The sequence below is a fragment of the Ammodytes marinus genome (assembly GCF_949987685.1).
Source record: "Ammodytes marinus genome assembly, chromosome: 16".
Classification (NCBI taxonomy): Eukaryota; Metazoa; Chordata; class Actinopteri; order Uranoscopiformes; family Ammodytidae; genus Ammodytes; species Ammodytes marinus.
Window position 1 is genome coordinate 29,759,648 of NC_137220.1, and position 72,089 is coordinate 29,831,736.

Sequence of the window (72,089 nt, forward strand, 5' to 3'; positions counted from 1 at the left end):
GCAAAATTTTCCTTTTTGGTGGAAGATTATATTTTGAGAGGAAGATTTTTTTTAACATAGGAAGAATTTTTTTACGAATTTTTTTTTTCTGAAGGAAGACATTTTTTGAGATGAATGTGGGGAACTTTTTTTTTTCAAAGGCAAATGAAAACTGCTTCCAAAATGTTCTTAATATTTCAATACAAACACTATGTACAAGTGTACAAGTGTTTCAATTTCACTGAAAGCTGATGATAAAATTGACTTAAGATTTCAATGCAAATACTATATATAACTAGTTTAGCATGCTGAGTTCTGCTTGGCAAGCCATGAAAGACTCTTGAAAACCATTTGGAACAAAAGTTACAGCACATTTGAACAAAGTTGAAAATTAGCCTTATTTCAGTGAGAGCTGCAGAAAGAAGCAATAAAATTTCACTGAAAGCTGATGATAAAATTGACTTAAGATTTCAATGCAAATACTATATATAACTAGTTTAGCATGCTGAGTTCTGCTTGGCAAGCCATGAAAGACTCTTGAAAACCATTTGGAACAAAAGTTACAGCACATTTGAACAAAGTTGAAAATTAGCCTTATTTCAGTGAGAGCTGCAGAAAGAAGCAATAAAATTTCACTGAAAGCTGATGATAAAATTGACTTAATATTTCAATGCAAATACTATATATAACTAGTTTAGCATGCTGAGTTCTGCTTGGCAAGCCATGAAAGACTCTTGAAAACCATTTGGAACAAAAGTTACAGCACATTTGAACAAAGTTGAAAATTAGCCTTATTTCAGTGAGAGCTGCAGAAAGAAGCAATAAAATTTCACTGAAAGCTGATGATAAAATTTACTTAATATTTCAATGCAAATACTATATATAACTAGTTTAGCATGCTGAGTTCTGCTTGGCAAGCCATGAAAGACTCTTGAAAACCATTTGGAACAAAAGTTACAGCACATTTGAACAAAGTTGAAAATTAGCCTTATTTCAGTGAGAGCTGCAGAAAGAAGCAATAAAATTTCACTGAAAGCTGATGATAAAATTGACTTAAGATTTCAATGCAAATACTATATATAACTAGTTTAGCATGCTGAGTTCTGCTTGGCAAGCCATGAAAGACTCTTGAAAACCATTTGGAACAAAAGTTACAGCAGATTTGAACAAAGTTGAAAATTAGCCTTATTTCAGTGAGAGCTGCAGAAAGAAGCAATAAAATTTCACTGAAAGCTGATGATAAAATTGACTTAATATTTCAATGCAAATACTATATATAACTAGTTTAGCATGCTGAGTTCTGCTTGGCAAGCCATGAAAGACTCTTGAAAACCATTTGGAACAAAAGTTACAGCACATTTGAACAAAGTTGAAAATTAGCCTTATTTCAGTGAGAGCTGCAGAAAGAAGCAATAAAATTTCACTGAAAGCTGATGATAAAATTGACTTAAGATTTCAATGCAAATACTATATATAACTAGTTTAGCATGCTGAGTTCTGCTTGGCAAGCCATGAAAGACTCTTGAAAACCATTTGGAACAAAAGTTACAGCACATTTGAACAAAGTTGAAAATTAGCCTTATTTCAGTGAGAGCTGCAGAAAGAAGCAATAAAATTTCACTGAAAGCTGATGATAAAATTGACTTAAGATTTCAATGCAAATACTATATATAACTAGTTTAGCATGCTGAGTTCTGCTTGGCAAGCCATGAAAGACTCTTGAAAACCATTTGGAACAAAAGTTACAGCACATTTGAACAAAGTTGAAAATTAGCCTTATTTCAGTGAGAGCTGCAGAAAGAAGCAATAAAACTTCACTGAAAGCTGAAAAAAAGTTTGAGCAAAATTCTTCTTTTTGGTGGAAGATTATATTTTGAGAGGAAGATTTCTTTTATCACAGGAAGATTTTTTTTATCGACATTGGTTTTTTTTGGAGGAAGAATTTTTTTTCGGTTGACAGTGGGAATTCTTTTTTTGAAGGCAAATGAAAACTGCTTCTGAAATCTGCTTTATATTTCAATGCAAATAATTGAAAGTACAACTTGTTTGGAATCCTGAGTTCAGCTTGGCAAGCTGTGAAATACTCTTGAAAACCATTTGGAAAAAAAGTTTGGGCAAAATTTTTCTTTTTGGTGGAAGATTATATTTTGAGAGGAAGATTTTTTTTAACATAGGAAGAATTTTTTTACAATTTTTTTTTTTCTGAAGGAAGAATTTTTTTGAGGTGACTGTTGTGGGGAACTTTTTTTTTTTTCAATGGCATATGAAAACTGCTACCGAAACGTTCTTCTTATTGCAATGTTTGGCATCCTGAGTTCAGCTTGGCAAGCTGTGAAACACTCTTGAAAACCATTTGGAAAAAAAGTTTGGGCAAAATTTTCCTTTTTGGTGGAAGATTATATTTTGAGAGGAACATTTTTTTTAACATAGGAAGAATTTTTTTACGATTTTTTTTTTTCTGAATGAAGAATTTTTTTGAGGTGACTTTTGTGGTGAACTTTTTTATTTTTCAATGGCATATGAAAACTGCTACCGAAATGTTCTTCTTATTGCAATGTTTGGCATCCTGAGTTCAGCTTGGCAAGCTGTGAAACACTCTTGAAAACTATTTGGAAAAAAAGTTTTAGCAACATTTTTCTTTTTGGTGTAAGATTATATTTTGAGAGGAAGATTTTTTTTAACATAGGAAGAATTTTATTACGATTTTTTTTTTCTGAAGGAAGAATTTTTTTGAGGTGACTGTTGTGTGAACTTTTTTTTTTTTCAATGGCATATGAAAACTGCTACCGAAATGTTCTTCTTATTGCAATGTTTGGCATCCTGAGTTCAGCTTGGCAAGCTGTGAAAGACTCTTGAAAACCATTTGGAAAAAAAATTTGAGCAAAATTTTTCTTTTTGGTGGAAGATTATATTTTGAGATTAAGATTTTTTTTAACATAGGAAGAATTTTTTTTACGAATTTTTTTTTTTCTGAAGGAAGAATTTTTTTGAGGTGACTGTTGTGGGGAACTTTTTTCTTTTCAATGGCATATGTGTTCTTAATATTTCAATACAAACACTATGTACAACTTGTTTGGCATCCTGAGTTCAGCTTGGCAATCTGTGAAAGACTCTTGAAAACCATTTGGAAAAAAAGTTTGGGCAAAATTTTTCTTTTTGGTGGAAGATTATATTTTGAGAGGAACATTTTTTTTAACATAGGAAGAATTTTTTTACGATTTTTTTTTTCTGAAGGAAGAATTTTTTTGAGGTGACTGTTGTGGTGAACTTTTTTTTTTTTCAATGGCATATGAAAACTGCTACAGAAATGTTCTTCTTATTGCAATGTTTGGCATCCTGAGTTCAGCTTGGCAAGCTGTGAAACACTCTTGAAAACCATTTGGAAAAAAAGTTTGGGCAAAATTTTCCTTTTTGGTGGAAGATTATATTTTGAGAGGAAGATTTTTTTTAACATAGGAAGAATTTTTTTACGAATTTTTTTTTTCTGAAAGAAGAATTTTTTTGAGGCGACTGTTGTGGGGAACTTTTTTTTTTCAATGGCATATGAAAACTGCTACCGAAATGTTCTTCTTCTTGCAATGTTTGGAATCCTGAGTTCAGCTTGGCAAGCTGTGAAATACTCTTGAAAACCATTTGGAAAAGAAATTTGAGCAAAATTTTTCTTTTTGGTGGAAGATTATATTTTGAGATGAAGATTTTTTTTAACATAGGAAGAATTTTTTTACGAATTTTTTTTTTTCTGAAGGAAGAATTTTTTTGAGGTGACTGTTGTGGGGAACTTTTTTCTTTTCAATGGCATATTAAAACTGCTACCGAAATGTTCTTCTTATTGCAATGTTTGGCATCCTGAGTTCAGCTTGGCAAGCTGTGTAACACTCTAGAAAACCATTTGGAAAAAAAGTTTGGGCAACATTTTTCTTTTTGGTGGAAGATTATATTTTGAGAGGAAGATTTTTTTTAACATAAAAAGAATTTTTTTACGAATTTTTTTTTTCTGAAGGAAGACATTTTTTGAGATGAATGTGGGGAACTTTTTTTTTTCAAAGGCAAATGAAAACTGCTTCCAAAATGTTCTTAATATTTCAATACAAACACTATGTACAAGTGTACAAGTGTTTCAATTTCACTGAAAGCTGATGATAAAATTGACTTAAGATTTCAATGCAAATACTATATATAACTAGTTTAGCATGCTGAGTTCTGCTTGGCAAGCCATGAAAGACTCTTGAAAACCATTTGGAACAAAAGTTACAGCACATTTGAACAAAGTTGAAAATTAGCCTTATTTCAGTGAGAGCTGCAGAAAGAAGCAATAAAATTTCACTGAAAGCTGATGATAAAATTGACTTAAGATTTCAATGCAAATACTATATATAACTAGTTTAGCATGCTGAGTTCTGCTTGGCAAGCCATGAAAGACTCTTGAAAACCATTTGGAACAAAAGTTACAGCACATTTGAACAAAGTTGAAAATTAGCCTCATTTCAGTGAGAGCTGCAGAAAGAAGCAATAAAATTTCACTGAAAGCTGATGATAAAATTGACTTAAGATTTCAATGCAAATACTATATATAACTAGTTTAGCATGCTGAGTTCTGCTTGGCAAGCCATGAAAGACTCTTGAAAACCATTTGGAACAAAAGTTACAGCACATTTGAACAAAGTTGAAAATTAGCCTTATTTCAGTGAGAGCTGCAGAAAGAAGCAATAAAATTTCACTGAAAGCTGATGATAAAATTTACTTAATATTTCAATGCAAATACTATATATAACTAGTTTAGCATGCTGAGTTCTGCTTGGCAAGCCATGAAAGACTCTTGAAAACCATTTGGAACAAAAGTTACATCAGATTTGAACAAAGTTGAAAATTAGCCTTATTTCAGTGAGAGCTGCAGAAAGAAGCAATAAAATTTCACTAAAAGATGATGATAAAATTGACTTAAGATTTCAATGCAAATACTATATATAACTTGTTTGGCATGTTGAGTTCTGCTTGGCAATTCATGAAAGACTCTTGAAAACCATTTGGAACAAAAGTTACAGCACATTTGAACAAAGTTGAAAATTAGCCTTATTTCAGTGAGAGCTGCAGAAAGAAACAATAAAATTTCACTGAAAGCTGATGATAAAATTTACTTAATATTTCAATGCAAATACTATATATAACTAGTTTAGCATGCTGAGTTCTGCTTGGCAAGCCATGAAAGACTCTTGAAAACCATTTGGAACAAAAGTTACAGCACATTTGAACAAAGTTGAAAATTAGCCTTATTTCAGTGAGAGCTGCAGAAAGAAGCAATAAAATTTCACTGAAAGCTGATGATAAAATTGACTTAATATTTCAATGCAAATACTATATATAACTAGTTTAGCATGCTGAGTTCTGCTTGGCAAGCCATGAAAGACTCTTGAAAACCATTTGGAACAAAAGTTACAGCACATTTGAACAAAGTTGAAAATTAGCCTTATTTCAGTGAGAGCTGCAGAAAGAAGCAATAAAATTTCACTGAAAGCTGATGATAAAATTGACTTAAGATTTCAATGCAAATACTATATATAACTAGTTTAGCATGCTGAGTTCTGCTTGGCAAGCCATGAAAGACTCTTGAAAACCATTTGGAACAAAAGTTACAGCACATTTGAACAAAGTTGAAAATTAGCCTTATTTCAGTGAGAGCTGCAGAAAGAAGCAATAAAATTTCACTGAAAGCTGATGATAAAATTGACTTAATATTTCAATGCAAATACTATATATAACTAGTTTAGCATGCTGAGTTCTGCTTGGCAAGCCATGAAAGACTCTTGAAAACCATTTGGAACAAAAGTTACAGCAGATTTGAACAAAGTTGAAAATTAGCCTTATTTCAGTGAGAGCTGCAGAAAGAAGCAATAAAATTTCACTGAAAGCTGATGATAAAATTGACTTAAGATTTCAATGCAAATACTATATATAACTAGTTTAGCATGCTGAGTTCTGCTTGGCAAGCCATGAAAGACTCTTGAAAACCATTTGGAACAAAAGTTACAGCACATTTGAACAAAGTTGAAAATTAGCCTTATTTCAGTGAGAGCTGCAGAAAGAAGCAATAAAATTTCACTGAAAGCTGAAAAAAAGTTTGAGCAAAATTTTTCTTTTTGGTGGAAGATTATATTTTGAGAGGAAGATTTCTTTTATCACAGGAAGATTTTTTTTATCGACATTGGTTTTTTTTGGAGGAAGAATTTTTTTTCGGTTGACAGTGGGAATTCTTTTTTTGAAGGCAAATGAAAACTGCTTCTGAAATCTGCTTTATATTTCAATGCAAATAATTGAAAGTACAACTTGTTTGGAATCCTGAGTTCAGCTTGGCAAGATGTGAAATACTCTTGAAAACCATTTGGAAAAAAAGTTTTAGCAACACTTTTCTTTTTGGTGGAAGATTATATTTTGAGAGGAAGATTTTTTTTAACATAGGAAGAATTTTTTTACGATTTTTTTTTTTCTGAAGGAAGAATTTTTTTGAGGTGACTGTTGTGGTGAACTTTTTTTTTTTTCAATGGCATATGAAAACTGCTACCGAAATGTTCTTCTTATTGCAATGTTCGGCATCCTGAGTTCAGCTTGGCAAGCTGTGAAAGACTCTTGAGAACCATTTGGAAAAAAAGTTTGAGTAAAATTTTTCTTTTTTGTGGAAGATTATATTTTGAGATGAAGATTTTTTTTAACATAGGAAGAATTTTTTTACAAATTTTTTTATTCTGAAGGAAGAATTTTTTTGAGGTGACTGTTGTGGGGAACTTTTTTCTTTTCAATGGCATATGTGTTCTTAATATTTCAATACAAACACTATGTACAACTTGTTTGGCATCCTGAGTTCAGCTTGGCAAACTGTGAAAGACTCTTGAAAACCATTTGGAAAAAAAGTTTGGGCAAAATTTTTCTTTTTGGTGGAAGATTATATTTTGAGATGAAGATTTTTTTTAACACAGGAAGAATTTTTTTACAATTTTTTTTTTCTGAAGGAAGAATTTTTTTTGACGTGACTTTTGTGGGGAACTTTTTTCTTTTCAATGGCATATGTGTTCTTAATATTTCAATACAAACACTATGTACAACTTGTTTGGCATCCTGAGTTCAGCCTGGCAATCTGTGAAAGACTCTTGAAAACCATTTGGAAAAAAAGTTTGGGCAAAATTTTTCTTTTTGGTGGAAGATTATATTTTGAGAGGAAGATTTTTTTTAACATAGGAAGAATTTTTTTACAATTTTTTTTTTTCTGAAGGAAGAATTTTTTTGAGGTGACTGTTGTGGGGAACTTTTTTTTTTTTTCAATGGCATATGAAAACTGCTACCGAAACGTTCTTCTTATTGCAATGTTTGGCATCCTGAGTTCAGCTTGGCAAGCTGTGAAACACTCTTGAAAACCATTTGGAAAAAAAGTTTGGGCAAAATTTTCCTTTTTGGTGGAAGATTATATTTTGAGAGGAACATTTTTTTTAACATAGGAAGAATTTTTTTACGATTTTTTTTTTCTGAAGGAAGAATTTTTTTGAGGTGACTTTTGTGGTGAACTTTTTTTTTTTCAATGGCATATGAAAACTGCTACCGAAATGTTCTTCTTATTGCAATGTTTGGCATCCTGAGTTCAGCTTGGCAAGCTGTGAAACACTCTTGAAAACTATTTGGAAAAAAAGTTTTAGCAACATTTTTCTTTTTGGTGTAAGATTATATTTTGAGAGGAAGATTTTTTTTAACATAGGAAGAATTTTTTTACGATTTTTTTTTTTCTGAAGGAAGAATTTTTTTGAGGTGACTGTTGTGGTGAACTTTTTTTTTTTTCAATGGCATATGAAAACTGCTACCGAAATGTTCTTCTTATTGCAATGTTTGGCATCCTGAGTTCAGCTTGGCAAGCTGTGAAAGACTCTTGAAAACCATTTGGAAAAAAAATTTGAGCAAAATTTTTCTTTTTGGTGAAAGATTATATTTTGAGATGAAGATTTTTTTTAACATAGGAAGAATTTTTTTTACGAATTTTTTTTTTTCTGAAGGAAGAATTTTTTTGAGGTGACTGTTGTGGGGAACTTTTTTCTTTTCAATGGCATATGTGTTCTTAATATTTCAATACAAACACTATGTACAACTTGTTTGGCATCCTGAGTTCAGCTTGGCAATCTGTGAAAGACTCTTGAAAACCATTTGGAAAAAAAGTTTGGGCAACATTTTTCTTTTTGGTGGAAGATTATATTTTGAGAGGAAGATTTTTTTTTAACATAGGAAGAATTTTTTTACAATTTTTTTTTTCTGAAGGAAGAATTTTTTTGAGGTGACTGTTGTGGGGAACTTTTTTCTTTTCAATGGCATATTAAAACTGCTACCGAAATGTTCTTCTTATTGCAATGTTTGGCAACCTGAGTTCAGCATGGCAAGCTGTGTAAGACTCTAGAAAACCATTTGGAAAAAAAGTTTGGGCAACATTTTTCTTTTTGGTGGAAGATTATATTTTGAGAGGAAGATTTTTTTTAACATAAAAAGAATTTTTTTACGAATTTTTTTTTTCTGAAGGAAGACATTTTTTGAGATGAATGTGGGGAACTTTTTTTTTTCAAAGGCAAATGAAAACTGCTTCCAAAATGTTCTTAATATTTCAATACAAACACTATGTACAAGTGTACAAGTGTTTCAATTTCACTGAAAGCTGATGATAAAATTGACTTAAGATTTCAATGCAAATACTATATATAACTAGTTTAGCATGCTGAGTTCTGCTTGGCAAGATATGAAAGACTCTTGAAAACCATTTGGAACAAAAGTTACAGCACATTTGAACAAAGTTGAAAATTAGCCTTATTTCAGTGAGAGCTGCAGAAAGAAGCAATAAAATTTCACTGAAAGCTGATGATAAAATTGACTTAAGATTTCAATGCAAATACTATATATAACTAGTTTAGCATGCTGAGTTCTGCTTGGCAAGCCATGAAAGACTCTTGAAAACCATTTGGAACAAAAGTTACAGCACATTTGAACAAAGTTGAAAATTAGCCTTATTTCAGTGAGAGCTGCAGAAAGAAGCAATAAAATTTCACTGAAAGCTGATGATAAAATTGACTTAATATTTCAATGCAAATACTATATATAACTAGTTTAGCATGCTGAGTTCTGCTTAGTAAGCCATGAAAGACTCTTGAAAACCATTTGGAACAAAAGTTACAGCACATTTGAACAAAGTTGAAAATTAGCCTTATTTCAGTGAGAGCTGCAGAAAGAAGCAATAAAATTTCACTGAAAGCTGATGATAAAATTGACTTAAGATTTCAATGCAAATACTATATATAACTAGTTTAGCATGCTGAGTTCTGCTTGGCAAGCCATGAAAGACTCTTGAAAACCATTTGGAACAAAAGTTACAGCACATTTGAACAAAGTTGAAAATTAGCCTTATTTCAGTGAGAGCTGCAGAAAGAAGCAATAAAATTTCACTGAAAGCTGATGATAAAATTGACTTAATATTTCAATGCAAATACTATATATAACTAGTTTAGCATGCTGAGTTCTGCTTGGCAAGCCATGAAAGACTCTTGAAAACCATTTGGAACAAAAGTTACAGCACATTTGAACAAAGTTGAAAATTAGCCTTATTTCAGTGAGAGCTGCAGAAAGAAGCAATAAAATTTCACTGAAAGCTGATGATAAAATTTACTTAATATTTCAATGCAAATACTATATATAACTAGTTTAGCATGCTGAGTTCTGCTTGGCAAGCCATGAAAGACTCTTGAAAACCATTTGGAACAAAACTTACAGCACATTTGAACAAAGTTGAAAATTAGCCTTATTTCAGTGAGAGCTGCAGAAAGAAGCAATAAAATTTCACTGAAAGCTGATGATAAAATTGACTTAATATTTCAATGCAAATACTATATATAACTAGTTTAGCATGCTGAGTTCTGCTTGGCAAGCCATGAAAGACTCTTGAAAACCATTTGGAACAAAAGTTACAGCACATTTGAACAAAGTTGAAAATTAGCCTTATTTCAGTGAGAGCTGCAGAAAGAAGCAATAAAACTTCACTGAAAGCTGAAAAAAAGTTTGAGCAAAATTTTTCTTTTTGGTGGAAGATTATATTTTGAGAGGAAGATTTCTTTTATCACAGGAAGATTTTTTTTATCGACATTGGTTTTTTTTGGAGGAAGAATTTTTTTTCGGTTGACAGTGGGAATTCTTTTTTTGAAGGCAAATGAAAACTGCTTCTGAAATCTGCTTTATATTTCAATGCAAATAATTGAAAGTACAACTTGTTTGGAATCCTGAGTTCAGCTTGGCAAGATGTGAAATACTCTTGAAAACCATTTGGAAAAAAAGTTTTAGCAACACTTTTCTTTTTGGTGGAAGATTATATTTTGAGAGGAAGATTTTTTTTAACATAGGAAGAATTTTTTTACGATTTATTTTTTTCTGAAGGAAGAATTTTTTTGAGGTGACTGTTGTGGTGAACTTTTTTTTTTTTTCAATGGCATATGAAAACTGCTACCGAAATGTTCTTCTTATTGCAATGTTCGGCATCCTGAGTTCAGCTTGGCAAGCTGTGAAAGACTCTTGAGAACCATTTGGAAAAAAATTTTGAGTAAAATTTTTCTTTTTTGTGGAAGATTATATTTTGAGATGAAGATTTTTTTTAACATAGGAAGAATTTTTTTACAAATTTTTTTTTTCTGAAGGAAGAATTTTTTTGACGTGACTTTTGTGGGGAACTTTTTTCTTTTCAATCGCATATGTGTTCTTAATATTTCAATACAAACACTATGTACAACTTGTTTGGCATCCTGAGTTCAGTTTGGCAATCTGTGAAAGACTCTTGAAAACCATTTGGAAAAAAAGTTTGGGCAAAATTTTTCTTTTTGGTGGAAGATTATATTTTGAGAGGAAGATTTTTTTTAACATAAAAAGAATTTTTTTACGAATTTTTTTTTTCTGAAGGAAGACATTTTTTGAGATGAATGTGGGGAACATTTTTTTTTCAAAGGCAAATGAAAACTGCTTCCAAAATGTTCTTAATATTTCAATACAAACACTATGTACAAGTTTACAAGTGTTTCAATTTCACTGAAAGCTGATGATAAAATTGACTTAAGATTTCAATGCAAATACTATATATAACTAGTTTAGCATGCTGAGTTCTGCTTGGCAAGCCATGAAAGACTCTTGAAAACCATTTGGAACAAAAGTTACAGCACATTTGAACAAAGTTGAAAATTAGCCTTATTTCAGTGAGAGCTGCAGAAAGAAGCAATAAAATTTCACTGAAAGCTGATGATAAAATTGACTTAATATTTCAATGCAAATACTATATATAACTAGTTTAGAATGCTGAGTTCTGCTTAGTAAGCCATGAAAGACTCTTGAAAACCATTTGGAACAAAAGTTACAGCACATTTGAACAAAGTTGAAAATTAGCCTTATTTCAGTGAGAGCTGCAGAAAGAAGCAATAAAATTTCACTGAAAGCTGATGATAAAATTGACTTAAGATTTCAATGCAAATACTATATATAACTAGTTTAGCATGCTGAGTTCTGCTTGGCAAGCCATGAAAGACTCTTGAAAACCATTTGGAACAAAAGTTACAGCACATTTGAACAAAGTTGAAAATTAGCCTTATTTCAGTGAGAGCTGCAGAAAGAAGCAATAAAATTTCACTGAAAGCTGATGATAAAATTGACTTAATATTTCAATGCAAATACTATATATAACTAGTTTAGCATGCTGAGTTCTGCTTGGCAAGCCATGAAAGACTCTTGAAAACCATTTGGAACAAAAGTTACAGCACATTTGAACAAAGTTGAAAATTAGCCTTATTTCAGTGAGAGCTGCAGAAAGAAGCAATAAAACTTCACTGAAAATTGAAAAAAAGTTTGAGCAAAATTTTTCTTTTTGGTGGAAGATTATATTTTGAGAGGAAGATTTCTTTTATCACAGGAAGATTTTTTTTATCGACATTGGTTTTTTTTGGAGGAAGAATTTTTTTTCGGTTGACAGTGGGAATTCTTTTTTTGAAGGCAAATGAAAACTGCTTCTGAAATCTGCTTTATATTTCAATGCAAATAATTGAAAGTACAACTTGTTTGGAATCCTGAGTTCAGCTTGGCAAGCTGTGAAATACTCTTGAAAACCATTTGGAAAAAAAGTTTTAGCAACACTTTTCTTTTTGGTGGAAGATTATATTTTGAGAGGAAGATTTTTTTTAACATAGGAAGATTTTTTTTACGATTTTTTTTTTTCTGAAGGAAGAATTTTTTTGAGGTGACTGTTGTAGTGAACTTTTTTTTTTTTTCAATGGCATATGAAAACTGCTACCGAAATGTTCTTCTTATTGCAATGTTCGGCATCCTGAGTTCAGCTTGGCAAGCTGTGAAAGACTCTTGAAAACCATTTGGAAAAAAAGTTTGAGCAAAATTTTTCTTTTTGGTGGAAGATTATATTTTGAGATGAAGATTTTTTTTAACATAGGAAGAATTTTTTTACAAATTTTTTTTTTTCTGAAGGAAGAATTTTTTTGACGTGACTGTTGTGGGGAACTTTTTTCTTTTCAATGGCATATGTGTTCTTAATATTTCAATACAAACACTATGTACAACTTGTTTGGCATCCTGAGTTCAGCTTGGCAATCTGTGAAAGACTCTTGAAAACCATTTGGAAAAAAAGTTTGGGCAAAATTTTTCTTTTTGGTGGAAGATTATATTTTGAGAGGAAGATTTTTTTTAACACAGGAAGAATTTTTTTACAATTTTTTTTTTCTGAAGGAAGAATTTTTTTTGACGTGACTTTTGTGGGGAACTTTTTTCTTTTCAATGGCATATGTTTTCTTAATATTTCAATACAAACACTATGTACAACTTGTTTGGCATCCTGAGTTCAGCTTGGCAATCTGTGAAAGACTCTTGAAAACCATTTGGAAGAAAAGTTTGGGCAAAATTTTTCTTTTTGGTGGAAGATTATATTTTGAGAGGAAGATTTTTTTTAACATAGGAAGAATTTTTTTACAATTTTTTTTTTTCTGAAGGAAGAATTTTTTTGAGGTGAATGTTGTGGGGAACTTTTTTTTTTTTCAATGGCATATGAAAACTGCTACCGAAACGTTCTTCTTATTGCAATGTTTGGCATCCTGAGTTCAGCTTGGCAAGCTGTGAAACACTCTTGAAAACCATTTGGAAAAAAAGTTTCGGCAAAATTTTCCTTTTTGGTGGAAGATTATATTTTGAGAGGAACATTTTTTTTAACATAGGAAGAATTTTTTTAAGATTTTTTTTTTCTGAAGGAAGAATTTTTTTGAGGTGACTTTTGTGGTGAACTTTTTTTTTTTTCAATGGCATATGAAAACTGCTACCGAAATGTTCTTCTTATTGCAATGTTTGGCATCCTGAGTTCAGCTTGGCAAGCTGTGAAACACTCTTGAAAACTATTTGGAAAAAAAGTTTTAGCAACATTTTTCTTTTTGGTTTAAGATTATATTTTGAGAGGAAGATTTTTTTTAACATAGGAAGAATTTTATTACGATTTTTTTTTTTCTGAAGGAAGAATTTTTTTGAGGTGACTGTTGTGGTGAACTTTTTTTTTTTTCAATGGCATATGAAAACTGCTACCGAAATGTTCTTCTTATTGCAATGTTTGGCATCCTGAGTTCAGCTTGGCAAGCTGTGAAAGACTCTTGAAAACCATTTGGAAAAAAAATTTGAGCAAAATTTCTCTTTCTGGTGAAAGATTATATTTTGAGATGAAGATTTTTTTTAACATAGGAAGAATTTTTTATACGAATTTTTTTTTTTCTGAAGGAAGAATTTTTTTGAGGTGACTGTTGTGGGGAACTTTTTTCTTTTCAATGGCATATGTGTTCTTAATATTTCAATACAAACACTATGTACAACTTGTTTGGCATCCTGAGTTCAGCTTGGCAATCTGTGAAAGACTCTTGAAAACCATTTGGAAAAAAAGTTTGGGCAACATTTTTCTTTTTGGTGGAAGATTATATTTTGAGAGGAAGATTTTTTTTAACGTAGGAAGAATTTTTTTACAATTTTTTTCTTCTGAAGGAAGAATTTTTTTGAGGTGACTGTTGTGGGGAACTTTTTTCTTTTCAATGGCATATTAAAACTGCTACCGAAATGTTCTTCTTATTGCAATGTTTGGCATCCTGAGTTCAGCATGGCAAGCTGTGTAAGACTCTAGAAAACCATTTGGAAAAAAAGTTTGGGCAACATTTTTCTTTTTGGTGGAAGATTATATTTTGAGAGGAAGATTTTTTTTAACATAAAAATAATTTTTTTACAAATTTTTTTTTTCTGAAGGAAGACATTTTTTGAGATGAATGTGGGGAACTTTTTTTTTTCAAAGGCAAATGAAAACTGCTTCCAAAATGTTCTTAATATTTCAATACAAACACTATGTACAAGTGTACAAGTGTTTCAATTTCACTGAAAGCTGATGATAAAATTGACTTAAGATTTCAATGCAAATACTATATATAACTAGTTTAGCATGCTGAGTTCTGCTTGGCAAGCCATGAAAGACTCTCGAAAACCATATGGAACAAAAGTTACAGCACATTTGAACAAAGTTGAAAATTAGCCTTATTTCAGTGAGAGCTGCAGAAAGAAGCAATAAAATTTCACTGAAAGCTGATGATAAAATTTACTTAATATTTCAATGCAAATACTATATATAACTAGTTTAGCATGCTGAGTTCTGCTTGGCAAGCCATGAAAGACTCTTGAAAACCATTTGGAACAAAAGTTACAGCACATTTGAACAAAGTTGAAAATTAGCCTTATTTCAGTGAGAGCTGCAGAAAGAAGCAATAAAATTTCACTGAAAGCTGATGATAAAATTGACTTAAGATTTCAATGCAAATACTATATATAACTAGTTTAGCATGCTGAGTTCTGCTTGGCAAGCCATGAAAGACTCTTGAAAACCATTTGGAACAAAAGTTACAGCACATTTGAACAAAGTTGAAAATTAGCCTTATTTCAGTGAGAGCTGCAGAAAGAAGCAATAAAATTTCACTGAAAGCTGATGATAAAATTTACTTAATATTTCAATGCAAATACTATGTATAACTAGTTTAGCATGCTGAGTTCTGCTTAGTAAGCCATGAAAGACTCTTGAAAACCATTTGGAACAAAAGTTACAGCACATTTGAACAAAGTTGAAAATTAGCCTTATTTCAGTGAGAGCTGCAGAAAGAAGCAATAAAATTTCACTGAAAGCTGATGATAAAATTGACTTAAGATTTCAATGCAAATACTATATATAACTAGTTTAGCATGCTGAGTTCTGCTTGGCAAGCCATGAAAGACTCTTGAAAACCATTTGGAACAAAAGTTACAGCACATTTGAACAAAGTTGAAAATTAGCCTTATTTCAGTGAGAGCTGCAGAAAGAAGCAATAAAACTTCACTGAAAGCTGATGATAAAATTGACTTAATATTTCAATGCAAATACTATATATAACTTGTTTGGCATGTTGAGTTCTGCTTGGCAAGCCATGAAAGACTCTTGAAAACCATTTGGAACAAAAGTTACAGCACATTTGAACAAAGTTGAAAATTAGCCTTATTTCAGTGAGAGCTGCAGAAAGAAGCAATAAAATTTCACTGAAAGCTGATGATAAAATTGACTTAATATTTCAATGCAAATACTATATATAACTAGTTTAGCATGCTGAGTTCTGCTTGGCAAGCCATGAAAGACTCTTGAAAACCATTTGGAACAAAAGTTACAGCACATTTGAACAAAGTTGAAAATTAGCCTTATTTCAGTGAGAGCTGCAGAAAGAAGCAATAAAATTTCACTGAAAGCTGATGATAAAATTGACTTAAGATTTCAATGCAAATACTATATATAACTAGTTTAGCATGCTGAGTTCTGCTTGGCAAGCCATGAAAGACTCTTGAAAACCATTTGGAACAAAAGTTACAGCACATTTGAACAAAGTTGAAAATTAGCCTTATTTCAGTGAGAGCTGCAGAAAGAAGCAATAAAATTTCACTGAAAGCTGATGATAAAATTGACTTAATATTTCAATGCAAATACTATATATAACTAGTTTAGCATGCTGAGTTCTGCTTGGCAAGCCATGAAAGACTCTTGAAAACCATTTGGAACAAAAGTTACAGCACATTTGAACAAAGTTGAAAATTAGCCTTATTTCAGTGAGAGCTGCAGAAAGAAGCAATAAAATTTCACTGAAAGCTGATGATAAAATTAACTTAATATTTCAATGCAAATACTATATATAACTAGTTTAGCATGCTGAGTTCTGCTTGGCAAGCCATGAAAGACTCTTGAAAACCATTTGGAACAAAAGTTACAGCACATTTGAACAAAGTTGAAAATTAGCCTTATTTCAGTGAGAGCTGCAGAAAGAAGCAATAAAATTTCACTGAAAGCTGATGATAAAATTGACTTAAGATTTCAATGCAAATACTATATATAACTAGTTTAGCATGCTGAGTTCTGCTTGGCAAGCCATGAAAGACTCTTTAAAACCATTTGGAACAAAAGTTACAGCACATTTGAACAAAGTTGAAAATTAGCCTTATTTCAGTGAGAGCTGCAGAAAGAAGCAATAAAATTTCACTGAAAGCTGATGATAAAATTGACTTAATATTTCAATGCAAATACTATATATAACTAGTTTAGCATGCTGAGTTCTGCTTGGCAAGCCATGAAAGACTCTTGAAAACCATTTGGAACAAAAGTTACAGCACATTTGAACAAAGTTGAAAATTAGCCTTATTTCAGTGAGAGCTGCAGAAAGAAGCAATAAAATTTCACTGAAAGCTGATGATAAAATTGACTTAAGATTTCAATGCAAATACTATATATAACTAGTTTAGCATGCTGAGTTCTGCTTGACAAGCCATGAAAGACTCTTGAAAACCATTTGGAACAAAAGTTACAGCACATTTGAACAAAGTTGAAAATTAGCCTTATTTCAGTGAGAGCTGCAGAAAGAAGCAATAAAATTTCACTGAAAGCTGATGATAAAATTGACTTAATATTTCAATGCAAATACTATATATAACTAGTTTAGCATGCTGAGTTCTGCTTGGCAAGCCATGAAAGACTCTTGAAAACCATTTGGAACAAAAGTTACAGCACATTTGAACAAAGTTGAAAATTAGCCTTATTTCAGTGAGAGCTGCAGAAAGAAGCAATAAAATTTCACTGAAAGCTGATGATAAAATTGACTTAAGATTTCAATGCAAATACTATATATAACTAGTTTAGCATGCTGAGTTCTGCTTGACAAGCCATGAAAGACTCTTGAAAACCATTTGGAACAAAAGTTACAGCACATTTGAACAAAGTTGAAAATTAGCCTTATTTCAGTGAGAGCTGCAGAAAGAAGCAATAAAATTTCACTGAAAGCTGATGATAAAATTGACTTAATATTTCAATGCAAATACTATATATAACTAGTTTAGCATGCTGAGTTCTGCTTGGCAAGCCATGAAAGACTCTTGAAAACCATTTGGAACAAAAGTTACAGCACATTTGAACAAAGTTGAAAATTAGCCTTATTTCAGTGAGAGCTGCAGAAAGAAGCAATAAAATTTCACTGAAAGCTGATGATAAAATTGACTTAATATTTCAATGCAAATACTATATATAACTAGTTTAGCATGCTGAGTTCTGCTTGGCAAGCCATGAAAGACTCTTGAAAACCATTTGGAACAAAAGTTACAGCACATTTGAACAAAGTTGAAAATTAGCCTTATTTCAGTGAGAGCTGCAGAAAGAAGCAATAAAATTTCACTGAAAGCTGATGATAAAATTGACTTAAGATTTCAATGCAAATACTATATATAACTAGTTTAGCATGCTGAGTTCTGCTCGGCAAGCCATTAAAGACTCTTGAAAACCATTTGGAACAAAAGTTACAGCACATTTGAACAAAGTTGAAAATTAGCCTTATTTCAGTGAGAGCTGCAGAAAGAAGCAATAAAATTTCACTGAAAGCTGATGATAAAATTGACTTAATATTTCAATGCAAATACTATATATAACTAGTTTAGCATGCTGAGTTCTGCTTGGCAAGCCATGAAAGACTCTTGAAAACCATTTGGAACAAAAGTTACAGCACATTTGAACAAAGTTGAAAATTAGCCTTATTTCAGTGAGAGCTGCAGAAAGAAGCAATAAAATTTCACTGAAAGCTGATGATAAAATTGACTTAAGATTTCAATGCAAATACTATATATAACTAGTTTAGCATGCTGAGTTCTGCTCGGCAAGCCATTAAAGACTCTTGAAAACCATTTGGAACAAAAGTTACAGCACATTTGAACAAAGTTGAAAATTAGCCTTATTTCAGTGAGAGCTGCAGAAAGAAGCAATAAAATTTTACTGAAAGCTGATGATAAAATTGACTTAATATTTCAATGCAAATACTATATATAACTAGTTTAGCATTCTGAGTTCTGCTCGGCAAGCCATGAAAGACTCTTGAAAACCATTTGGAACAAAAGTTACAGCACATTTGAACAAAGTTGAAAATTAGCCTTATTTCAGTGAGAGCTGCAGAAAGAAGCAATAAAATTTCACTGAAAGCTGATGATAAAATTTACTTAATATTTCAATGCAAATACTATATATAACTAGTTTAGCATGCTGAGTTCTGCTTGGCAAGCCATGAAAGACTCTTGAAAACCATTTGGAACAAAAGTTACAGCACATTTGAACAAAGTTGAAAATTAGCCTTATTTCAGTGAGAGCTGCAGAAAGAAGCAATAAAATTTCACTGAAAGCTGATGATAAAATTGACTTAAGATTTCAATGCAAATACTATATATAACTAGTTTAGCATGCTGAGTTCTGCTCGGCAAGCCATTAAAGACTCTTGAAAACCATTTGGAACAAAAGTTACAGCACATTTGAACAAAGTTGAAAATTAGCCTTATTTCAGTGAGAGCTGCAGAAAGAAGCAATAAAATTTCACTGAAAGCTGATGATAAAATTGACTTAATATTTCAATGCAAATACTATATATAACTAGTTTAGCATGCTGAGTTCTGCTTGGCAAGCCATGAAAGACTCTTGAAAACCATTTGGAACAAAAGTTACAGCACATTTGAACAAAGTTGAAAATTAGCCTTATTTCAGTGAGAGCTGCAGAAAGAAGCAATAAAATTTCACTGAAAGCTGATGATAAAATTGACTTAAGATTTCAATGCAAATACTATATATAACTAGTTTAGCATGCTGAGTTCTGCTCGGCAAGCCATTAAAGACTCTTGAAAACCATTTGGAACAAAAGTTACAGCACATTTGAACAAAGTTGAAAATTAGCCTTATTTCAGTGAGAGCTGCAGAAAGAAGCAATAAAATTTCACTGAAAGCTGATGATAAAATTGACTTAATATTTCAATGCAAATACTATATATAACTAGTTTAGCATGCTGAGTTCTGCTTGGCAAGCCATGAAAGACTCTTGAAAACCATTTGGAACAAAAGTTACAGCACATTTGAACAAAGTTGAAAATTAGCCTTATTTCAGTGAGAGCTGCAGAAAGAAGCAATAAAATTTCACTGAAAGCTGATGATAAAATTGACTTAAGATTTCAATGCAAATACTATATATAACTAGTTTAGCATGCTGAGTTCTGCTCGGCAAGCCATTAAAGACTCTTGAAAACCATTTGGAACAAAAGTTACAGCACATTTGAACAAAGTTGAAAATTAGCCTTATTTCAGTGAGAGCTGCAGAAAGAAGCAATAAAATTTTACTGAAAGCTGATGATAAAATTGACTTAATATTTCAATGCAAATACTATATATAACTAGTTTAGCATTCTGAGTTCTGCTCGGCAAGCCATGAAAGACTCTTGAAAACCATTTGGAACAAAAGTTACAGCACATTTGAACAAAGTTGAAAATTAGCCTTATTTCAGTGAGAGCTGCAGAAAGAAGCAATAAAATTTCACTGAAAGCTGATGATAAAATTTACTTAATATTTCAATGCAAATACTATATATAACTAGTTTAGCATGCTGAGTTCTGCTTAGCAAGCCATGAAAGACTCTTGAAAACCATTTGGAACAAAAGTTACAGCACATTTGAACAAAGTTGAAAATTAGCCTTATTTCAGTGAGAGCTGCAGAAAGAAGCAATAAAACTTCACTGAAAGCTGAAAAAAAGTTTGAGCAAAATTTTTCTTTTTGGTGGAAGATTATATTTTGAGAGGAAGATTTCTTTTATCACAGGAAGATTTTTTTTATCGACATTGGTTATTTTTGGAGGAAGAATTTTTTTTCGGTTGACAGTGGGAATTCTTTTTTTGAAGGCAAATGAAAACTGCTTCTGAAATCTGCTTTATATTTCAATGCAAATAATTGAAAGTACAACTTGTTTGGAATCCTGAGTTCAGCTTGGCAAGCTGTGAAATACTCTTGAAAACCATTTGGAAAAAAAGTTTTAGCAACACTTTTCTTTTTGGTGGAAGATTATATTTTGAGAGGAAGATTTTTTTTAACATAGGAAGAATTTTTTTACGATTTTTTTTTTTCTGAAGGAAGAATTTTTTTGAGGTGACTGTTGTGGTGAACTTTTTTTTTTTTTCAATGGCATATGAAAACTGCTACCGAAATGTTCTTCTTATTGCAATGTTCGGCATCCTGAGTTCAGCTTGGCAAGCTGTGAAAGACTCTTGAGAACCATTTGGAAAAAAAGTTTGAGTAAAATTTTTCTTTTTTGTGGAAGATTATATTTTGAGATGATTTTTTTTAACAGGAAGAATTTTTTTACAAATTTTTTTTTTTCTGAAGTAAGAATTTTTTTGACGTGACTTTTGTGGGGAACTTTTTTCTTTTCAATGGCATATGTGTTCTTAATATTTCAATACAAACACTATGTACAACTTGTTTGGCATCCTGAGTTCAGCTTGGCAATCTGTGAAAGACTCTTGAAAACCATTTGGAAAAAAAGTTTGGGCAAAATTTTCCTTTTTGGTGGAAGATTATATTTTGAGAGGAACATTTTTTTTAACATAGGGAGGATTTTTTTACGATTTTTTTTTTTCTGAAGGAAGAATTTTTTTGAGGTGACTTTTGTGGTGAACTTTTTTTTTTTTCAATGGCATATGAAAACTGCTACCGAAATGTTCTTCTTATTGCAATGTTTGGCATCCTGAGTTCAGCTTGGCAAGCTGTGAAACACTCTTGAAAACTATTTGGAAAAAAAGTTTTAGCAACATTTTTCTTTTTGGTGTAAGATTATATTTTGAGAGGAAGATTTTTTTTAACATAGGAAGAATTTTATTACGATTTTTTTTTTCTGAAGGAAGAATTTTTTTGAGGTGACTGTTGTGGTGAACTTTTTTTTTTTTCAATGGCATATGAAAACTGCTACCGAAATGTTCTTCTTATTGCAATGTTTGGCATCCTGAGTTCAGCTTGGCAAGCTGTGAAACACTCTTGAAAACTATTTGGAAAAAAAGTTTTAGCAACATTTTTCTTTTTGGTGTAAGATTATATTTTGAGAGGAAGATTTTTTTTAACATAGGAAGAATTTTTTTTACGAATTGTTTTTTTTCTGAAGGAAGAATTTTTTTGAGGTGACTGTTGTGGGGAACTTTTTTCTTTTCAATGGCATATGTGTTCTTAATATTTCAATACAAACACTATGTACAACTTGTTTGGCATCCTGAGTTCAGCTTGGCAATCTGTGAAAGACTCTTGAAAACCATTTGGAAAAAAAGTTTGGGCAACATTTTTCTTTTTGGTGGAAGATTATATTTTGAGAGGAAAATTTTTTTTAACATAGGAAGAATTTTTTTACGATTTTTTTTTTCTGAAGGAAGAATTTTTTTGAGGTGACTGTTGTGAACTTTTTTTTTTTTCAATGGCATATGAAAACTGCTACCGAAATGTTCTTCTTATTGCAATGTTTGGCATCCTGAGTTCAGCTTGGCAAGCTGTGAAAGACTCTTGAAAACCATTTGGAAAAAAAATTTGAGCAAAATTTTTCTTTTTGGTGGAAGATTATATTTTGAGAGGAAGATTTTTTTTAACATAGGAAGAATTTTTTTACAATTTTTTTTTTTCTGAAGGAAGAATTTTTTTGAGGTGACTGTTGTGGGGAACTTTTTTTTTTTTTCAATGGCATATGAAAACTGCTACCGAAATGTTCTTCTTATTGCAATGTTTGGAATCCTGAGTTCAGCTTGGCAAGCTGTGAAATACTCTTGAAAACCATTTGGAAAAGAAATTTGAGCAAAATTTTTCTTTTTGGTGGAAGATTATATTTTGAGATGAAAATTTTTTTTAACATGGGAAGAATTTTTTTACGAATTTTTTTTTTTCTGAAGGAAGAATTTTTTTGAGGTGACTTTTGTGGGGAACTTTTTTCTTTTCAATGGCATATTAAAACTGCTACCGAAATGTTCTTCTTATTGCAATGTTTGGCATCCTGAGTTCAGCTTGGCAAGCTGTGTAAGACTCTAGAAAACCATTTGGAAAAAAAGTTTGGGCAACATTTTTCTTTTTGGTGGAAGATTATATTTTGAGAGGAAGATTTTTTTTAACATAAAAAGAATTTTTTTACGATTTTTTTTTTTCTGAAGGAAGACATTTTTTGAGATGAATGTGGGGAACTTTTTTTTTTCAAAGGCAAATGAAAACTGCTTCCAAAATGTTCTTAATATTTCAATACAAACACTATGTACAAGTGTACAAGTGTTTCAATTTCACTGAAAGCTGATGATAAAATTGACTTAAGATTTCAATGCAAATACTATATATAACTAGTTTAGCATGCTGAGTTCTGCTTGGCAAGCCATGAAAGACTCTTGAAAACCATTTGGAACAAAAGTTACAGCACATTTGAACAAAGTTGAAAATTAGCCTTATTTTAGTGAGAGCTGCAGAAAGAAGCAATAAAATTTCACTGAAAGCTGATGATAAAATTGACTTAAGATTTCAATGCAAATACTATATATAACTAGTTTAGCATGCTGAGTTCTGCTTGGCAAGCCATGAAAGACTCTTGAAAACCATTTGGAACAAAAGTTACAGCACATTTGAACAAAGTTGAAAATTAGCCTTATTTCAGTGAGAGCTGCAGAAAGAAGCAATAAAATTTCACTGAAAGCTGATGATAAAATTGACTTAATATTTCAATGCAAATACTATATATAACTAGTTTAGCATGCTGAGTTCTGCTTGGCAAGCCATGAAAACTCTTGAAAACCATTTGGAACAAAAGTTACAGCACATTTGAACAAAGTTGAAAATTAGCCTTATTTCAGTGAGAGCTGCAGAAAGAAGCAATAAAATTTCACTGAAAGCTGATGATAAAATTGACTTAATATTTCAATGCAAATACTATATATAACTAGTTTAGCATGCTGAGTTCTGCTTGGCAAGCCATGAAAGACTCTTGAAAACCATTTGGAACAAAAGTTACAGCACATTTGAACAAAGTTGAAAATTAGCCTTATTTCAGTGAGAGCTGCAGAAAGAAGCAATAAAATTTCACTGAAAGCTGATGATAAAATTTACTTAATATTTCAATGCAAATACTATATATAACTAGTTTAGCATGCTGAGTTCTGCTTAGTAAGCCATGAAAGACTCTTGAAAACCATTTGGAACAAAAGTTACAGCACATTTGAACAAAGTTGAAAATTAGCCTTATTTCAGTGAGAGCTGCAGAAAGAAGCAATAAAATTTCACTGAAAGCTGATGATAAAATTGACTTAAGATTTCAATGCAAATACTATGTATAACTAGTTTAGCATGCTGAGTTCTGCTTGGCAAGCCATGAAAGACTCTTGAAAACCATTTGGAACAAAAGTTACAGCACATTTGAACAAAGTTGAAAATTAGCCTTATTTCAGTGAGAGCTGCAGAAAGAAGCAATAAAATTTCACTGAAAGCTGATGATAAAATTTACTTAATATTTCAATGCAAATACTATATATAACTAGTTTAGCATGCTGAGTTCTGCTTAGTAAGCCATGAAAGACTCTTGAAAACCATTTGGAACAAAAGTTACAGCACATTTGAACAAAGTTGAAAATTAGCCTTATTTCAGTGAGAGCTGCAGAAAGAAGCAATAAAATTTCACTGAAAGCTGATGATAAAATTTACTTAATATTTCAATGCAAATACTATATATAACTAGTTTAGCATGCTGAGTTCTGCTTAGTAAGCCATGAAAGACTCTTGAAAACCATTTGGAACAAAAGTTACAGCACATTTGAACAAAGTTGAAAATTAGCCTTATTTCAGTGAGAGCTGCAGAAAGAAGCAATAAAACTTCACTGAAAGCTGAAAAAAAATTTGAGCAAAATTTTTCTTTTTGGTGGAAGATTATATTTTGAGAGGAAGATTTCTTTTATCACAGGAAGATTTTTTTTATCGACATTGGTTATTTTTGGAGGAAGAATTTTTTTTCGGTTGACAGTGGGAATTCTTTTTTTGAAGGCAAATGAAAACTGCTTCTGAAATCTGCTTTATATTTCAATGCAAATAATTGAAAGTACAACTTGTTTGGAATCCTGAGTTCAGCTTGGCAAGCTGTGAAATACTCTTGAAAACCATTTGGAAAAAAAGTTTTAGCAACACTTTTCTTTTTGGTGGAAGATTATATTTTGAGAGGAAGATTTTTTTTAACATAGGAAGAATTTTTTTACGATTTTTTTTTTTCTGAAGGAAGAATTTTTTTGAGGTGACTGTTGTGGGTGAACTTTTTTTTTTTTTCAATGGCATATGAAAACTGCTACCGAAATGTTCTTCTTATTGCAATATTCGGCATCCTGAGTTCAGCTTGGCAAGCTGTGAAACACTCTTGAAAACCATTTGGAAAAAAAGTTTGGGCAAAATTTTCCTTTTTGGTGGAAGATTATATTTTGAGAGGAAATTTTTTTTTAACATAGGGAGAATTTTTTTACGATTTTTTTTTTTCTGAAGTAAGAATTTTTTTGACGTGACTTTTGTGGGGAACTTTTTTCTTTTCAATGGCATATGTGTTCTTAATATTTCAATACAAACACTATGTACAACTTGTTTGGCATCCTGAGTTCAGCTTGGCAATCTGTGAAAGACTCTTGAAAACCATTTGGAAAAAAAGTTTGGGCAAAATTTTTCTTTTTGGTGGAAGATTATATTTTGAGAGGAAGATTTTTTTTAACATAGGAAGAATTTTTTTACAATTTTTTTTTTTCTGAAGGAAGAATTTTTTTGAGGTGACTGTTGTGGGGAACTTTTTTTTTTTTTCAATGGCATATGAAAACTGCTACCGAAACGTTCTTCTTATTGCAATGTTTGGCATCCTGAGTTCAGCTTGGCAAGCTGTGAAACACTCTTGAAAACCATTTGGAAAAAAAGTTTGGGCAAAATTTTCCTTTTTGGTGGAAGATTATATTTTGAGAGGAAATTTTTTTTTAACATAGGGAGAATTTTTTTACGATTTTTTTTTTTCTGAAGGAAGAATTTTTTTGAGGTGACTTTTGTGGTGAACTTTTTTTTTTTTCAATGGCATATGAAAACTGCTACCGAAATGTTCTTCTTATTGCAATGTTTGGCATCCTGAGTTCAGCTTGGCAAGCTGTGAAACACTCTTGAAAACTATTTGGAAAAAAAGTTTTAGCAACATTTTTCTTTTTGGTGTAAGATTATATTTTGAGAGGAAGATTTTTTTTAACATAGGAAGAATTTTATTACGATTTTTTTTTTCTGAAGGAAGAATTTTTTTGAGGTGACTGTTGTGGTGAACTTTTTTTTTTTTCAATGGCATATGAAAACTGCTACCGAAATGTTCTTCTTATTGCAATGTTTGGCATCCTGAGTTCAGCTTGGCAAGCTGTGAAACACTCTTGAAAACTATTTGGAAAAAAAGTTTTAGCAACATTTTTCTTTTTGGTGTAAGATTATATTTTGAGAGGAAGATTTTTTTTAACATAGGAAGAATTTTTTTTACGATTTTTTTTTTTTCTGAAGGAAGAATTTTTTTGAGGTGACTGTTGTGGGGAACTTTTTTCTTTTCAATGGCATATGTGTTCTTAATATTTCAATACAAACACTATGTACAACTTGTTTGGCATCCTGAGTTCAGCTTGGCAATCTGTGAAAGACTCTTGAAAACCATTTGGAAAAAAAGTTTGGGCAACATTTTTCTTTTTGGTGGAAGATTATATTTTGAGAGGAAGATTTTTTTTAACATAGGAAGAATTTTATTACGATTTTTTTTTTTCTGAAGGAAGAATTTTTTTGAGGTGACTGTTGTGGTGAACTTTTTTTTTTTTCAATGGCATATGAAAACTGCTACCGAAATGTTCTTCTTATTGCAATGTTTGGCATCCTGAGTTCAGCTTGGCAAGCTGTGAAAGACTCTTGAAAACCATTTGGAAAAAAAATTTGAGCAAAATTTTTCTTTTTGGTGGAAGATTATATTTTGAGATGAAAATTTTTTTTAACATAGGAAGAATTTTTTTTACGAATTTTTTTTTTTCCGAAGGAAGAATTTTTTTGAGGTGACTGTTGTGGGGAACTTTTTTCTTTTCAATGGCATATTAAAACTGCTACCGAAATGTTCTTCTTATTGCAATGTTTGGCATCCTGAGTTCAGCTTGGCAAGCTGTGAAAGACTCTTGAAAACCATTTGGAAAAAAAGTTTGGGCAACATTTTTCTTTTTGGTGGAAGATTATATTTTGAGAGGAAGATTTTTTTTAACATAAAAAGAATTTTTTTACGAATTTTTTTTTTCTGAAGGAAGACATTTTTTGAGATGAATGTGGGGAACTTTTTTTTTTCAAAGGCAAATGAAAACTGCTTCCAAAATGTTCTTAATATTTCAATACAAACACTATGTACAAGTGTACAAGTGTTTCAATTTCACTGAAAGCTGATGATAAAATTGACTTAAGATTTCAATGCAAATACTATATATAACTAGTTTAGCATGCTGAGTTCTGCTTGGCAAGCCATGAAAGACTCTTGAAAACCATTTGGAACAAAAGTTACAGCACATTTGAACAAAGTTGAAAATTAGCCTTATTTCAGTGAGAGCTGCAGAAAGAAGCAATAAAATTTCACTGAAAGCTGATGATAAAATTGACTTAAGATTTCAATGCAAATACTATATATAACTAGTTTAGCATGCTGAGTTCTGCTTGGCAAGCCATGAAAGACTCTTGAAAACCATTTGGAACAAAAGTTACAGCACATTTGAACAAAGTTGAAAATTAGCCTTATTTCAGTGAGAGCTGCAGAAAGAAGCAATAAAATTTCACTGAAAGCTGATGATAAAATTGACTTAATATTTCAATGCAAATACTATATATAACTAGTTTAGCATGCTGAGTTCTGCTTGGCAAGCCATGAAAGACTCTTGAAAACCATTTGGAACAAAAGTTACAGCACATTTGAACAAAGTTGAAAATTAGCCTTATTTCAGTGAGAGCTGCAGAAAGAAGCAATAAAATTTCACTGAAAGCTGATGATAAAATTTACTTAATATTTCAATGCAAATACTATATATAACTAGTTTAGCATGCTGAGTTCTGCTTGGCAAGCCATGAAAGACTCTTGAAAACCATTTGGAACAAAAGTTACAGCACATTTGAACAAAGTTGAAAATTAGCCTTATTTCAGTGAGAGCTGCAGAAAGAAGCAATAAAATTTCACTGAAAGCTGATGATAAAATTGACTTAAGATTTCAATGCAAATACTATATATAACTAGTTTAGCATGCTGAGTTCTGCTTGGCAAGCCATGAAAGACTCTTGAAAACCATTTGGAACAAAAGTTACAGCACATTTGAACAAAGTTGAAAATTAGCCTTATTTCAGTGAGAGCTGCAGAAAGAAGCAATAAAATTTCACTGAAAGCTGATGATAAAATTGACTTAATATTTCAATGCAAATACTATATATAACTAGTTTAGCATGCTGAGTTCTGCTTGGCAAGCCATGAAAGACTCTTGAAAACCATTTGGAACAAAAGTTACAGCACATTTGAACAAAGTTGAAAATTAGCCTTATTTCAGTGAGAGCTGCAGAAAGAAGCAATAAAATTTCACTGAAAGCTGATGATAAAATTGACTTAAGATTTCAATGCAAATACTATATATAACTAGTTTAGCATGCTGAGTTCTGCTTGGCAAGCCATGAAAAACTCTTGAAAACCATTTGGAACAAAAGTTACAGCACATTTGAACAAAGTTGAAAATTAGCCTTATTTCAGTGAGAGCTGCAGAAAGAAGCAATAAAATTTCACTGAAAGCTGATGATAAAATTTACTTAAGATTTCAATGCAAATACTATATATAACTAGTTTAGCATGCTGAGTTCTGCTTAGTAAGCCATGAAAGACTCTTGAAAACCATTTGGAACAAAAGTTACAGCACATTTGAACAAAGTTGAAAATTAGCCTTATTTCAGTGAGAGCTGCAGAAAGAAGCAATAAAATTTCACTGAAAGCTGATGATAAAATTTACTTAAGATTTCAATGCAAATACTATATATAACTAGTTTAGCATGCTGAGTTCTGCTTGGCAAGCCATGAAAGACTCTTGAAAACCATTTGGAACAAAAGTTACAGCACATTTGAACAAAGTTGAAAATTAGCCTTATTTCAGTGAGAGCTGCAGAAAGAAGCAATAAAATTTCACTGAAAGCTGATGATAAAATTTACTTAATATTTCAATGCAAATACTATATATAACTAGTTTAGCATGCTGAGTTCTGCTTGGCAAGCCATGAAAGACTCTTGAAAACCATTTGGAACAAAAGTTACAGAACATTTGAACAAAGTTGAAAATTAGCCTTATTTCAGTGAGAGCTGCAGAAAGAAGCAATAAAATTTCACTGAAAGCTGATGATAAAATTGACTTAATATTTCAATGCAAATACTATATATAACTAGTTTAGCATGCTGAGTTCTGCTTGGCAAGCCATGAAAGACTCTTGAAAACCATTTGGAACAAAAGTTACAGCACATTTGAACAAAGTTGAAAATTAGCCTTATTTCAGTGAGAGCTGCAGAAAGAAGCAATAAAATTTCACTGAAAGCTGATGATAAAATTGACTTAATATTTCAATGCAAATACTATATATAACTAGTTTAGCATGCTGAGTTCTGCTTGGCAAGCCATGAAAGACTCTTGAAAACCATTTGGAACAAAAGTTACAGCACATTTGAACAAAGTTGAAAATTAGCCTTATTTCAGTGAGAGCTGCAGAAAGAAGCAATAAAATTTCACTGAAAGCTGATGATAAAATTGACTTAAGATTTCAATGCAAATACTATATATAACTAGTTTAGCATGCTGAGTTCTGCTTGGCAAGCCATGAAAGACTCTTGAAAACCATTTGGAACAAAAGTTACAGCACATTTGAACAAAGTTGAAAATTAGCCTTATTTCAGTGAGAGCTGCAGAAAGAAGCAATAAAACTTCACTGAAAGCTGAAAAAAAGTTTGAGCAAAATTTTTCTTTTTGGTGGAAGATTATATTTTGAGAGGAAGATTTCTTTTATCACAGGAAGATTTTTTTTATCGACATTGGTTTTTTTTGGAGGAAGAATTTTTTTTCGGTTGACAGTGGGAATTCTTTTTTTGAAGGCAAATGAAAACTGCTTCTGAAATCTGCTTTATATTTCAATGCAAATAATTGAAAGTACAACTTGTTTGGAATCCTGAGTTCAGCTTGGCAAGATGTGAAATACTCTTGAAAACCATTTGGAAAAAAAGTTTTAGCAACACTTTTCTTTTTGGTGGAAGATTATATTTTGAGAGGAAGATTTTTTTTAACATAGGAAGAATTTTTTTACGATTTTTTTTTTTCTGAAGGAAGAATTTTTTTGAGGTGACTGTTGTGGTGAACTTTTTTTTTTTTCAATGGCATATGAAAACTGCTACCGAAATGTTCTTCTTATTGCAATGTTCGGCATCCTGAGTTCAGCTTGGCAAGCTGTGAAAGACTCTTGAGAACCATTTGGAAAAAAAGTTTGAGTAAAATTTTTCTTTTTTGTGGAAGATTATATTTTGAGATGAAGATTTTTTTTAACATAGGAAGAATTTTTTTACAAATTTTTTTTTTCTGAAGGAAGAATTTTTTTGACGTGACTTTTGTGGGGAACTTTTTTCTTTTCAATGGCATATGTGTTCTTAATATTTCAATACAAACACTATGTACAACTTGTTTGGCATCCTGAGTTCAGCTTGGCAATCTGTGAAAGACTCTTGAAAACCATTTGGAAAAAAAGTTTGGGCAAAATTTTTCTTTTTGGTGGAAGATTATATTTTGAGAGGAAGATTTTTTTTAACACAGGAAAATTTTTTTTACAATTTTTTTTTTTCTGAAGGAAGAATTTTTTTTGACGTGACTTTTGTGGGGAACTTTTTTCTTTTCAATGGCATATGTGTTCTTAATATTTCAATACAAACACTATGTACAACTTGTTTGGCATCCTGAGTTCAGCCTGGCAATCTGTGAAAGACTCTTGAAAACCATTTGGAAAAAAAGTTTGGGCAAAATTTTTCTTTTTGGTGGAAGATTATATTTTGAGAGGAAGATTTTTTTTAACATAGGAAGAATTTTTTTACAATTTTTTTTTTTCTGAAGGAAGAATTTTTTTGAGGTGACTGTTGTGGGGAACTTTTTTTTTTTTTCAATGGCATATGAAAACTGCTACCGAAACGTTCTTCTTATTGCAATGTTTGGCATCCTGAGTTCAGCTTGGCAAGCTGTGAAACACTCTTGAAAACCATCTGGAAAAAAAGTTTGGGCAAAATTTTCCTTTTTGGTGGAAGATTATATTTTGAGAGGAACATTTTTTTTAACATAGGAAGAATTTTTTTACGATTTTTTTTTCCGAAGGAAGAATTTTTTTGAGGTGACTTTTGGGGTGAACTTTTTTTTTTTCAATGGCATATGAAAACTGCTACCGAAATGTTCTTCTTATTGCAATGTTTGGCATCCTGAGTTCAGCTTGGCAAGCTGTGAAACACTCTTGAAAACTATTTGGAAAAAAAGTTTTAGCAACATTTTTCTTTTTGGTGTAAGATTATATTTTGAGAGGAAGATTTTTTTTAACATAGGAAGAATTTTATTACGATTTTTTTTTTTCTGAAGGAAGAATTTTTTTGAGGTGACTGTTGTGGTGAACTTTTTTTTTTTTCAATGGCATATGAAAACTGCTACCGAAATGTTCTTCTTATTGCAATGTTTGGCATCCTGAGTTCAGCTTGGCAGGCTGTGAAAGACTCTTGAAAACCATTTGGAAAAAAAATTTGAGCAAAATTTTTCTTTTTGGTGAAAGATTATATTTTGAGATGAAGATTTTTTTTAACATAGGAAGAATTTTTTTTACGAATTTTTTTTTTTCTGAAGGAAGAATTTTTTTGAGGTGACTGTTGTGGGGAACTTTTTTCTTTTCAATGGCATATGTGTTCTTAATATTTCAATACAAACACTATGTACAACTTGTTTGGCATCCTGAGTTCAGCTTGGCAATCTGTGAAAGACTCTTGAAAACCATTTGGAAAAAAAGTTTGGGCAAAATTTTTCTTTTTGGTGGAAGATTATATTTTGAGATGAAGATTTTTTTTAACACAGGAAGAATTTTTTTACAATTTTTTTTTTCTGAAGGAAGAATTTTTTTGAGGTGACTTTTGTGGTGAACTTTTTTTTTTTCAATGGCATATGAAAACTGCTACCGAAATGTTCTTCTTATTGCAATGTTTGGCATCCTGAGTTCAGCTTGGCAAGCTGTGAAACACTCTTGAAAACTATTTGGAAAAAAAGTTTTAGCAACATTTTTCTTTTTGGTGTAAGATTATATTTTGAGAAGAAGATTTTTTTTAACATAGGAAGAATTTTTTTACGATTTTTTTTTTTCTGAAGGAAGAATTTTTTTGAGGTGACTGTTGTGGTGAACTTTTTTTTTTTTCAATGGCATATGAAAACTGCTACCGAAATGTTCTTCTTATTGCAATGTTTGGCATCCTGAGTTCAGCTTGGCAAGCTGTGAAAGACTCTTGAAAACCATTTGGAAAAAAAATTTGAGCAAAATTTTTCTTTTTGGTGAAAGATTATATTTTGAGATGAAGATTTTTTTTAACATAGGAAGAATTTTTTTTACGAATTTTTTTTTTTCTGAAGGAAGAATTTTTTTGAGGTGACTGTTGTGGGGAACTTTTTTCTTTTCAATGGCATATGTGTTCTTAATATTTCAATACAAACACTATGTACAACTTGTTTGGCATCCTGAGTTCAGCTTGGCAATCTGTGAAAGACTCTTGAAAACCATTTGGAAAAAAAGTTTGGGCAACATTTTTCTTTTTGGTGGAAGATTATATTTTGAGAGGAAGATTTTTTTTAACATAGGAAGAATTTTTTTACAATTTTTTTTTTCTGAAGGAAGAATTTTTTTGAGGTGACTGTTGTGGGGAACTTTTTTCTTTTCAATGGCATATTAAAACTGCTACCGAAATGTTCTTCTTATTGCAATGTTTGGCATCCTGAGTTCAGCATGGCAAGCTGTGTAAGACTCTAGAAAACCATTTGGAAAAAAAGTTTGGGCAACATTTTTCTTTTTGGTGGAAGATTATATTTTGAGAGGAAGATTTTTTTTAACATAAAAAGAATTTTTTTACGAATTTTTTTTTTCTGAAGGAAGACATTTTTTGAGATGAATGTGGGGAACTTTTTTTTTTCAAAGGCAAATGAAAACTGCTTCCAAAATGTTATTAATATTTCAATACAAACACTATGTACAAGTGTACAAGTGTTTCAATTTCACTGAAAGCTGATGATAAAATTGACTTAAGATTTCAATGCAAATACTATATATAACTAGTTTAGCATGCTGAGTTCTGCTTGGCAAGATATGAAAGACTCTTGAAAACCATTTGGAACAAAAGTTACAGCACATTTGAACAAAGTTGAAAATTAGCCTTATTTCAGTGAGAGCTGCAGAAAGAAGCAATACAATTTCACTGAAAGCTGATGATAAAATTGACTTAAGATTTCAATGCAAATACTATATATAACTAGTTTAGCATGCTGAGTTCTGCTTGGCAAGCCATGAAAGACTCTTGAAAACCATTTGGAACAAAAGTTACAGCACATTTGAACAAAGTTGAAAATTAGCCTTATTTCAGTGAGAGCTGCAGAAAGAAGCAATACAATTTCACTGAAAGCTGATGATAAAATTGACTTAAGATTTCAATGCAAATACTATATATAACTAGTTTAGCATGCTGAGTTCTGCTTGGCAAGCCATGAAAGACTCTTGAAAACCATTTGGAACAAAAGTTACAGCACATTTGAACAAAGTTGAAAATTAGCCTTATTTCAGTGAGAGCTGCAGAAAGAAGCAATAAAATTTCACTGAAAGCTGATGATAAAATTGACTTAATATTTCAATGCAAATACTATATATAACTAGTTTAGCATGCTGAGTTCTGCTTGGCAAGCCATGAAAGACTCTTGAAAACCATTTGGAACAAAAGTTACAGCACATTTGAACAAAGTTGAAAATTAGCCTTATTTCAGTGAGAGCTGCAGAAAGAAGCAATAAAATTTCACTGAAAGCTGATGATAAAATTTACTTAATATTTCAATGCAAATACTATATATAACTAGTTTAGCATGCTGAGTTCTGCTTAGTAAGCCATGAAAGACTCTTGAAAACCATTTGGAACAAAAGTTACAGCAGATTTGAACAAAGTTGAAAATTAGCCTTATTTCAGTGAGAGCTGCAGAAAGAAGCAATAAAATTTCACTGAAAGCTGATGATAAAATTGACTTAAGATTTCAATGCAAATACTATATATAACTTGTTTGGCATGCTGAGTTCTGCTTGGCAAGCCATGAAAGACTCTTGAAAACAATTTGGAACAAAAGTTACAGCACATTTGAACAAAGTTGAAAATTAGCCTTATTTCAGTGAGAGCTGCAGAAAGAAGCAATAAAATTTCACTGAAAGCTGATGATATAATTGACTTAATATTTCAATGCAAATACTATATATAACTTGTTTGGCATGTTGAGTTCTGCTTGGCAAGCCATGAAAGACTCTTGAAAACCATTTGGAACAAAAGTTACAGCACATTTGAACAAAGTTGAAAATTAGCCTTATTTCAGTGAGAGCTGCAGAAAGAAGCAATAAAATTTCACTGAAAGCTGATGATAAAATTTACTTAATATTTCAATGCAAATACTATATATAACTAGTTTAGCATGCTGAGTTCTGCTTGGCAAGCCATGAAAGACTCTTGAAAACCATTTGGAACAAAAGTTACAGCACATTTGAACAAAGTTGAAAATTAGCCTTATTTCAGTGAGAGCTGCAGAAAGAAGCAATAAAATTTCACTGAAAGCTGATGATAAAATTTACTTAATATTTCAATGCAAATACTATATATAACTAGTTTAGCATGCTGAGTTCTGCTTGTCAAGCCATGAAAGACTCTTGAAAACCATTTGGAACAAAAGTTACAGCACATTTGAACAAAGTTGAAAATTAGCCTTATTTCAGTGAGAGCTGCAGAAAGAAGCAATAAAATTTCACTGAAAGCTGATGATAAAATTTACTTAATATTTCAATGCAAATACTATATATAACTAGTTTAGCATGCTGAGTTCTGCTTGGCAAGCCATGAAAGACTCTTGAAAACCATTTGGAACAAAAGTTACAGCACATTTGAACAAAGTTGAAAATTAGCCTTATTTCAGTGAGAGCTGCAGAAAGAAGCAATAAAATTTCACTGAAAGCTGATGATAAAATTTACTTAATATTTCAATGCAAATACTATATATAACTAGTTTAGCATGCTGAGTTCTGCTTGTCAAGCCATGAAAGACTCTTGAAAACCATTTGGAACAAAAGTTACAGCACATTTGAACAAAGTTGAAAATTAGCCTTATTTCAGTGAGAGCTGCAGAAAGAAGCAATAAAATTTCACTGAAAGCTGATGATAAAATTTACTTAATATTTCAATGCAAATACTATATATAACTAGTTTAGCATGCTGAGTTCTGCTCGGCAAGCCATGAAAGACTCTTGAAAACCATTTGGAACAAAACTTACAGCACATTTGAACAAAGTTGAAAATTAGCCTTATTTCAGTGAGAGCTGCAGAAAGAAGCAATAAAATTTCACTGAAAGCTGATGATAAAATTGACTTAATATTTCAATGCAAATACTATATATAACTAGTTTAGCATGCTGAGTTCTGCTTGGCAAGCCATGAAAGACTCTTGAAAACCATTTGGAACAAAAGTTACAGCACATTTGAACAAAGTTGAAAATTAGCCTTATTTCAGTGAGAGCTGCAGAAAGAAGCAATAAAATTTCACTGAAAGCTGATGATAAAATTTACTTAATATTTCAATGCAAATACTATATATAACTAGTTTAGCATGCTGAGTTCTGCTTAGTAAGCCATGAAAGACTCTTGAAAACCATTTGGAACAAAAGTTACAGCAGATTTGAACAAAGTTGAAAATTAGCCTTATTTCAGTGAGAGCTGCAGAAAGAAGCAATAAAATTTCACTGAAAGCTGATGATAAAATTGACTTAAGATTTCAATGCAAATACTATATATAACTAGTTTAGCATGCTGAGTTCTGCTTGGCAAGCCATGAAAGACTCTTGAAAACCATTTGGAACAAAAGTTACAGCAGATTTGAACAAAGTTGAAAATTAGCCTTATTTCAGTGAGAGCTGCAGAAAGAAGCAATAAAATTTCACTGAAAGCTGATGATAAAATTGACTTAAGATTTCAATGCAAATACTATATATAACTTGTTTGGCATGCTGAGTTCTGCTTGGCAAGCCATGAAAGACTCTTGAAAACAATTTGGAACAAAAGTTACAGCACATTTGAACAAAGTTGAAAATTAGCCTTATTTCAGTGAGAGCTGCAGAAAGAAGCAATAAAATTTCACTGAAAGCTGATGATATAATTGACTTAATATTTCAATGCAAATACTATATATAACTTGTTTGGCATGTTGAGTTCTGCTTGGCAAGCCATGAAAGACTCTTGAAAACCATTTGGAACAAAAGTTACAGCACATTTGAACAAAGTTGAAAATTAGCCTTATTTCAGTGAGAGCTGCAGAAAGAAGCAATAAAATTTCACTGAAAGCTGATGATAAAATTTACTTAATATTTCAATGCAAATACTATATATAACTAGTTTAGCATGCTGAGTTCTGCTTGGCAAGCCATGAAAGACTCTTGAAAACCATTTGGAACAAAAGTTACAGCACATTTGAACAAAGTTGAAAATTAGCCTTATTTCAGTGAGAGCTGCAGAAAGAAGCAATAAAATTTCACTGAAAGCTGATGATAAAATGTACTTAATATTTCAATGCAAATACTATATATAACTAGTTTAGCATGCTGAGTTCTGCTTGTCAAGCCATGAAAGACTCTTGAAAACCATTTGGAACAAAAGTTACAGCACATTTGAACAAAGTTGAAAATTAGCCTTATTTCAGTGAGAGCTGCAGAAAGAAGCAATAAAATTTCACTGAAAGCTGATGATAAAATTTACTTAATATTTCAATGCAAATACTATATATAACTAGTTTAGCATGCTGAGTTCTGCTTGGCAAGCCATGAAAGACTCTTGAAAACCATTTGGAACAAAAGTTACAGCACATTTGAACAAAGTTGAAAATTAGCCTTATTTCAGTGAGAGCTGCAGAAAGAAGCAATAAAATTTCACTGAAAGCTGATGATAAAATTTACTTAATATTTCAATGCAAATACTATATATAACTAGTTTAGCATGCTGAGTTCTGCTTGGCAAGCCATGAAAGACTCTTGAAAACCATTTGGAACAAAAGTTACAGCACATTTGAACAAAGTTGAAAATTAGCCTTATTTCAGTGAGAGCTGCAGAAAGAAGCAATAAAACTTCACTGAAAGCTGAAAAAAAGTTTGAGCAAAATTTTTCTTTTTGGTGGAAGATTATATTTTGAGAGGAAGATTTCTTTTATCACAGGAAGATTTTTTTTATCGACATTGGTTTTTTTTGGAGGAAGAATTTTTTTTCGGTTGACAGTGGGAATTCTTTTTTTGAAGGCAAATGAAAACTGCTTCTGAAATCTGCTTTATATTTCAATGCAAATAATTGAAAGTACAACTTGTTTGGAATCCTGAGTTCAGCTTGGCAAGATGTGAAATACTCTTGAAAACCATTTGGAAAAAAAGTTTTAGCAACACTTTTCTTTTTGGTGGAAGATTATATTTTGAGAGGAAGATTTTTTTTAACATAGGAAGAATTTTTTTACGATTTATTTTTTTCTGAAGGAAGAATTTTTTTGAGGTGACTGTTGTGGTGAACTTTTTTTTTTTTTCAATGGCATATGAAAACTGCTACCGAAATGTTCTTCTTATTGCAATGTTCGGCATCCTGAGTTCAGCTTGGCAAGCTGTGAAAGACTCTTGAGAACCATTTGGAAAAAAATTTTGAGTAAAATTTTTCTTTTTTGTGGAAGATTATATTTTGAGATGAAGATTTTTTTTAACATAGGAAGAATTTTTTTACAAATTTTTTTTTTCTGAAGGAAGAATTTTTTTGACGTGACTTTTGTGGGGAACTTTTTTCTTTTCAATGGCATATGTGTTCTTAATATTTCAATACAAACACTATGTACAACTTGTTTGGCATCCTGAGTTCAGTTTGGCAATCTGTGAAAGACTCTTGAAAACCATTTGGAAAAAAAGTTTGGGCAAAATGTTTCTTTTTGGTGGAAGATTATATTTTGAGAGGAAGATTTTTTTTAACATAGGAAGAATTTTTTTACAATTTTTTTTTTTCTGAAGGAAGAATTTTTTTGAGGTGACTGTTGTGGGGAACTTTTTTTTTTTTTCAATGGCATATGAAAACTGCTACCGAAACGTTCTTCTTATTGCAATGTTTGGCATCCTGAGTTCAGCTTGGCAAGCTGTGAAACACTCTTGAAAACCATTTGGAAAAAAAGTTTGGGCAAAATTTTCCTTTTTGGTGGAAGATTATATTTTGAGAGGAACATTTTTTTTAACAGGAAGAATTTTTTTACGATTTTTTTTTTTCTGAAGGAAGAATTTTTTTGAGGTGACTTTTGTGGTGAACTTTTTTTTTTTCAATGGCATATGAAAACTGCTACCGAAATGTTCTTCTTATTGCAATGTTTGGCATCCTGAGTTCAGCTTGGCAAGCTGTGAAACACTCTTGAAAACTATTTGGAAAAAAAGTTTTAGCAACATTTTTCTTTTTGGTGTAAGATTATATTTTGAGAGGAAGATTTTTTTTAACATAGGAAGAATTTTATTACGATTTTTTTTTTTCTGAAGGAAGAATTTTTTTGAGGTGACTGTTGTGGTGAACTTTTTTTTTTTTCAATGGCATATGAAAACTGCTACCGAAATGTTCTTCTTATTGCAATGTTTGGCATCCTGAGTTCAGCTTGGCAAGCTGTGAAAGACTCTTGAAAACTATTTGGAAAAAAAATTTGAGCAAAATTTTTCTTTTTGGTGAAAGATTTTATTTTGAGATGATTTTTTTTAACATAGGAAGAATATTTTTTACGAATTTTTTTTTTTCTGAAGGAAGAATTTTTTTGAGTTGACTGTTGTGGGGAACTTTTTTCTTTTCAATGGCATATGTGTTCTTAATATTTCAATACAAACACTATGTACAACTTGTTTGGCATCCTGAGTTCAGCTTGGCAATCTGTGAAAGACTCTTGAAAACCATTTGGAAAAAAAGTTTGGGCAACATTTTTCTTTTTGGTGGAAGATTATATTTTGAGAGGAAGATTTTTTTTAACATAGGAAGAATTTTTTTACAATTTTTTTTTTCTGAATGAAGAATTTTTTTGAGGTGACTGTTGTGGGGAACTTTTTTCTTTTCAATGGCATATTAAAACTGCTACCGAAATGTTGTTCTTATTGCAATGTTTGGCATCCTGAGTTCAGCTTGGCAAGCTGTGTAAAACTCTAGAAAACCATTTGGAAAAAAAGTTTGGGCAACATTTTTCTTTTTGGTGGAAGATTATATTTTGAGAGGAAGATTTTTTTTAACATAAAAAGAATTTTTTTACGAATTTTTTTTTTCTGAAGGAAGACATTTTTTGAGATGAATGTGGGGAACTTTTTTTTTTCAAAGGCAAATGAAAACTGCTTCCAAAATGTTCTTAATATTTCAATACAAACACTATGTACAAGTTTACAAGTGTTTCAATTTCACTGAAAGCTGATGATAAAATTGACTTAAGATTTCAATGCAAATACTATATATAACTAGTTTAGCATGCTGAGTTCTGCTTGGCAAGCCATGAAATACTCTTGAAAACCATTTGGAACAAAAGTTACAGCACATTTGAACAAAGTTGAAAATTAGCCTTATTTCAGTGAGAGCTGCAGAAAGAAGCAATAAAATTTCACTGAAAGCTGATGATAAAATTGACTTAATATTTCAATGCAAATACTATATATAACTAGTTTAGCATGCTGAGTTCTGCTTAGTAAGCCATGAAAGACTCTTGAAAACCATTTGGAACAAAAGTTACAGCACATTTGAACAAAGTTGAAAATTAGCCTTATTTCAGTGAGAGCTGCAGAAAGAAGCAATAAAATTTCACTGAAAGCTGATGATAAAATTGACTTAAGATTTCAATGCAAATACTATATATAACTAGTTTAGCATGCTGAGTTCTGCTTGGCAAGCCATGAAAGACTCTTGAAAACCATTTGGAACAAAAGTTACAGCACATTTGAACAAAGTTGAAAATTAGCCTTATTTCAGTGAGAGCTGCAGAAAGAAGCAATACAATTTCACTGAAAGCTGATGATAAAATTGACTTAATATTTCAATGCAAATACTATATATAACTAGTTTAGCATGCTGAGTTCTGCTTGGCAAGCCATGAAAGACTCTTGAAAACCATTTGGAACAAAAGTTACAGCACATTTGAACAAAGTTGAAAATTAGCCTTATTTCAGTGAGAGCTGCAGAAAGAAGCAATAAAATTTCACTGAAAGCTGATGATAAAATTTACTTAATATTTCAATGCAAATACTATATATAACTAGTTTAGCATGCTGAGTTCTGCTTGGCAAGCCATGAAAGACTCTTGAAAACCATTTGGAACAAAACTTACAGCACATTTGAACAAAGTTGAAAATTAGCCTTATTTCAGTGAGAGCTGCAGAAAGAAGCAATAAAATTTCACTGAAAGCTGATGATAAAATTGACTTAATATTTCAATGCAAATACTATATATAACTAGTTTAGCATGCTGAGTTCTGCTTGGCAAGCCATGAAAGACTCTTGAAAACCATTTGGAACAAAAGTTACAGCACATTTGAACAAAGTTGAAAATTAGCCTTATTTCAGTGAGAGCTGCAGAAAGAAGCAATAAAACTTCACTGAAAGCTGAAAAAAAGTTTGAGCAAAATTTTTCTTTTTGGTGGAAGATTATATTTTGAGAGGAAGATTTCTTTTATCACAGGAAGATTTTTTTTATCGACATTGGTTTTTTTTGGAGGAAGAATTTTTTTTCGGTTGACAGTGGGAATTCTTTTTTTGAAGGCAAATGAAAACTGCTTCTGAAATCTGCTTTATATTTCAATGCAAATAATTGAAAGTACAACTTGTTTGGAATCCTGAGTTCAGCTTGGCAAGATGTGAAATACTCTTGAAAACCATTTGGAAAAAAAGTTTTAGCAACACTTTTCTTTTTGGTGGAAGATTATATTTTGAGAGGAAGATTTTTTTTAACATAGGAAGAATTTTTTTACGATTTATTTTTTTCTGAAGGAAGAATTTTTTTGAGGTGACTGTTGTGGTGAACTTTTTTTTTTTTTCAATGGCATATGAAAACTGCTACCGAAATGTTCTTCTTATTGCAATGTTCGGCATCCTGAGTTCAGCTTGGCAAGCTGTGAAAGACTCTTGAGAACCATTTGGAAAAAAATTTTGAGTAAAATTTTTCTTTTTTGTGGAAGATTATATTTTGAGATGAAGATTTTTTTTAACATAGGAAGAATTTTTTTACAAATTTTTTTTTTCTGAAGGAAGAATTTTTTTGACGTGACTTTTGTGGGGAACTTTTTTCTTTTCAATCGCATATGTGTTCTTAATATTTCAATACAAACACTATGTACAACTTGTTTGGCATCCTGAGTTCAGTTTGGCAATCTGTGAAAGACTCTTGAAAACCATTTGGAAAAAAAGTTTGGGCAAAATTTTTCTTTTTGGTGGAAGATTATATTTTGAGAGGAAGATTTTTTTTAACATAGGAAGAATTTTTTTACAATTTTTTTTTTTCTGAAGGAAGAATTTTTTTGAGGTGACTGTTGTGGGGAACTTTTTTTTTTTTTCAATGGCATATGAAAACTGCTACCGAAACGTTCTTCTTATTGCAATGTTTGGCATCCTGAGTTCAGCTTGGCAAGCTGTGAAACACTCTTGAAAACCATTTGGAAAAAAAGTTTGGGCAAAATTTTCCTTTTTGGTGGAAGATTATATTTTGAGAGGAACATTTTTTTTAACAAGAAGAATTTTTTTACGATTTTTTTTTATCTGAAGGAAGAATTTTTTTGAGGTGACTTTTGTGGTGAACTTTTTTTTTTTCAATGGCATATGAAAACTGCTACCGAAATGTTCTTCTTATTGCAATGTTTGGCATCCTGAGTTCAGCTTGGCAAGCTGTGAAACACTCTTGAAAACTATTTGGAAAAAAAGTTTTAGCAACATTTTTTCTTTTTGGTGTAAGATTATATTTTGAGAGGAAGATTTTTTTTAACATAGGAAGAATTTTATTACGATTTTTTTTTTTCTGAAGGAAGAATTTTTTTTAGGTGACTGTTGTGGTGAACTTTTTTTTTTTTCAATGGCATATGAAAACTGCTACCGAAATGTTCTTCTTATTGCAATGTTTGGCATCCTGAGTTCAGCTTGGCAAGCTGTGAAAGACTCTTGAAAACCATTTGGAAAAAAAATTTGAGCAAAATTTTTCTTTTTGGTGAAAGATTTTATTTTGAGATGAAGATTTTTTTTAACATAGGAAGAATTTTTTTTACGAATTTTTTTTTTTCTGAAGGAAGAATTTTTTTGAGTTGACTGTTGTGGGGAACTTTTTTCTTTTCAATGGCATATGTGTTCTTAATATTTCAATACAAACACTATGTACAACTTGTTTGGCATCCGGAGTTCAGCTTGGCAATCTGTGAAAGACTCTTGAAAACCATTTGGAAAAAAAGTTTGGGCAAAATTTTTCTTTTTGGTGGAAGATTATATTTTGAGAGGAAGATTTTTTTTAACACAGGAAGAATTTTTTTACAATTTTTTTTTTCTGAAGGAAGAATTTTTTTTGACGTGACTTTTGTGGGGAACTTTTTTCTTTTCAATGGCATATGTTTTCTTAATATTTCAATACAAACACTATGTACAACTTGTTTGGCATCCTGAGTTCAGCTTGGCAATCTGTGAAAGACTCTTGAAAACCATTTGGAAAAAAAGTTTGGGCAAAATTTTTCTTTTTGGTGGAAGATTATATTTTGAGAGGAAGATTTTTTTTAACATAGGAAGAATTTTTTTACAATTTTTTTTTTTCTGAAGGAAGAATTTTTTTGAGGTGACTGTTGTGGGGAACTTTTTTTTTTTTCAATGGCATATGAAAACTGCTACCGAAACGTTCTTCTTATTGCAATGTTTGGCATCCTGAGTTCAGCTTGGCAAGCTGTGAAACACTCTTGAAAACCATTTGGAAAAAAAGTTTGGGCAAAATTTTCCTTTTTGGTGGAAGATTATATTTTGAGAGGAACATTTTTTTTAACATAGGAAGAATTTTTTTAAGATTTTTTTTTTCTGAAGGAAGAATTTTTTTGAGGTGACTTTTGTGGTGAACTTTTTTTTTTTTCAATGGCATATGAAAACTGCTACCGAAATGTTCTTCTTATTGCAATGTTTGGCATCCTGAGTTCAGCTTGGCAAGCTGTGAAAGACTCTAGAAAACCATTTGGAAAAAAAGTTTGGGCAACATTTTTCTTTTTGGTGGAAGATTATATTTTGAGAGGAAGATTTTTTTTAACATAAAAAGAATTTTTTTTACGAATTTTTTTTTTTCTGAAGGAAGAATTTTTTTGAGGTGACTGTTGTGGGGAACTTTTTTCTTTTCAATGGCACATGTGTTCTTAATATTTCAATACAAACACTATGTACAACTTGTTTGGCATCCTGAGTTCAGCTTGGCAATCTGTGAAAGACTCTTGAAAACCATTTGGAAAAAAAGTTTGGGCAACATTTTTCTTTTTGGTGGAAGATTATATTTTGAGAGGAAGATTTTTTTTAACATAGGAAGAATTTTTTTACAATTTTTTTCTTCTGAAGGAAGAATTTTTCAATGCAAATACTATATATAACTAGTTTAGCATGCTGAGTTCTGCTTGGCAAGCCATGAAAGACTCTTGAAAACCATATGGAACAAAAGTTACAGCACATTTGAACAAAGTTGAAAATTAGCCTTATTTCAGTGAGAGCTGCAGAAAGAAGCAATAAAATTTCACTGAAAGCTGATGATAAAATTTACTTAATATTTCAATGCAAATACTATATATAACTAGTTTAGCATGCTGAGTTCTGCTTGGCAAGCCATGAAAGACTCTTGAAAACCATTTGGAACAAAAGTTACAGCACATTTGAACAAAGTTGAAAATTAGCCTTATTTCAGTGAGAGCTGCAGAAAGAAGCAATAAAATTTCACTGAAAGCTGATGATAAAATTTACTTAATATTTCAATGCAAATACTATGTATGACTAGTTTAGCATGCTGAGTTCTGCTTAGTAAGCCATGAAAGACTCTTGAAAACCATTTGGAACAAAAGTTACAGCACATTTGAACAAAGTTGAAAATTAGCCTTATTTCAGTGAGAGCTGCAGAAAGAAGCAATAAAATTTCACTGAAAGCTGATGATAAAATTGACTTAAGATTTCAATGCAAATACTATATATAACTAGTTTAGCATGCTGAGTTCTGCTTGGCAAGCCATGAAAGACTCTTGAAAACCATTTGGAACAAAAGTTACAGCACATTTGAACAAAGTTGAAAATTAGCCTTATTTCAGTGAGAGCTGCAGAAAGAAGCAATAAAATTTCACTGAAAGCTGATGATAAAATTGACTTAATATTTCAATGCAAATACTATATATAACTTGTTTGGCATGTTGAGTTCTGCTTGGCAAGCCATGAAAGACTCTTGAAAACCATTTGGAACAAAAGTTACAGCACATTTGAACAAAGTTGAAAATTAGCCTTATTTCAGTGAGAGCTGCAGAAAGAAGCAATAAAATTTCACTGAAAGCTGATGATAAAATTTACTTAAGATTTCAATGCAAATACTATATATAACTAGTTTAGCATGCTGAGTTCTGCTTAGTAAGCCATGAAAGACTCTTGAAAACCATTTGGAACAAAAGTTACAGCACATTTGAACAAAGTTGAAAATTAGCCTTATTTCAGTGAGAGCTGCAGAAAGAAGCAATAAAATTTCACTGAAAGCTGATGATAAAATTGACTTAATATTTCAATGCAAATACTATATATAACTAGTTTAGCATGCTGAGTTCTGCTTAGTAAGCCATGAAAGACTCTTGAAAACCATTTGGAACAAAAGTTACAGCACATTTGAACAAAGTTGAAAATTAGCCTTATTTCAGTGAGAGCTGCAGAAAGAAGCAATAAAATTTCACTGAAAGCTGATGATAAAATTGACTTAAGATTTCAATGCAAATACTATATATAACTAGTTTAGCATGCTGAGTTCTGCTTGGCAAGCCATGAAAGACTCTTGAAAACCATTTGGAACAAAAGTTAGAGCACATTTGAACAAAGTTGAAAATTAGCCTTATTTCAGTGAGAGCTGCAGAAAGAAGCAATAAAATTTCACTGAAAGCTGATGATAAAATTGACTTAATATTTCAATGCAAATACTATATATAACTAGTTTAGCATGCTGAGTTCTGCTTGGCAAGCCATGAAAGACTCTTGAAAACCATTTGGAACAAAAGTTACAGCACATTTGAACAAAGTTGAAAATTAGCCTTATTTCAGTGAGAGCTGCAGAAAGAAGCAATAAAACTTCACTGAAAATTGAAAAAAAGTTTGAGCAAAATTTTTCTTTTTGGTGGAAGATTATATTTTGAGAGGAAGATTTCTTTTATCACAGGAAGATTTTTTTTATCGACATTGGTTTTTTTTGGAGGAAGAATTTTTTTTCGGTTGACAGTGGGAATTCTTTTTTTGAAGGCAAATGAAAACTGCTTCTGAAATCTGCTTTATATTTCAATGCAAATAATTGAAAGTACAACTTGTTTGGAATCCTGAGTTCAGCTTGGCAAGCTGTGAAATACTCTTGAAAACCATTTGGAAAAAAAGTTTTAGCAACACTTTTCTTTTCGGTGGAAGATTATATTTTGAGAGGAAGATTTTTTTTAACATAGGAAGATTTTTTTTACGATTTTTTTTTTTCTGAAGGAAGAATTTTTTTGAGGTGACTGTTGTAGTGAACTTTTTTTTTTTTTCAATGGCATATGAAAACTGCTACCGAAATGTTCTTCTTATTGCAATGTTCGGCATCCTGAGTTCAGCTTGGCAAGCTGTGAAAGACTCTTGAAAACCATTTGGAAAAAAAGTTTGAGCAAAATTTTTCTTTTTGGTGGAAGATTATATTTTGAGATGAAGATTTTTTTTAACATAGGAAGAATTTTTTTACAAATTTTTTTTTTTCTGAAGGAAGAATTTTTTTGACGTGACTGTTGTGGGGAACTTTTTTCTTTTCAATGGCATATGTGTTCTTAATATTTCAATACAAACACTATGTACAACTTGTTTGGCATCCTGAGTTCAGCTTGGCAATCTGTGAAAGACTCTTGAAAACCATTTGGAAAAAAAGTTTGGGCAAAATTTTTCTTTTTGGTGGAAGATTATATTTTGAGAGGAAGATTTTTTTTAACACAGGAAGAATTTTTTTACAATTTTTTTTTTCTGAAGGAAGAATTTTTTTTGACGTGACTTTTGTGGGGAACTTTTTTCTTTTCAATGGCATATGTTTTCTTAATATTTCAATACAAACACTATGTACAACTTGTTTGGCATCCTGAGTTCAGCTTGGCAATCTGTGAAAGACTCTTGAAAACCATTTGGAAAAAAAGTTTGGGCAAAATTTTTCTTTTTGGTGGAAGATTATATTTTGAGAGGAAGATTTTTTTTAACATAGGAAGAATTTTTTTACAATTTTTTTTTTTCTGAAGGAAGAATTTTTTTGAGGTGACTGTTGTGGGGAACTTTTTTTTTTTTCAATGGCATATGAAAACTGCTACCGAAACGTTCTTCTTATTGCAATGTTTGGCATCCTGAGTTCAGCTTGGCAAGCTGTGAAACACTCTTGAAAACCATTTGGAAAAAAAGTTTGGGCAAAATTTTCCTTTTTGGTGGAAGATTATATTTTGAGAGGAACATTTTTTTTAACATAGGAAGAATTTTTTTAAGATTTTTTTTTTCTGAAGGAAGAATTTTTTTGAGGTGACTTTTGTGGTGAACTTTTTTTTTTTTCAATGGCATATGAAAACTGCTACCGAAATGTTCTTCTTATTGCAATGTTTGGCATCCTGAGTTCAGCTTGGCAAGCTGTGAAACACTCTTGAAAACTATTTGGAAAAAAAGTTTTAGCAACATTTTTCTTTTTGGTGTAAGATTATATTTTGAGAGGAAGATTTTTTTTAACATAGGAAGAATTTTATTACGATTTTTTTTTTTCTGAAGGAAGAATTTTTTTGAGGTGACTGTTGTGGTGAACTTTTTTTTTTTTCAATGGCATATGAAAACTGCTACCGAAATGTTCTTCTTATTGCAATGTTTGGCATCCTGAGTTCAGCTTGGCAAGCTGTGAAAGACTCTTGAAAACCATTTGGAAAAAAAATTTGAGCAAAATTTCTCTTTCTGGTGAAAGATTATATTTTGAGATGAAGATTTTTTTTAACATAGGAAGAATTTTTTATACGAATTTTTTTTTTTCTGAAGGAAGAATTTTTTTGAGGTGACTGTTGTGGGGAACTTTTTTCTTTTCAATGGCATATGTGTTCTTAATATTTCAATACAAACACTATGTACAACTTGTTTGGCATCCTGAGTTCAGCTTGGCAATCTGTGAAAGACTCTTGAAAACCATTTGGAAAAAAAGTTTGGGCAACATTTTTCTTTTTGGTGGAAGATTATATTTTGAGAGGAAGATTTTTTTTAACATAGGAAGAATTTTTTTACAATTTTTTTCTTCTGAAGGAAGAATTTTTTTGAGGTGACTGTTGTGGGGAACTTTTTTCTTTTCAATGGCATATTAAAACTGCTACCGAAACGTTCTTCTTATTGCAATGTTTGGCATCCTGAGTTCAGCTTGGCAAGCTGTGAAACACTCTTGAAAATCATTTGGAAAAAAAGTTTGGGCAAAATTTTCCTTTTTGGTGGAAGATTATATTTTGAGAGGAACATTTTTTTTAACATAGGAAGAATTTTTTTAAGATTTTTTTTTTCTGAAGGAAGAATTTTTTTGAGGTGACTTTTGTGGTGAACTTTTTTTTTTTTCAATGGCATATGAAAACTGCTACCGAAATGTTCTTCTTATTGCAATGTTTGGCATCCTGAGTTCAGCTTGGCAAGCTGTGAAACACTCTTGATAACTATTTGGAAAAAAAGTTTTAGCAACATTTTTCTTTTTGGTGTAAGATTATATTTTGAGAGGAAGATTTTTTTTAACATAGGAAGAATTTTATTACGATTTTTTTTTTTCTGAACGAAGAATTTTTTTGAGGTGACTGTTGTGGTGAACTTTTTTTTTTTTCAATGGCATATGAAAACTGCTACCGAAATGTTCTTCTTATTGCAATGTTTGGCATCCTGAGTTCAGCTTGGCAAGCTGTGAAAGACTCTTGAAAACCATTTGGAAAAAAAATTTGAGCAAAATTTCTCTTTCTGGTGAAAGATTATATTTTGAGATGAAGATTTTTTTTAACATAGGAAGAATTTTTTATACGAATTTTTTTTTTTCTGAAGGAAGAATTTTTTTGAGGTGACTGTTGTGGGGAACTTTTTTCTTTTCAATGGCATATGTGTTCTTAATATTTCAATACAAACACTATGTACAACTTGTTTGGCATCCTGAGTTCAGCTTGGCAATCTGTGAAAGACTCTTGAAAACCATTTGGAAAAAAAGTTTGGGCAACATTTTTCTTTTTGGTGGAAGATTATATTTTGAGAGGAAGATTTTTTTTAACATAGGAAGAATTTTTTTACAATTTTTTTCTTCTGAAGGAAGAATTTTTTTGAGGTGACTGTTGTGGGGAACTTTTTTCTTTTCAATGGCATATTAAAACTGCTACCGAAACGTTCTTCTTATTGCAATGTTTGGCATCCTGAGTTCAGCTTGGCAAGCTGTGAAACACTCTTGAAAACCATTTGGAAAAAAAGTTTGGGCAAAATTTTCCTTTTTGGTGGAAGATTATATTTTGAGAGGAACATTTTTTTTAACATAGGAAGAATTTTTTTAAGATTTTTTTTTTCTGAAGGAAGAATTTTTTTGAGGTGACTTTTGTGGTGAACTTTTTTTTTTTTCAATGGCATATGAAAACTGCTACCGAAATGTTCTTCTTATTGCAATGTTTGGCATCCTGAGTTCAGCTTGGCAAGCTGTGAAACACTCTTGAAAACTATTTGGAAAAAAAGTTTTAGCAACATTTTTCTTTTTGGTGTAAGATTATATTTTGAGAGGAAGATTTTTTTTAACATAGGAAGAATTTTATTACGATTTTTTTTTTTCTGAAGGAAGAATTTTTTTGAGGTGACTGTTGTGGTGAACTTTTTTTTTTTTCAATGGCATATGAAAACTGCTACCGAAATGTTCTTCTTATTGCAATGTTTGGCATCCTGAGTTCAGCTTGGCAAGCTGTGAAAGACTCTTGAAAACCATTTGGAAAAAAAATTTGAGCAAAATTTCTCTTTCTGGTGAAAGATTATATTTTGAGATGAAGATTTTTTTTAACATAGGAAGAATTTTTTATACGAATTTTTTTTTTTCTGAAGGAAGAATTTTTTTGAGGTGACTGTTGTGGGGAACTTTTTTCTTTTCAATGGCATATGTGTTCTTAATATTTCAATACAAACACTATGTACAACTTGTTTGGCATCCTGAGTTCAGCTTGGCAATCTGTGAAAGACTCTTGAAAACCATTTGGAAAAAAAGTTTGGGCAACATTTTTCTTTTTGGTGGAAGATTATATTTTGAGAGGAAGATTTTTTTTAACATAGGAAGAATTTTTTTACAATTTTTTTCTTCTGAAGGAAGAATTTTTTTGAGGTGACTGTTGTGGGGAACTTTTTTCTTTTCAATGGCATATTAAAACTGCTACCGAAATGTTCTTCTTATTGCAATGTTTGGCATCCTGAGTTCAGCATGGCAAGCTGTGTAAGACTCTAGAAAACCATTTGGAAAAAAAGTTTGGGCAACATTTTTCTTTTTGGTGGAAGATTATATTTTGAGAGGAAGATTTTTTTTAAAATAAAAAGAATTTTTTTTACGAATTTTTTTTTTTCTGAAGGAAGAATTTTTTTGAGGTGACTGTTGTGGGGAACTTTTTTCTTTTCAATGGCATATGTGTTCTTAATATTTCAATACAAACACTATGTACAACTTGTTTGGCATCCTGAGTTCAGCTTGGCAATCTGTGAAAGACTCTTGAAAACCATTTGGAAAAAAAGTTTGGGCAACATTTTTCTTTTTGGTGGAAGATTATATTTTGAGAGGAAGATTTTTTTTAACATAGGAAGAATTTTTTTACAATTTTTTTCTTCTGAAGGAAGAATTTTTTTGAGGTGACTGTTGTGGGGAACTTTTTTCTTTTCAATGGCATATTAAAACTGCTACCGAAATGTTCTTCTTATTGCAATGTTTGGCATCCTGAGTTCAGCATGGCAAGCTGTGTAAGACTCTAGAAAAACATTTGGAAAAAAAGTTTGGGCAACATTTTTCTTTTTGGTGGAAGATTATATTTTGAGAGGAAGATTTTTTTTAACATAAAAAGAATTTTTTTACGAATTTTTTTTTTCTGAAGGAAGAAATTTTTTGAGATGAATGTGGGGAACTTTTTTTTTTCAAAGGCAAATGAAAACTGCTTCCAAAATGTTCTTAATATTTCAATACAAACACTATGTACAAGTGTACAAGTGTTTCAATTTCACTGAAAGCTGATGATAAAATTGACTTAATATTTCAATGCAAATACTATATATAACTAGTTTAGCATGCTGAGTTCTGCTTGGCAAGCCATGAAAGACTCTTGAAAACCATTTGGAACAAAAGTTACAGCACATTTGAACAAAGTTGAAAATTAGCCTTATTTCAGTGAGAGCTGCAGAAAGAAGCAATAAAATTTCACTTAAGGCTGATGATAAAATTGACTTAATATTTTAATGCAAATACTATATATAACTAGTTTAGCATGCTGAGTTCTGCTTGGCAAGCCATGAAAGACTCTTGAAAACCATTTGGAACAAAAGTTACAGCATATTTGAACAAAGTTGAAAATTAGCCTTATTTCAGTGAGAGCTGCAGAAAGAAGCAATAAAATTTCACTGAAAGCTGATGATAAAATTGACTTAATATTTCAATGCAAATACTATATATAACTAGTTTAGCATGCTGAGTTCTGCTTGGCAAGCCATGAAAGACTCTTGAAAACCATTTGGAACAAAAGTTACAGCACATTTGAACAAAGTTGAAAATTAGCCTTATTTCAGTGAGAGCTGCAGAAAGAAGCAATAAAATTTCACTGAAAGCTGATGATAAAATTGACTTAATATTTCAATGCAAATACTATATATAACTAGTTTAGCATGCTGAGTTCTGCTTGGCAAGCCATGAAAGACTCTTGAAAACCATTTGGAACAAAAGTTACAGCACATTTGAACAAAGTTGAAAATTAGCCTTATTTCAGTGAGAGCAGCAGAAAGAAGCAATAAAATTTCACTGAAAGCTGATGATAAAATTGACTTAATATTTCAATGCAAATACTATATATAACTAGTTTAGCATGCTGAGTTCTGCTTGGCAAGCCATGAAAGACTCTTGAAAACCATTTGGAACAAAAGTTACAGCACATTTGAACAAAGTTGAAAATTAGCCTTATTTCAGTGAGAGCTGCAGAAAGAAGCAATAAAATTTCACTGAAAGCTGATGATAAAATTGACTTAATATTTCAATGCAAATACTATATATAACTTGTTTGGCATGTTGAGTTCTGCTTGGCAAGCCATGAAAGACTCTTGAAAACCATTTGGAACAAAAGTTACAGCACATTTGAACAAAGTTGAAAATTAGCCTTATTTCAGTGAGAGCTGCAGAAAGAAGCAATAAAATTTCACTGAAAGCTGATGATAAAATTGACTTAATATTTCAATGCAAATACTATATATAACTAGTTTAGCATGCTGAGTTCTGATTGGCAAGCCATGAAATACTCTTGAAAACCATTTGGAACAAAAGTTACAGCACATTTGAACAAAGTTGAAAATTAGCCTTATTTCAGTGAGAGCTGCAGAAAGAAGCAATAAAATTTCACTGAAAGCTGATGATAAAATTGACTTAATATTTCAATGCAAATACTATATATAACTTGTTTGGCATGTTGAGTTCTGCTTGGCAAGCCATGAAAGACTCTTGAAAACCATTTGGAACAAAAGTTACAGCACATTTGAACAAAGTTGAAAATTAGCCTTATTTCAGTGAGAGCTGCAGAAAGAAGCAATAAAATTTCACTGAAAGCTGATGATAAAATTGACTTAATATTTCAATGCAAATACTATATATAACTAGTTTAGCATGCTGAGTTCTGCTTGGCAAGCCATGAAAGACTCTTGAAAACCATTTGGAACAAAAGTTACAGCACATTTGAACAAAGTTGAAAATTAGCCTTATTTCAGTGAGAGCTGCAGAAAGAAGCAATAAAATTTCACTGAAAGCTGATGATAAAATTGACTTAATATTTCAATGCAAATACTATATATAACTAGTTTAGCATGCTGAGTTCTGCTTGGCAAGCCATGAAAGACTCTTGAAAACCATTTGGAACAAAAGTTACAGCACATTTGAACAAAGTTGAAAATTAGCCTTATTTCAGTGAGAGCTGCAGAAAGAAGCAATAAAATTTCACTGAAAGCTGATGATAAAATTGACTTAATATTTCAATGCAAATACTATATATAACTAGTTTAGCATGCTGAGTTCTGCTTGGCAAGACATGAAAGACTCTTGAAAACCATTTGGAACAAAAGTTACAGCACATTTGAACAAAGTTGAAAATTAGCCTTATTTCAGTGAGAGCTGCAGAAAGAAGCAATAAAATTTCACTGAAAGCTGATGATAAAATTGACTTAATATTTCAATGCAAATACTATATATAACTATTTTAGCATGCTGAGTTCTGCTTGGCAAGACATGAAAGACTCTTGAAAACCATTTGGAACAAAAGTTACAGCACATTTGAACAAAGTTGAAAATTAGCCTTATTTCAGTGAGAGCTGCAGAAAGAAGCAATAAAATTTCACTGAAAGCTGATGATAAAATGTACTTAATATTTCAATGCAAATACTATATATAACTAGTTTAGCATGCTGAGTTCTGCTTGGCAAGCCATGAAAGACTCTTGAAAACCATTTGGAACAAAAGTTACAGCACATTTGAACAAAGTTGAAAATTAGCCTTATTTCAGTGAGAGCTGCAGAAAGAAGCAATAAAATTTCACTGAAAGCTGATGATAAAATTGACTTAATATTTCAATGCAAATACTATATATAACTAGTTTAGCATGCTGAGTTCTGCTTGGCAAGCCATGAAAGACTCTTGAAAACCATTTGGAACAAAAGTTACAGCACATTTGAACAAAGTTGAAAATTAGCCTTATTTCAGTGAGAGCTGCAGAAAGAAGCAATAAAATTTCACTGAAAGCTGATGATAAAATTTACTTAATATTTCAATGCAAATACTATATATAACTAGTTTAGCATGCTGAGTTCTGCTTGGCAAGCCATGAAAGACTCTTGAAAACCATTTGGAACAAAAGTTACAGCACATTTGAACAAAGTTGAAAATCAGCCTTATTTCAGTGAGAGCTGCAGAAAGAAGCAATAAAATTTCACTGAAAGCTGATGATAAAATTGACTTAATATTTCAATGCAAATACTATATATAACTAGTTTAGCATGCTGAGTTCTGCTTGGCAAGCCATGAAAGACTCTTGAAAACCATTTGGAACAAAAGTTACAGCACATTTGAACAAAGTTGAAAATTAGCCTTATTTCAGTGAGAGCTGCAGAAAGAAGCAATAAAATTTCACTGAAAGCTGATGATAAAATTGACTTAATATTTCAATGCAAATACTATATATAACTTGTTTACCATGTTGAGTTCTGCTTGGCAAGCCATGAAAGACTCTTGAAAACCATTTGGAACAAAAGTTACAGCACATTTGAACAAAGTTGAAAATTAGCCTTATTTCAGTGAGAGCTGCAGAAAGAAGCAATAAAATTTCACTGAAAGCTGATGATAAAATTGACTTAATATTTCAATGCAAATACTATATATAACTATTTTAGCATGCTGAGTTCTGCTTGGCAAGACATGAAAGACTCTTGAAAACCATTTGGAACAAAAGTTACAGCACATTTGAACAAAGTTGAAAATTAGCCTTATTTCAGTGAGAGCTGCAGAAAGAAGCAATAAAATTTCACTGAAAGCTGATGATAAAATTGACTTAATATTTCAATGCAAATACTATATATAACTAGTTTAGCATGCTGAGTTCTGCTTGGCAAGCCATGAAAGACTCTTGAAAACCATTTGGAACAAAAGTTACAGCACATTTGAACAAAGTTGAAAATTAGCCTTATTTCAGTGAGAGCTGCAGAAAGAAGCAATAAAATTTCACTGAAAGCTGATGATAAAATTGACTTAATATTTCAATGCAAATACTATATATAACTAGTTTAGCATGCTGAGTTCTGCTTGGCAAGCCATGAAAGACTCTTGAAAACCATTTGGAACAAAAGTTACAGCACATTTGAACAAAGTTGAAAATTAGCCTTATTTCAGTGAGAGCTGCAGAAAGAAGCAATAAAATTTCACTGAAAGCTGATGATAAAATTTACTTAATATTTCAATGCAAATACTATATGTAACTAGTTTAGCATGCTGAGTTCTGCTTGGCAAGCCATGAAAGACTCTTGAAAACCATTTGGAACAAAAGTTACAGCACATTTGAACAAAGTTGAAAATTAGCCTTATTTCAGTGAGAGCTGCAGAAAGAAGCAATAAAATTTCACTGAAAGCTGATGATAAAATTGACTTAATATTTCAATGCAAATACTATATATAACTTGTTTACCATGTTGAGTTCTGCTTGGCAAGCCATGAAAGACTCTTGAAAACCATTTGGAACAAAAGTTACAGCACATTTGAACAAAGTTGAAAATTAGCCTTATTTCAGTGAGAGCTGCAGAAAGAAGCAATAAAATTTCACTGAAAGCTGATGATAAAATTGACTTAATATTTCAATGCAAATACTATATATAACTAGTTTAGCATGCTGAGTTCTGCTTGACAAGCCATGAAAGACTCTTGAAAACCATTTGGAACAAAAGTTACAGCACATTTGAACAAAGTTGAAAATTAGCCTTATTTCAGTGAGAGCTGCAGAAAGAAGCAATAAAATTTCACTTAAGGCTGATGATAAAATTGACTTAATATTTCAATGCAAATACTATATATAACTAGTTTAGCATGCTGAGTTCTGCTTGGCAAGACATGAAAGACTCTTGAAAACCATTTGGAACAAAAGTTACAGCACATTTGAACAAAGTTGAAAATTAGCCTTATTTCAGTGAGAGCTGCAGAAAGAAGCAATAAAATTTCACTGAAAGCTGATGATAAAATTGACTTAATATTTCAATGCAAATACTATATATAACTAGTTTAGCATGCTGAGTTCTGCTTGGCAAGCCATGAAAGACTCTTGAAAACCATTTGGAACAAAAGTTACAGCACATTTGAACAAAGTTGAAAATTAGCCTTATTTCAGTGAGAGCTGCAGAAAGAAGCAATAAAATTTCACTGAAAGCTGATGATAAAATTGACTTAATATTTCAATGCAAATACTATATATAACTAGTTTAGCATGCTGAGTTCTGCTTGGCAAGCCATGAAAGACTCTTGAAAACCATTTGGAACAAAAGTTACAGCACATTTGAACAAAGTTGAAAATTAGCCTTATTTCAGTGAGAGCTGCAGAAAGAAGCAATAAAATTTCACTGAAAGCTGATGATAAAATGTACTTAATATTTCAATGCAAATACTATATATAACTAGTTTAGCATGCTGAGTTCTGCTTGGCAGGCCATGAAAGACTCTTGAAAACCATTTGGAACAAAAGTTACAGCACATTTGAACAAAGTTGAAAATTAGCCTTATTTCAGTGAGAGCTGCAGAAAGAAGCAATAAAATTTCACTGAAAGCTGATGATAAAATTGACTTAATATTTCAATGCAAATACTATATATACCTAGTTTAGCATGCTGAGTTCTGCTTGGCAAGACATGAAAGACTCTTGAAAACCATTTGGAACAAAAGTTACAGCACATTTGAACAAAGTAAATTAGCCTTATTTCAGTGAGAGCTGCAGAAAGAAGCAATAAAACTTCACTGAAAGCTGAAAAAAAGTTTGAGCAAAATTTTTCTTTTTGGCGGAAGATTATATTTTGAGAGGAAGATTTCTTTTATCACAGGAAGATTTTTTTTATCGACATTGGTTTTTTTTGGAGGAAGAATTTTTTTTCGGTTGACACTGGGAATTCTTTTTTTGAAGGCAAATGAAAACTGCTTCTGAAATCTGCTTTATATTTCAATGCAAATAATTGAAAGTACAACTTGTTTGGAATCCTGAGTTCAGCTTGGCAAGCTGTGAAATACTCTTGAAAACCATTTGGAAAAAAAGTTTTAGCAACACTTTTCTTTTTGGTGGAAGATTATATTTTGAGAGGAAGATTTTTTTTAACATAGGAAGAATTTTTTTACGATTTTTTTTTTCTGAAGGAAGAATTTTTTTGAGGTGACTGTTGTGGTGAACTTTTTTTTTTTTTCAATGGCATATGAAAACTGCTACCGAAATGTTCTTCTTATTGCAATGTTCGGCATCCTGAGTTCAGCTTGGCAAGCTGTGAAAGACTCTTGAAAACCATTTGGAAAAAAAGTTTGAGCAAAATTTTTCTTTTTTGTGGAAGATTATATTTTGAGATAAAGATTTTTTTTAACATAGGAAGAATTTTTTACAAAAATTTTTTTTTTCTGAAGGAAGAATTTTTTTGACGTGACTGTTGTGGGGAACTTTTTTCTTTTCAATGGCATATGTGTTCTTAATATTTCAATACAAACACTATGTACAACTTGTTTGGCATCCTGAGTTCAGCTTGGCAATCTGTGAAAGACTCTTGAAAACCATTTGGAAAAAAAGTTTGGGCAAAATTTTTCTTTTTGGTGGAAGATTATATTTTGAGAGGAAGATTTTTTTTAACATAGGAAGAATTTTTTTACAATTTTCTTTTTTTCTGAAGGAAGAATTTTTTTGAGGTGACTGTTGTGGGGAACTTTTTTTTTTTTCAATGGCATATGAAAACTGCTACCGAAACGTTCTTCTTATTGCAATGTTTGGCATCCTGAGTTCAGCTTGGCAAGCTGTGAAACACTCTTGAAAACAATTTGGAAAAAAAGTTTGGGCAAAATTTTCCTTTTTGGTGGAAGATTATATTTTGAGAGGAACATTTTTTTTAACATAGGAAGAATTTTTTTACGATTTTTTTTTTTCTGAAGGAAGAATTTTTTTGAGGTGACTGTTGTGGTGAACTTTTTTTTTTTTCAATGGCATATGAAAACTGCTACCGAAATGTTCTTCTTATTGCAATGTTTGGCATCCTGAGTTCAGCTTGGCAAGCTGTGAAACACTCTTGAAAACCATTTGGAAAAAAAGTTTTAGCAACATTTTTCTTTTTGGTGTAAGATTATATTTTGAGAGGAAGATTTTTTTTAACATAGGAAGAATTTTTTTACGATTTTTTTTTTTCTGAAGGAAGAATTTTTTTGAGGTGACTGTTGTGGTGAACTTTTTTTTTTTTCAATGGCATATGAAAACTGCTACCGAAATGTTCTTCTTATTGCAATGTTTGGCATCCTGAGTTCAGCTTGGCAAGCTGTGAAAGACTCTTGAAAACCATTTGGAAAAAATTTTTTAGCAAAAATTTTCTTTTTGGTGGAAGATTATATTTTGAGATGAATATTTATTTTAACATAGGAAGACATTTTTTTACGAATTTTTTTTTTTCTGAAGGAAGAATTTTTTTGAGGTGACTGTTGTGGGGAACTTTTTTCTTTTCAATGGCATATGTGTTCTTAATATTTCAATACAAACACTATGTACAACTTGTTTGGCATCCTGAGTTCAGCTTGGCAATCTGTGAAAGACTCTTGAAAACCATTTGGAAAAAAAGTTTGGGCAACATTTTCTTTTTGGTGGAAGATTATATTTTGAGAGGAAGATTTTTTATAACATAGGAAGAATTTTTTTACAATTTTTTTTTTTCTGAAGGAAGAATTTTTTTGAGGTGACTGTTGTGGGGAACTTTTTTTTTTTTTCAATGGCATATGAAAACCGCTACCGAAACGTTCTTCTTATTGCAATGTTTGGCATCCTGAGTTCAGCTTGGCAAGCTGTGAAACACTCTTGAGAACCATTTGGAAAAAAAGTTTGGGCAAAATTTTCCTTTTTGGTGGAAGATTATATTTTGAGAGGAACATTTTTTTTAACATAGGAAGAATTTTTTTACGATTTTTTTTTTTCTGAAGGAAGAATTTTTTTGAGGTGACTGTTGTGGTGAACTTTTTTTTTTTCAATGGCATATGAAAACCGCTACCGAAACGTTCTTCTTATTGCAATGTTTGGCATCCTGAGTTCAGCTTGGCAAGCTGTGAAACACTCTTGAGAACCATTTGGAAAAAAAGTTTGGGCAAAATTTTCCTTTTTGGTGGAAGATTATATTTTGAGAGGAACATTTTTTTTAACATAGGAAGAATTTTTTTACGATTTTTTTTTTTCTGAAGGAAGAATTTTTTTGAGGTGACTGTTGTGGTGAACTTTTTTTTTTTCAATGGCATATGAAAACTGCTACCGAAATGTTCTTCTTATTGCAATGTTTGGCATCCTGAGTTCAGCTTGGCAAGCTGTGAAACACTCTTGAAAACCATTTGGAAAAAAAGTTTGGGCAAAATGTTCCTTTTTGGTGGAAGATTATATTTTGAGAGGAAGATTTTTTTTAACATAGGAAGAATTGTTTTACGAATTTTTTTTTTCTGAAAGAAGAATTTTTTTGAGGCGACTGTTGTGGGGAACTTTTTTTTTTCAATGGCATATGAAAACTGCTACCGAAATGTTCTTCTTATTGCAATGTTTGGAATCCTGAGTTCAGCTTGGCAAGCTGTGAAATACTCTAGAAAACCATTTGGAAAAAAAGTTTGGGCAACATTTTTCTTTTTGGTGGAAGATTATATTTTGAGAGGAAGATTTTTTTTAACATAAAAAGAATTTTTTTATGAATTTTTTTTTTCTGAAGGAAGATATTTTTTGAGATGAATGTTGTGGGGAACTTTTTTTTTTCAAAGGCAAATGAAAACTGCTTCCAAAATGTTCTTAATATTTCAATACAAACACTATGTACAAGTGTACAAGTGTTTCAATTTCACTGAAAGCTGATGATAAAATTGACTTAAGATTTCAATGCAAATACTATATATAACTAGTTTAGCATGCTGAGTTCTGCTTGGCAAGCCATGAAAGACTCTTGAAAACCATTTGGAACAAAAGTTACAGCACATTTGAACAAAGTTGAAAATTAGCCTTATTTCAGTGAGAGCTGCAGAAAGAAGCAATAAAATTTCACTGAAAGCTGATGATAAAATTGACTTAAGATTTCAATGCAAATACTATATATAACTAGTTTAGCATGCTGAGTTCTGCTTGGCAAGCCATGAAAGACTCTTGAAAACCATTTGGAACAAAAGTTACAGCACATTTGAACAAAGTTGAAAATTAGCCTTATTTCAGTGAGAGCTGCAGAAAGAAGCAATAAAATTTCACTGAAAGCTGATGATAAAATTGACTTAAGATTTCAATGCAAATACTATATATAACTAGTTTAGCATGCTGAGTTCTGCTTGGCAAGCCATGAAAGACTCTTGAAAACCATTTGGAACAAAAGTTACAGCACATTTGAACAAAGTTGAAAATTAGCCTTATTTCAGTGAGAGCTGCAGAAAGAAGCAATAAAATTTCACTGAAAGCTGATGATAAAATTGACTTAATATTTCAATGCAAATACTATATATAACTAGTTTAGCATGCTGAGTTCTGCTTGGCAAGCCATGAAAGACTCTTGAAAACCATTTGGAACAAAAGTTACAGCACATTTGAACAAAGTAAATTAGCCTTATTTCAGTGAGAGCTGCAGAAAGAAGCAATAAAACTTCACTGAAAGCTGAAAAAAATTTTGAGCAAAATTTTTCTTTTTGGCGGAAGATTATATTTTGAGAGGAAGATTTCTTTTATCACAGGAAGATTTTTTTTATCGACATTGGTTTTTTTTGGAGGAAGAATTTTTTTTCGGTTGACACTGGGAATTCTTTTTTTGAAGGCAAATGAAAACTGCTTCTGAAATCTGCTTTATATTTCAATGCAAATAATTGAAAGTACAACTTGTTTGGAATCCTGAGTTCAGCTTGGCAAGCTGTGAAATACTCTTGAAAACCATTTGGAAAAAAAGTTTTAGCAACACTTTTCTTTTAGGTGGAAGATTATATTTTGAGAGGAAGATTTTTTTTAACTTAGGAAGAATTTTTTTCCGATTTTTTTTTTTCTGAAGGAAGAATTTTTTTGAGGTGACTGTTGTGATGAACTTTTTTTTTTTTTCAATGGCATATGAAAACTGCTACCGAAATGTTCTTCTTATTGCAATGTTCGGCATCCTGAGTTCAGCTTGGCAAGCTGTGAAAGACTCTTGAAAACCATTTGGAAAAAAAGTTTGAGCAAAATTTTTCTTTTTGGTGGAAGATTATATTTTGAGATAAAGATTTTTTTTAACATAGGAAGAATTTTTTACAAAATTTTTTTTTTTCTGAAGGAAGAATTTTTTTGATGTGACTGTTGTTTTTTGTTGTTGTTTTTTTCTTTTCAATGGCATATGTGTTCTTAATATTTCAATACAAACACTATGTACAACTTGTTTGGCATCCTGAGTTCAGCTTGGCAATCTGTGAAAGACTCTTGAAAACCATTTGGAAAAAAAGTTTGGGCAAAATTTTTCTTTTTGGTGGAAGATTATATTTTGAGAGGAAGATTTTTTTTAACATAGGAAGAATTTTTTTACAATTTTTTTTTTTTCTGAAGGAAGAATTTTTTTGAGGTGACTGTTGTGGGGAACTTTTTTTTTTTTTCAATGGCATATGAAAACTGCTACCGAAACGTTCTTCTTCTTGCAATGTTTGGCATCCTGAGTTCAGCTTGGCAAGCTGTGAAACACTCTTGAAAACCATTTGGAAAAAAAGTTTGGGCAAAATTTTCCTTTTTGGTGGAAGATTATATTTTGAGAGGAACATTTTTTTTAACATAGGAAGAATTTTTTTACGATTTTTTTTTTTCTGAAGGAAGAATTTTTTTGAGGCGACTGTTGTGGTGAACTTTTTTTTTTTTCAATGGCATATGAAAACTGCTACCGAAATGTTCTTCTTATTGCAATGTTTGGCATCCTGAGTTCAGCTTGGCAAGCTGTGAAACACTCTTGAAAACCATTTGGAAAAAAAGTTTTAGCAACATTTTTCTTTTTGGTGTAAGATTATATTTTGAGAGGAAGATTTTTTTTAACATAGGAAGAATTTTTTTACGATTTTTTTTTTTCTGAAGGAAGAATTTTTTTGAGGTGACTGTTGTGGTGAACTTTTTTTTTTTTCAATGACATATGAAAACTGCTACCGAAATGTTCTTCTTATTGCAATGTTTGGCATCCTGAGTTCAGCTTGGCAAGCTGTGAAAGACTCTTGAAAACCATTTGGAAAAAAAATTTGAGCAAAATTTTTCTTTTTGGTGGAAGATTATATTTTGAGATGAATATTTATTTTAACATAGGAAGAAATTTTTTTACGAATTTTTTTTTTTCTGAAGGAAGAATTTTTTTGAGGTGACTTGTGGGGAACTTTTTTCTTTTCAATGGCATATGTGTTCTTAATATTTCAATACAAACACTATGTACAACTTGTTTGGCATCCTGAGTTCAGCTTGGCAATCTGTGAAAGACTCTTGAAAACCATTTGGAACAAAAGTTACAGCACATTTGAACAAAGTTGAAAATTAGCCTTATTTCAGTGAGAGCTGCAGAAAGAAGCAATAAAATTTCACTGAAAGCTGATGATAAAATTGACTTAATATTTCAATGCAAATACTATATATAACTAGTTTGGCATGTTGAGTTCTGCTTGGCAAGCCATGAAAGACTCTTGAAAACCATTTGGAACAAAAGTTACAGCACATTTGAACAAAGTTGAAAATTAGCCTTATTTCAGTGAGAGCTGCAGAAAGAAGCAATAAAATTTCACTGAAAGCTGATGATAAAATTGACTTAATATTTCAATGCAAATACTATATATAACTTGTTTGGCATGTTGAGTTCTGCTTGGCAAGCCATGAAAGACTCTTGAAAACCATTTGAAACAAAAGTTACAGCACATTTGAACAAAGTTGAAAATTAGCCTTATTTCAGTGAGAGCTGCAGAAAGAAGCAATAAAATTTCACTGAAAGCTGATGATAAAATTGACTTAATATTTCAATGCAAATACTATATATAACTAGTTTAGCATGCTGAGTTCTGCTTGGCAAGCCATGAAAGACTCTTGAAAACCATTTGGAACAAAAGTTACAGCACATTTGAACAAAGTTTAAAATTAGCCTTATTTCAGTGAGAGCTGCAGAAAGAAGCAATAAAATTTCACTGAAAGCTGATGATAAAATTGACTTAATATTTCAATGCAAATACTATATATAACTAGTTTAGCATGCTGAGTTCTGCTTGGCAAGCCATGAAAGACTCTTGAAAACCATTTGGAACAAAAGTTACAGCACATTTGAACAAAGTTTAAAATTAGCCTTATTTCAGTGAGAGCTGCAGAAAGAAGCAATAAAATTTCACTGAAAGCTGATGATAAAATTGACTTAATATTTCAATGCAAATACTATATATAACTTGTTTGGCATGTTGAGTTCTGCTTGGCAAGCCATGAAAGACTCTTGAAAACCATTTGAAACAAAAGTTACAGCACATTTGAACAAAGTTGAAAATTAGCCTTATTTCAGTGAGAGCTGCAGAAAGAAGCAATAAAATTTCACTGAAAGCTGATGATAAAATTTACTTAATATTTCAATGCAAATACTATATATAACTAGTTTAGCATGCTGAGTTCTGCTTAGTAAGCCATGAAAGACTCTTGAAAACCATTTGGAACAAAAGTTACAGCACATTTGAACAAAGTTGAAAATTAGCCTTATTTCAGTGAGAGCTGCAGAAAGAAGCAATAAAATTTCACTGAAAGCTGATGATAAAATTGACTTAATATTTTAATGCAAATACTATATATAACTAGTTTGGCATGTTGAGTTCTGCTTGGCAAGCCATGAAAGACTCTTGAAAACCATTTGGAACAAAAGTTACAGCACATTTGAACAAAGTTGAAAATTAGCCTTATTTCAGTGAGAGCTGCAGAAAGAAGCAATAAAATTTCACTGAAAGCTGATGATAAAATGTACTTAATATTTCAATGCAAATACTATATGTAACTAGTTTAGCATGCTGAGTTCTGCTTAGTAAGCCATGAAAGACTCTTGAAAACCATTTGGAACAAAAGTTACAGCACATTTGAACAAAGTTGAAAATTAGCCTTATTTCAGTGAGAGCTGCAGAAAGAAGCAATAAAATTTCACTGAAAGCTGATGATAAAATTGACTTAATATTTCAATGCAAATACTATATATAACTAGTTTAGCATGCTGAGTTCTGCTTGGCAAGCCATGAAAGACTCTTGAAAACCATTTGGAACAAAAGTTACAGCACATTTGAACAAAGTTGAAAATTAGCCTTATTTCAGTGAGAGCTGCAGAAAGAAGCAATAAAATTTCACTGAAAGCTGATGATAAAATTGACTTAATATTTAAATGCAAATACTATATATAACTTGTTTGGCATGTTGAGTTCTGCTTGGCAAGCCATGAAAGACTCTTGAAAACCATTTGGAACAAAAGTTACAGCACATTTGAACAAAGTTGAAAATTAGCCTTATTTCAGTGAGAGCTGCAGAAAGAAGCAATAAAATTTCACTGAAAGCTGATGATAAAATGTACTTAATATTTCAATGCAAATACTATATATAACTAGTTTAGCATGCTGAGTTCTGCTTGGCAAGCCATGAAAGACTCTTGAAAACCATTTGGAACAAAAGTTACAGCACATTTGAACAAAGTTGAAAATTAGCCTTATTTCAGTGAGAGCTGCAGAAAGAAGCAATAGAACTTCACTGAAAGCTGAAAAAAAGTTTGAGCAAAATTTTTCTTTTTGGTGGAAGATTATATTTTGAGAGGAAGATTTCTTTTATCACAGGAAGATTTTTTTTATCGACATTGGTTTTTTTTGGAGGAAGAATTTTTTTTCGGTTGACAGTGGGAATTCTTTTTTTGAAGGCAAATGAAAACTGCTTCTGAAATCTGCTTTATATTTCAATGCAAATAATTGAAAGTACAACTTGTTTGGAATCCTGAGTTCAGCTTGGCAAGCTGTGAAATACTCTTGAAAACCATTTGGAAAAAAAGTTTTAGCAACACTTTTCTTTTTGGTGGAAGATTATATTTTGAGAGGAAGATTTTTTTTAACATAGGAAGAATTTTTTTACGTTTTTTTTTTTCTGAAGGAAGAATTTTTTTGAGGTGACTTTTGTGGGGAACTTTTTTTTTTTCAATGGCATATGAAAACTGCTACAGAAACGTTCTTCTTATTGCAATGTTCGGCATCCTGAGTTCAGCTTGGCAAGCTGTGAAAGACTCTTGAGAACCATTTGGAAAAAAAGTTTGAGTAAAATTTATCTTTTTTGTGGAAGATTATATTTTGAGATGAAGATTTTTTTTAACATAGGAAGAATTTTTTTACAAATTTTTTTTTTTCTGAAGGAAGAATTTTTTTGACGTGACTTTTGTGGGGAACTTTTTTCTTTTCAATGGCATATGTGTTCTTAATATTTCAATACAAACACTATGTACAACTTGTTTGGCATCCTGAGTTCAGCTTGGCAAGCTGTGAAAGACTCTTGAGAACCATTTGGAAAAAAAGTTTGGGCAAAATTTTTCTTTTTGGTGGAAGATTATATTTTGAGAGGAAGATTTTTTTTAACATAGGAAGAATTTTTTTACGATTTTTTTTTTTCTGAAGGAAGAATTTTTTTGAGGTGACTGTTGTGGGGACTTTTTTTTTTTTTCAATGGCATATGAAAACTGCTACCGAAACGTTCTTCTTATTGCAATGTTTGGCATCCTGAGTTCAGCTTGGCAAGCTGTGAAACACTCTTGAAAACCATTTGGAAAAAAAGTTTGGGCAAAATTTTCCTTTTTGGTGGAAGATTATATTTTGAGAGGAAGATTTTTTTTAACATAGGAAGAATTTTTTTACGATTTTTTTTTTTCTGAAGGAAGAATTTTTTTGAGGTGACTTTTGTGGTGAACTTTTTTTTTTTTCAATGGCATATGAAAACTGCTACCGAAATGTTCTTCTTATTGCAATGTTTGGCATCCTGAGTTCAGCTTGGCAAACTGTGAAACACTCTTGAAAACTATTTGGAAAAAAAGTTTTAGCAACATTTTTCTTTTTGGTGTAAGATTATATTTTGAGAGGAAGATTTTTTTTAACATAGGAAGAATTTTATTACGATTTTTTTTTTTCTGAAGGAAGAATTTTTTTGAGGTGACTGTTGTGGTGAACTTTTTTTTTTTTCAATGGCATATGAAAACTGCTACCGAAATGTTCTTCTTATTGCAATGTTTGGCATCCTGAGTTCAGCTTGGCAGGCTGTGAAAGACTCTTGAGAACCATTTGGAAAAAAAGTTTGAGTAAAATTTATCTTTTTTGTGGAAGATTATATTTTGAGATGAAGATTTTTTTTAACATAGGAAGAATTTTTTTACAAATTTTTTTTTTTCTGAAGGAAGAATTTTTTTGACGTGACTTTTGTGGGGAACTTTTTTCTTTTCAATGGCATATGTGTTCTTAATATTTCAATACAAACACTATGTACAACTTGTTTGGCATCCTGAGTTCAGCTTGGCAATCTGTGAAAGGCTCTTGAAAACCATTTGGAAAAAAAGTTTGGGCAAAATTTTTCTTTTTGGTGGAAGATTATATTTTGAGAGGAAGATTTTTTTTAACATAGGAAGAATTTTTTTACGATTTTTTTTTTCTGAAGGAAGAATTTTTTTGAGGTGACTGTTGTGGGGAACTTTTTTTTTTTTCAATGGCATATGAAAACTGCTACCGAAACGTTCTTCTTATTGCAATGTTTGGCATCCTGAGTTCAGCTTGGCAAGCTGTGAAACACTCTTGAAAACCATTTGGAAAAAAAGTTTGGGCAAAATTTTCCTTTTTGGTGGAAGATTATATTTTAAGAGGAACATTTTTTTTAACATAGGAAGAATTTTTTTACGATTTTTTTTTTTCTGAAGGAAGAATTTTTTTGAGGTGACTTTTGTGGTGAACTTTTTTTTTTTTCAATGGCATATGAAAACTGCTACCGAAATGTTCTTCTTATTGCAATGTTTGGCATCCTGAGTTCAGCTTGGCAAGCTGTGAAACACTCTTGAAAACTATTTGGAAAAAAAGTTTTAGCAACATTTTTCTTTTTGGTGTAAGATTATATTTTGAGAGGAAGATTTTTTTTAACATAGGAAGAATTTTATTACGATTTTTTTTTTTCTGAAGGAAGAATTTTTTTGAGGTGACTGTTGTGGTGAACTTTTTTTTTTTTCAATGGCATATGAAAACTGCTACCGAAATGTTCTTCTTATTGCAATGTTTGGCATCCTGAGTTCAGCTTGGCAAGCTGTGAAAGACTCTTGAAAACCATTTGGAAAAAAAATTTGAGCAAAATTTTTCTTTTTGGTGAAAGATTATATTTTGAGATGAAGATTTTTTTTAACATAGGAAGAATTTTTTTTACGAATTTTTTTTTTTCTGAAGGAAGAATTTTTTTGAGGTGACTGTTGTGGGGAACTTTTTTCTTTTCAATGGCATATGTGTTCTTAATATTTCAATACAAACACTATGTACAACTTGTTTGGCATCCTGAGTTCAGCTTGGCAATCTGTGAAAGACTTTTGAAAACCATTTGGAAAAAAAGTTTGGGCAACATTTTTCTTTTTGGTGGAAGATTATATTTTGAGAGGAAGAATTTTTTTACAATTTTTTTTTTTCTGAAGGAAGAATTTTTTTGAGGTGACTGTTGTGGGGAACTTTTTTCTTTTCAATGGCATATTAAAACTGCCACCGAAATGTTCTTCTTATTGCAATGTTTGGCATCCTGAGTTCAGCTTGGCAAGCTGTGTAGACTCTAGAAAACCATTTGGAAAAAAAGTTTGGGCAACATTTTTCTTTTTGGTGGAAGATTATATTTTGAGAGGAAGATTTTTTTTAACATAAAAAGAATTTTTTTACGAATTTTTTTTTTCTGAAGGAAGACATTTTTTGAGATGAATGTGGGGAACTTTTTTTTTTCAAAGGCAAATGAAAACTGCTTCCAAAATGTTCTTAATATTTCAATACAAACACTATGTACAAGTGTACAAGTGTTTCAATTTCACTGAAAGCTGATGATAAAATTGACTTAAGATTTCAATGCAAATACTATATATAACTAGTTTAGCTTGCTGAGTTCTGCTTGGCAAGCCATGAAAGACTCTTGAAAACCATTTGGAACAAAAGTTACAGCACATTTGAACAAAGTTGAAAATTAGCCTTATTTCAGTGAGAGCTGCAGAAAGAAGCAATAAAATTTCACTGAAAGCTGATGATAAAATTGACTTAAGATTTCAATGCAAATACTATATATAACTAGTTTAGCATGCTGAGTTCAGCTTGGCAAGCCATGAAAGACTCTTGAAAACCATTTGGAACAAAAGTTACAGCACATTTGAACAAAGTTGAAAATTAGCCTTATTTCAGTGAGAGCTGCAGAAAGAAGCAATAAAATTTCACTGAAAGCTGATGATAAAATTGACTTAATATTTCAATGCAAATACTATACATAACTAGTTTAGCATGCTGAGTTCTGCTTGGCAAGCCATGAAAGACTCTTGAAAACCATTTGGAACAAAAGTTACAGCACATTTGAACAAAGTTGAAAATTAGCCTTATTTCAGTGAGAGCTGCAGAAAGAAGCAATAAAATTTCACTGAAAGCTGATGAAAAAATTTACTTAATATTTCAATGCAAATACTATATATAACTAGTTTAGCATGCTGAGTTCTGCTTGGCAAGCCATGAAAGACTCTTGAAAACCATTTGGAACAAAAGTTACAGCACATTTGAACAAAGTTGAAAATTAGCCTTATTTCAGTGAGAGCTGCAGAAAGAAGCAATAAAATTTCACTGAAAGCTGATGATAAAATTTACTTAATATTTCAATGCAAATACTATATATAACTAGTTTAGCATGCTGAGTTCTGCTTGGCAAGCCATGAAAGACTCTTGAAAACCATTTGGAACAAAAGTTACAGCACATTTGAACAAAGTTGAAAATTAGCCTTATTTCAGTGAGAGCTGCAGAAAGAAGCAATAAAATTTCACTGAAAGCTGATGATAAAATTGACTTAATATTTCAATGCAAATACTATATATAACTAGTTTAGCATGCTGAGTTCTGCTTTGCAAGCCATGAAAGACTCTTGAAAACCATTTGGAACAAAAGTTACAGCACATTTGAACAAAGTTGAAAATTAGCCTTATTTCAGTGAGAGCTGCAGAAAGAAGCAATAAAATTTCACTGAAAGCTGATGATAAAATTGACTTAAGATTTCAATAAAAAATACTATATATAACTAGTTTAGCATGCTGAGTTCTGCTTGGCAAGCCATGAAAGACTCTTGAAAACCATTTGGAACAAAAGTTACAGCACATTTGAACAAAGTTGAAAATTAGCCTTATTTCATTGAGAGCTGCAGAAAGAAGCAATAACATTTCACTGAAAGCTGATGATAAAATTGACTTAATATTTCAATGTAAATACTATATATAACTAGTTTAGCATGCTGAGTTCTGCTTGGCAAGCCATGAAAGACTCTTGAAAACCATTTGGAACAAAAGTTACAGCACATTTGAACAAAGTTGAAAATTAGCCTTATTTCAGTGAGAGCTGCAGAAAGAAGCAATAAAATTTCACTGAAAGCTGATGATAAAATTGACTTAATATTTCAATGCAAATACTATATATAACTAGTTTAGCATGCTGAGTTCTGCTTGGCAAGCCATGAAAGACTCTTGAAAACCATTTGGAACAAAAGTTAAAGCACATTTGAACAAAGTTGAAAATTAGCCTTATTTCAGTGAGAGCTGCAGAAAGAAGCAATAAAATTTCACTGAAAGCTGATGATAAAATTGACTTAATATTTCAATGCAAATACTATATATAACTTGTTTAGCATGCTGAGTTCTGCTTGGCAAGCCATGAAAGACTCTTGAAAACCATTTGGAACAAAAGTTACAGCACATTTGAACAAAGTTGAAAATTAGCCTTATTTCAGTGAGAGCTGCAGAAAGAAGCAATAAAATTTCACTGAAAGCTGATGATAAAATTTACTTAATATTTCAATGCAAATACTATATATAACTAGTTTAGCATGCTGAGTTCTGCTTGGCAAGCCATGAAAGACTCTTGAAAACCATTTGGAACAAAAGTTACAGCACATTTGAACAAAGTTGAAAATTAGCCTTATTTCAGTGAGAGCTGCAGAAAGAAGCAATAAAATTTCACTGAAAGCTGATGATAAAATTGACTTAATATTTCAATGCAAATACTATATATAACTAGTTTAGCATGCTGAGTTCTGCTTGGCAAGCCATGAAAGACTCTTGAAAACCATTTGGAACAAAAGTTACAGCACATTTGAACAAAGTTGAAAATTAGCCTTATTTCAGTGAGAGCTGCAGAAAGAAGCAATAAAATTTCACTGAAAGCTGATGATAAAATTGACTTAAGATTTCAATAAAAAATACTATATATAACTAGTTTAGCATGCTGAGTTCTGCTTGGCAAGCCATGAAAGACTCTTGAAAACCATTTGGAACAAAAGTTACAGCACATTTGAACAAAGTTGAAAATTAGCCTTATTTCATTGAGAGCTGCAGAAAGAAGCAATAACATTTCACTGAAAGCTGATGATAAAATTGACTTAATATTTCAATGTAAATACTATATATAACTAGTTTAGCATGCTGAGTTCTGCTTGGCAAGCCATGAAAGACTCTTGAAAACCATTTGGAACAAAAGTTACAGCACATTTGAACAAAGTTGAAAATTAGCCTTATTTCAGTGAGAGCTGCAGAAAGAAGCAATAAAATTTCACTGAAAGCTGATGATAAAATTGACTTAATATTTCAATGCAAATACTATATATAACTAGTTTAGCATGCTGAGTTCTGCTTGGCAAGCCATGAAAGACTCTTGAAAACCATTTGGAACAAAAGTTAAAGCACATTTGAACAAAGTTGAAAATTAGCCTTATTTCAGTGAGAGCTGCAGAAAGAAGCAATAAAATTTCACTGAAAGCTGATGATAAAATTGACTTAATATTTCAATGCAAATACTATATATAACTAGTTTAGCATGCTGAGTTCTGCTTGGCAAGCCATGAAAGACTCTTGAAAACCATTTGGAACAAAAGTTACAGCACATTTGAACAAAGTTGAAAATTAGCCTTATTTCAGTGAGAGCTGCAGAAAGAAGCAATAAAATTTCACTGAAAGCTGATGATAAAATTGACTTAATATTTCAATGCAAATACTATATATAACTTGTTTAGCATGCTGAGTTCTGCTTGGCAAGCCATGAAAGACTCTTGAAAACCATTTGGAACAAAAGTTACAGCACATTTGAACAAAGTTGAAAATTAGCCTTATTTCAGTGAGAGCTGCAGAAAGAAGCAATAAAATTTCACTGAAAGCTGATGATAAAATTGACTTAATATTTCAATGTAAATACTATATATAACTAGTTTAGCATGCTGAGTTCTGCTTGGCAAGCCATGAAAGACTCTTGAAAACCATTTGGAACAAAAGTTACAGCACATTTGAACAAAGTTGAAAATTAGCCTTATTTCAGTGAGAGCTGCAGAAAGAAGCAATAAAATTTCGCTGAAAGCTGATGATAAAATTGACTTAATATTTCAATGCAAATACTATATATAACTAGTTTAGCATGCTGAGTTCTGCTTGGCAAGCCATGAAAGACTCTTGAAAACCATTTGGAACAAAAGTTACAGCACATTTGAACAAAGTTGAAAATTAGCCTTATTTCAGTGAGAGCTGCAGAAAGAAGCAATAAAATTTCACTTAAGGCTGATGATAAAATTGACTTAATATTTCAATGCAAATACTATATATAACTAGTTTAGCATGCTGAGTTCTGCTTGGCAAGACATGAAAGACTCTTGAAAACCATTTGGAACAAAAGTTACAGCACATTTGAACAAAGTTGAAAATTAGCCTTATTTCAGTGAGAGCTGCAGAAAGAAGCAATAAAATTTCACTGAAAGCTGATGATAAAATTGACTTAATATTTCAATGCAAATACTATATATAACTAGTTTAGCATGCTGAGTTCTGCTTGGCAAGCCATGAAAGACTCTTGAAAACCATTTGAAACAAAAGTTACAGCACATTTGAACAAAGTAAATTAGCCTTATTTCAGTGAGAGCTGCAGAAAGAAGCAATAACACTTCACTGAAAGCTGAAAAAAAGTTTGAGCAAAATTTTTCTTTTTGGCGGAAGATTATATTTTGAGAGGAAGATTTCTTTTATCACAGGAAGATTTTTTTTATCGACATTGGTTTTTTTTGGAGGAAGAATTTTTTTTCGGTTGACAATGGGAATTCTTTTTTTGAAGGCAAATGAAAACTGCTTCTGAAATCTGCTTTATATTTCAATGCAAATAATTGAAAGTACAACTTGTTTGGAATCCTGAGTTCAGCTTGGCAAGCTGTGAAATACTCTTGAAAACCATTTGGAAAAAAAGTTTTAGCAACACTTTTCTTTTTGGTGGAAGATTATATTTTGAGAGGAAGATTTTTTTTAACATAGGAAGAATTTTTTTACGATTTTTTTTTTTCTGAAGGAAGAATTTTTTTGAGGTGACTGTTGTGGGGAACTTTTTTTTTTTTTCAATGGCATATGAAAACTGCTACCGAAACGTTCTTCTTATTTCAATGTTTGGCATCCTGAGTTCAGCTTGGCAAGCTGTGAAACACTCTTGAAAACCATTTGGAAAAAAAGTTTGGGCAAAATTTTCCTTTTTGGTGGAAGATTATATTTTGAGAGGAACATTTTTTTTAACATAGGAAGAATTTTTTTACGATTTTTTTTTTCTGAAGGAAGAATTTTTTTGAGGTGACTGTTGTGGTGAACTTTTTTTTTTTCAATGGCATATGAAAACTGCTACCGAAATGTTCTTCTTATTGCAATGTTTGGCATCCTGAGTTCAGCTTGGCAAGCTGTGAAACACTCTTGAAAACCATTTGGAAAAAAAGTTTTAGCAACATTTTTCTTTTTGGTGTAAGATTATATTTTGAGAGGAAGATTTTTTTTAACATAGGAAGAATTTTTTTACGATTTTTTTTTTTCTGAAGGAAGAATTTTTTG